This window comes from Dasypus novemcinctus, chromosome 26 (assembly GCF_030445035.2).
Source record: "Dasypus novemcinctus isolate mDasNov1 chromosome 26, mDasNov1.1.hap2, whole genome shotgun sequence".
NCBI classification, from domain to species: domain Eukaryota; kingdom Metazoa; phylum Chordata; class Mammalia; order Cingulata; family Dasypodidae; genus Dasypus; species Dasypus novemcinctus.
Window position 1 is genome coordinate 12,568,910 of NC_080698.1, and position 72,089 is coordinate 12,640,998.

The 72,089-nt window shown below is 42.6% G+C and overlaps 1 protein-coding gene and 1 pseudogene across 1 annotated transcript; both read right to left on the reverse strand.

The window, feature by feature from the left end:
• Window positions 1-14,362: 14,362 nt before the first annotated feature.
• LOC101445182 (interleukin-13 receptor subunit alpha-1 pseudogene) lies at window positions 14,363-37,531 on the reverse strand (annotated as a pseudogene).
• A 101-nt stretch (window positions 37,532-37,632) lies between these two features.
• IQCF6 (IQ motif containing F6) lies at window positions 37,633-38,311 on the reverse strand. The gene is made up of 2 exons (XM_004461557.2): window positions 38,209-38,311; window positions 37,633-38,055 (listed from the first exon to the last, which is right to left on the reverse strand). The coding sequence occupies exons 1-2, from the start codon at window positions 38,278-38,280 to the stop codon at window positions 37,687-37,689; spliced, it is 441 nt and encodes a 146-aa protein (XP_004461614.1). The 5' UTR covers window positions 38,281-38,311; the 3' UTR covers window positions 37,633-37,686.
• Between the last annotated feature and the right edge of the window lie 33,778 nt (window positions 38,312-72,089).

The window sequence follows — 72,089 nt, forward strand, 5'->3', positions numbered from 1 at the left end:
ATGGCTGCCGATAGTTGTGAGGGTTCAGGCTTCCTCAGTTCCTTCCTTCCAGGGTCTTGTTTCTCTCTGGGTTCAAGGTTCCTTTCTTCCTGGGGCTTGCTTCTCTTTCCTCTGTGTGCTTACTTCCCAGGGCGCCAGCTTAAGATTTTAGCATCAGACTCCAACATCAAAACTCCAACATTAAGTACCCTCACATCAAAAGCTCCAACTCTGTCCTTTGCCATGCCTTTTATCTGTGAGTCCTCACCCACCAAGGGGTGGGACTCAATGCCCTAACGATGTGGCCCAGTCAAAGCCCTAATCATAACTCAATCATGCCCAGTAATAGACCAAATTACAAACATAATCCAATATCTATTTTTGGAATTCATAATTATATCAAACTGCTACACATCCCTATAGTTTTCTTTGCACTATAATTTATCCTGGTTTGTATTCCCTGTGGTTCTTGGGTCTTTGGTTTGATGTTTTTCATAAATTTTTGAAATTTTTGTTACCTTTGCATATTTCTTCTACACCTTCCCTCTTCTCTCATTCTGGTACATGTTCATTTAATTGCTGTCATCCCACAGGTAATGGAGGCTCTTTTTTAAAATGTGGTAACATATATATAAAACATAAGATTTCCCGTTTTTAACCATTTTTAAGTGTACAATTCAATGGCATTAATTACATTCAAACTGCTGTGCTACAATCAACATTATTCATCACAAAAACATTTTCATCACCCCAAACAGAAACTCTGTACCTATTAAGCAATAACTCTTCATTTCTTCCCCCACCCCACCCTGCAGCCCCTGGTAACCACTAATCTACTTGCTTATTCTAAATATTTCATATAAGTGGAATCATACAATATTTGTTATTTTGTGTCTGACTTTTTTCACTCAGTGTATTGCTTTCAAGGTTCATCCACATTGTAGCATGTATCAATAATTCATTCCTTTATATGGTTGAATAATATTCCATTATATATCATATATATCCATGTCTGTATCTATATCTATGTCTATATCTATCACATTTTGTTTGTTCATCAGTCACTGGATACTTGGACTGGTTTTACATTTGGTTATCGTGAATAACATTGTGATGAACATTGGTGCATAAGTATCTGTTTGAGTCCCCACTCTCAATTCTTTGGTGTATATACCTAAGAATGGGATTGCTGGGTCAAATCTATATTTAAATTTCTAAGGAATCACCGAACTGTTTTCCATGGTGGGTACACCATTTTACATTCCCACTAGTAATGTAATTTCTCTACATCCTTGCTGTTTTATTTTCCCCCTGTACTTCAATTTTGATAATGATTTGTCTTTGCATTAACTTATTTTTCTTCTGTTGTGTCATCTTCTGTTTAGCCCACCCAGTGAATTTTTAATTTCAGATATTTTATTTTTCAGTTCTAGAATTTTCATTTAGTTAATTTTTAGAGTTTACCTTTCTCTGTTGAGATTCTCCAACTGCTCACCATTTTGTCCATCTTTTCCTGTAAATTCTTTAACATATCAATACTAGCTGTTTTAAAGTTCTAATTACAACATCAGAGTCATCTGGGGTTCTGCTTTTATTGATTCATTGTTCTCTTATTATGGATCATATTTTCCTGCTTTTAAAAATGTCTAATCATTTTCTTTTATCTTAGACATTGTTGAAGATATATTGTAGGAACTCTGAATTATGTTATTTTCCTCTAAAGAGTACTGATTATTAATCTGGGAATCAGTTAAATTACTGGTGAATCACCAGGTAGATATTATGGAGACTTTATTAGAATGAATCTATTGAGAGAGAGTCAGACTTGGGGTGTGATCCTTACTACTAAGGTATGGCCCTTCTGCATTTAACTGCAAAGGCTGAAATTGTTACCAAGTCTATCTAACTTATCTGGACTTGAATTCACTTGAAATGTTATTCCTTCAACAGCTGCTGAAACTTCTGCTTAGCTCATTTAGCCATCCAACTGCTGCTTTCTGATGAGTTTTTTGGAGTGTTGCCTTGTGCATGCATAATTTAAGAGTCAACCAAGGATTTGAGGGACATTTGTTTGCAGATTTTGCAGAGCTCTCTCTGTTCTGGGATTTCCTCCCTCATTGATAGTTGGTTTGACAGCTCCAAACTCCAAAATGTCTCATCAGCCTAGTAAGACTGCTGCTTTTGACCAAATTCTATTTCTCTTTGTATGCTTCTGCAAATTGGGATGTATCCTCAATGGAAAAGCCAGTTAAATACAGAAGTTACTTAGTTTGCTTTTCTTCTGCTTAGTATTATTTTCTCTCTTGTTTCTGCATGTTTTTGGTTGTGTCATAATACATTTGTTTAAAATTTTTGTTTAATGTTTTTAATTGTCATAAACGAGGATGAGTTTGACACAGGCTACACAGTCTTTATTAGAACAGGATTGTTTTTAACCACTGTAAATGATTTATTCTGCCTGGGTTCCTAAAAATTATTTCTTTATTCTTTTTTTCCCTTATTTTTAAAGAAGCTTTAGATTACATAGGTGTTACATTGCTAATATAGGGGATTCCCATATACCCCACTCCTCTCCCTCCCACACTTTCCCCCTTTAACAACATCTTTCATTAGTGTGGTACATTTATTACAATAGGAATTTCTTTATTCTTGAAATTTAATAACTTAATCAGGGTTTATTTATTGAACATTTTGTATCAAAATTTCCCAGGACATTATATACTCTTTTGATCTTGAGATCATGCTTCTTTTCCCCATTTTAGAGAATTTTGCTTAATTATATCGAATTACTTTTGTTTCATTTGTTAAGTTTTGAGAACCAGTTATCCTTCTGTTGAGTTTTCATTGTGTATCTTCTATTTGTATTAGTATTTCTTGTATTGCTTTATTTCCTTGTATTTTTAATTTCTATTCAATGGATTATATTAAGTCCTTCACTTATATCAGTAATTGTAATCCAATTTTCAGCCTGAGTAGATTGCATTGCTCTTTCCCAACTTTCCTTTCTTTCCAACTGGGAAGAGAATTATACTTCTCTTGCTCCACTGAAGTGAGTATTGGCCATGTGATTTTCTTTGACCAGTGGAACATGAAAAGAGTGGCATGGCTTACTTCAAGGCAGCAGATTTAAGAGCCAGTTGATGTTTCACATACATTCTTGACAACTAGCAATATTACAGGTGGCAATTGCTCCATCAGCCTGACTTCCAGAGTGACTATTTCATGGAGCAAATCCCAACTGACCTTCAATGGACATGTGGTATGAGTAAGAAATAAACTTTTGTTGTTCTAAGCTACTGAAATGTGAGGTTGTTTGTTACCACATAATTACTCGGTCCATCCTAACTTATACATAGTGTCTCTCTTTTCTCTTGGATCCTATGACATCCCACCTCTTCTCCTTCTCAGTGCTTGCTTAGTTGTTTGGAAGTTTGAAGAGGAGTCTTGGGGCAGAGTGGCAAAAACACAGTTCACTTGTCCATGGTTGCTGATGTCTTCTCTTCTGCAGAGTGCATCACTGTCCTACTAGTGTCCCTCAATATATGAGCTTGGCTCCCCCCCATGCCTACCTTTTACAAAGGCTGGACTCTTACCTCTTCTTTGGGGTTGCATCAGGACTGCACTGCTCCTAGAACACTCACACCTTGCCTCTCAGTTACTCCAGACACTACCCTCTGCCTGCCCCTCCCCACCCCCACTGGCAGTGCAGGACTTCAAGTTCATATGAGGAATACGAGAATCCTATAAGCTTTAGAAATATGTGCACTTCCCTAAACGTGCTTCCAGATAAAGGAGAAAGGGAATGGGCCTGGGCTGGGAACTTGAATTATGGCTCTGCTATTAATTAGAACTAGACAGGGCCTCAACATTTGATTTGGACAGTTTCAGTGCATATGGCCATCATCAGGTCAGAGCAGGGACAATAGGCAGAGTGAGAAGCCTACACTGAAAACCTTTCCCAGGAAGTGAGGAGGCAGAGGAGTTTGAGCCCTTGAATTAAGGTACACCAAACCAGGTTAGATCTTTACTGGGGACAGAAGACACAATGCCTCTTCTTGCCAGCCCTTTGGATTGATGATCTCAGTATCGAACTGCCAGTGAGTGGCTGTGAAAGGAAAGTGGAGATCTGGCAGATTAGGCATTGTCAGAGGTCTTGGAAGATGAAGATGGCATTGAGCACCTAGTGTATTGCCAGTGGATGCTCCATATACAGACCAAAGACTGCAGCTTGTCTTGCTATATATAGGCAATCAGAGGTTCCCATCTCTTCACCAGGTGCCTTGCCATCATTATTCTACCACCTGGATGAATGACCCAGGCTCTGAGGGCCATGTGCAGCAGTGTCCAACAGACCAGTGCATACACCACCAGGCCTGTATCTTCTCGGCCTTCCTTGCCTTTTTGGTGCACTTCTCTAGGAAGCGGTAAGAGAAGCCACTCAGGGAACTTCCTGATACCCACCTCAGCCCCAGGGGCTCCATGGAAGGATTCTGGATTTTCCATCTTAAAAGTCAGTCCTTCCTCATAGAGTTCAGGGGAGTTATCAGGACACTATCTTGGAGCCAGGAGACCAGGGTGGTGACTGCCTTTCCTACTATGGGCACATCACCTTGTTTTCTGAGGTTTATCTTCCTGTGTTTTCTATCTTTTGGGTATGTGGATCTGAAGGACACTGCAAGTGTGAAGAACTTCCTTGGACCAGCCTTCATAATTGTTGGTCACATCTCTTCTGTCTACAATTCACTCCTATTTTCCCTCCTCTCTTATGGCTAACCTTGCGAGTTCCAGCCCAAGGCATGTGGCTTCCCATATGCTGCACACAGGATTCACCCAGAAGGCATTGTGCCTTTCTTAGCTTTTCCTCATATTCTCTTTTCTTGATCCTCACCCCTTTACTCTCATTTCCTTACCACATATATTTAGTTTAGGCCTTCCATATCCAGCTCCTTCTAATCCCTGGTTTTGCCCCCCACCTCCCATCCCTTATTCATACCTTGCTAGATGGCCCACCACCATTCATTCTCCCTCTGTCATCCAAAACATATCTCCTAGTGTGAGATGGATGAGAGGGAGTGGGGGGATGAGAGGCCACTGCTGGGCTGTTTCTTGCTTATGAAAGACTCCATGTCTACAGAAAGACTCAACTCTGTGCCCTGGGATTCCAAGGGTCCAAAGTCAAATAGTTACTATTTATCTCTGTAGAGCTTCCATGTATCTTTTATTTCTGCTTCAACAGATTCACTCACCTATTCCGCTGCTATAGGTTTGCGTCTTTAGTGTCTTCAGTTCTAATCATAATGCATTAATCAATTTCATTAATCATTATATGAATGAGTAGAAGGGAGATTCCCTGTAGCTTCCTATCCTATCTCAGGATTTAAGAAGGCAGATGATATCCCAGTCTAGAGGAGAGCACCTGGGTGGATCTGATCATCGCTCTGCATGAAAGTCAACACTCATGTGCTTCCTGGAAGTGGCAGGAAGGAAGGAAGAGGTAATTTATGAAATCATAATCATGGCTGTGACACAGGGTTTATTATACCTACCAAACAGCTGAGTTTCCTTGAACCAGTTCCCTGGAGTACATGTAATGTGTATCCATTTCCCTTAACCGGATATGAATCAGAGACCAGAATGGAAGTACAGGGCTTCTGAGTCCCATCTCACAGGTTTCCTCCTCCCTTGTGGCCCATCCAAGTCCACTTGTCGGCAGCTTGGGATGATAGAGATATTGGTAACATAGTCCTCTCTTGGGCCTTCTCAGACTCAGGCCTTTACTGTCTTCTTTTGAACTGGGTTTATTGACTTCCATCTGCTTCCCTGTCCTATAGCTGCCAGCACCTTCCCAGTCTTTTGTCCTTGCCACTTCTTATGCAAGCCCACAGGCCCTAGAACAGAACCTGGAGCACAGATGTTTTGTTATATTTGTACAATGAATGAACGACCCTTCTATTTTCTGGATTTTGTCCACTAGTGATTGTACCCCCAGCTTCGTGATTCTCTAGAAGGACTCAAAGGAATCATCATATAGACGTACTCATGACTAAGATTTATTTCAGCAAAAGGATGCGAAGCAAGGTCAGCCAAGGGAAAGGACACATGGATTGAAGTTCCAGAGGAAACTAGATGCAAGCTCCCAAGAGCCTTCTCCCAGTGAAGCCAGAAAGAATATGCTTAATTCCTCCAGCAATGAGTTGCTACAGCATGTGTGAAGTGCTGTCTTCTAGGAAAGATAGCTTGAGCCTAGGAGTCTAGGCTTCTTATTGGGGGTCAGTGAAGTCACGTAGTCATCCTCTGCTTAACATGTTCCAAAATTCCAGACTTACAAAAGGAACCCAGTAAGATTATACATAAATCACATTGCTTTTATAAATGGTTTATGCACAGTAAATTACCCGTCAGAACTGGGGAACATTCCTATAATCTAAGTTCCCAGATGCCAGCCAAAACTTGATCTTATAAGCAGGCTCTTTTAAGGATAGTATTTTCAGGCCTGCTGGGAACAAAAAGAGCAACATCGGAGAGGTGCCTAACTTACAGTTTCATATGGTATACAACACAAGACCCTGGGTTTAGTCACCTTAATATGGAAGCTGGAGCTGGAACCTGTTTTTTTTTTTTGTTGTTGTTTGTTTGTTTTTGTTTTTGTTGTTGTTTGTTTGTTGTTTGTTAGTAAAAAAAAGATTTATTTTATTTATTTCTCTCCCCTTACCCCCATTGTCTGCTCTCTTTGTCCATTCGCTGTGTGTTTTTCTTTTTTTAAAAATAATTTTCTTTTTATTTTATTTTGTCTTTATTTTTTTAATATTACATTCAAAAAATATGAGGTCCCCATATAGGAACCTGTTTTATTATCTCATGGCTGGTGCCTCCATCGATTTCCAGAGGAGGCCAACCCATCCTGGCCAGCACCTGGTAGATGTACAAGTGCTTCCAGGACTTCCTGGATGACCAGGTTCTCCTGGACATTTATGTGCCTACCTATGGGTCCACCATAAGTATAGACATGGGTCATGGCTTTGATGAAATGGTCATGAGGAAGTTTTGCTATTTTTCAATTGACTTCAAGGAAAAGTATCACACAGGTGAGGCTGCATGATAAGGCCAATTGCAGTGATCAGTGAGATATTGGAAATGCTCTGGAATACAAGCAATAGAATTGCAGGAAGACTGGCATTCCAGAGGCCTGAACTGGAAGAGATGCTGATCTAGAACTTAGAACTTTGTGGACCTCCTCTGTTGTGCTCTTTTGTGTTTCTCTGCTTCTTGTTACTTTCTTTTCATACTACCAACTAAATAGTATCTTCATCTTCTCTCTATGAGCTTTCTCTACTTTATGGCTTTAGTTTTCTCAGACTGCTCATGGCCCATTCTCTGTCTGATGGAATCTGAGCTATGAGAAGACTCAGCACCTAATGCTCAATGATACTTTTCGTATTTATAAACAAATTCCAACTCATGAGAGTCTGAGTGACCTAAATAGTCCTTACTGGACAGAGCTTTCCATGCCATACCATCTTGTAATGGATTGGCTGTGCTTGAATCAAGTATAATGGGTTCTGGTTGGCATGAGGAAGGTTGGGTCACAAAGTACAAAACGTTTGTCCATACATGGGTTATTTCCACCTGTAGAGTCTGAGGACAGAGATATTTCCCTTAGAGAGGGGTGTAGGCCTGGCCAAACTGAGTTTGAAAAAACTGTCTATTAGGCTCTTAGGTTTCCAGCCACATAGCGGCCTAGGTATCCTGACCAATTCCCATGTCGAAATGATTTAAAGTGTAGTATTAAAATCTTAAATTATATATTTAAATACTTTGATTAGGTTTCAAGATAGAAAACAACACTCCTGGAAAAAACTAATCAAAAGTCAGATTTCATAGAGGTAAGTGGAACTGTGAAGTTGGCTTTTGTCTTGAGGGCGTTTGCCCAACCACATGACCTTGAGATCTGATGGATTCAGCCTTCTGGGGACTCAGGGGACAAGTGACCCTGCCCAAGGTGGAAGTCAAATGGGATATCTTCCCTCATAAAGCTGGGATTCCAAAGTACTATGTCTTCAGTATAAGAGTCAATTATAAATAACCTCCTTCCCCACAAACCCTGAACACTGCAAAGAAAATTTCCTTAATAGAACCTTAGTTCTGAGTAGAAGAATAAAAATGTAAGAATTTATATCCCTCAAGCCATCCCTTCTGTAGGTTTGCAGGCCAAATTCACTCTACATACATGGTTCAAAAAACCTCAAAGTGAGGTTTTTAGTTTATAATATTTCTGGACTGGTTGTCTGCCTAGACATCTGACAGAAGCAACAAAATACTCTCTGGAGGAGCCTATCTTCATTCCAGACATCAAGGAGTCCCCACTGATAAAATGAGCAGATTTCATTTTAAAAATCTCTAAACACACTAGGACACAAAGCACTGTGAGTGAAAACCAGCAGGAATATATCTGCAAAGACTTCAGATATTGGATTGTCAAACCTAGAAATAAAGTATTTATATGTCATATGTATAAAGACATGAAAGACAAATGAAAAAAGTTTATTGGAAAAGAAGAAACTATAAATAATGATGAAGCATATTTAGAAACAAACTCCATAGAATTTATAGAAATGAAAAAGTACAAAGACTTAAATAGAGTGGGCCTTACTTGGTAATTATGCTCCCCAGTGTTAACAGAGTTAGACTCATTTATAGTTTCCTTACACATGACTCTTCTGCTCTTTTTATTTGAACCTATAATTAGCACTATTCTTGTTAAATATATGTCCCAAAGACATAAATTGTTGGTCCATTCATGTGCCAGTTGAACCCTGAATCTCAGCAATGCAACACCTACTCTCCAGTTCATTGGACTAACCATAATAAAATGATGGACAATGCTCATCCCAAGGAACAGAGAGTGTCTGCAATTGCAAGCAAGGTAGTTCCATCCATCTGTTCCATGGGACATAAGCCCCCTCTCACTTAGAGACAGAGTAGGCATCACCATCCCCAAATCCTCAAGATTGGGGAATGAACACTGAACTGAAGTAGATTTATTATTATTCTAGCAATGCAAGAAATTTTATCATTGATAAAAAGACAGTGGCCACCAAAGGTTCTGAGTGGAGGGAGAGGGAAGAATTGGTGCAATATGGGGGCATTTTCAGGACATTGGAATTGTCCTGCTTGACACTGCAATGACAGATACAGGCCATTATATATTTTGTCATAACTGACAAAATTCTGTGGGATAGAGTATAAAGTATAATGTAAACTATAGTCCATGGGTAGTAGCAATATTTCAATATGTGTTCATCAATTGTAACAAATGTACCATACTAATGAAGGATGTTGTTAATGCGGGAAAATGTGTGTGTGGTGGGGCATATGGGAATCCCCTATATTTTTTATGTAACATTTATATAATCTAAAGCTTATTTAAAAATAAAAAAAGCAAATAAAAAACAAATTGGAAATCTAATGGATGGCTTAATAGTAGATTAGACACAGCTGAAGAGTAATGTAGGATAGAGGCAGTAAGTGAATAAATAATGGCAATTATTGAATTGATGACAGACAACAATGCAGATTTAAGAAGTTAAAATAATCCCAAGCATGAAAACACATCAAATGAAGCTCTAGAATATATAAAAAAAAACAACACAAAGAAAAGGTCTTAAAACTCAGCTAGGGATTACTTTCTAAGAACTGATAATTATACTAACAGCAGACTTTTATATAGCAACAATGAAAGCCAGAATGTGATGAAACGATACCCTCAATATGCTGAGGGAAATAGTTGTCAATGAAATATCCTATACTATGTGAAAATATATTTCAAAATTAGGCAGAAATGATATGTCCAGTCATATAAATGATGAGAGAGTTGACCAACATGTGATTCTCATTAAAGGAAATTCCACAGCTTAAATGGGAGGTCTGAGAGTCAAGCAGGAATGAGGAGAAAAGAATTGTTAAATACGGGACAAACATAAACAAACACTGATTATATGAAACAGCAGTAATAAATATATTTTGGGTTATAAAGAAACTCGATTGAATTAAAATAAAAATCAATAATATAAACTGGGTGGTAGGGAGTAAATAGAATTAAAACGTTTTAAGATTTTAAAATTGTTAGCAGCTAAGTATATATATTAAGTATATAGGTAATTTCTAAAGTAATCAAATCATAGTGGTGTAGTTTCTAAATTTGTGGAGGGAAAAAGTGGAAAGTGAAACTGCTAATAAAAGAAAAAAGTGGGTCAATGGAAAGCACAAAGTAATATGGTAGAAATAAGTCTAAATAGATCAGTTATTATAATAAATGAGAATGGATTAAATGATCCAGTGAAGAAACAAAGAATGTCACACTAGATTAAAGAATAGATCTAGATATATGCAGTTGACAAAAAATACATTTGTAACATAATGATACCAAAAGGTTGAAATTAATATCTCTCCATTTGCCTAGATTCTTTAAAATTTCTCACAGCTACATTTTGTAGCTCTGGTGTACAAATCTTGCACTTCTTTTGTTAAATTTATTTCTAAGTACTGTCTTCTTTTTAATGCTATTGTGAATGAAGTCGTCTTAATTTCAGTTTTGGATTGTTTATTGTGAAATACAATTGATTTTTGTATATTGATCTTATATCTTGCAAGCTTAATACTCTATTGTTCAGGTAGTTTTTTTGTGCGTTATTCAGGATTTTCTATATAGATGATCATGTCATCTATGAATTAAGACAGTTTTACTTTCTAATATAATTGGCTGCCTTTAATTTTCTCCTTCCCTCCCTCCCTTCCTTCCTTTTATTCTTCCTCTTTTTAATTTCTTAAAAAAATTTTTGTTTTATTACATTGGCTATAACCTCCAATATAATTGTAATACAAATGGAGAGAGCAAACATCCTTGCATTTTTCTTGATCTTAGGGGGAATGTATTCAGTTTTTCACTATTGAGTATGATATTAGTTGTAGCTTTTTTATAGTTCTGTTTTATCCGTTAAGGATGTTACCTTCTATTAATATTCCTAGTTTGTTGAGAATAATTTTGTTTTCTTGAAAGGGTGTTGGATTTTGTTAAATGCTTTTCTGTGCCTATTGAAATGATCATGCTTTTTTTGTCCTTTATTCTGCTAATACAACATATTGCATTAATTTATCTTTTTTGACATACAAAAAGACAAGCTATATTTATTTAACTCAAGTTTTCATATAAGAAATTGAGGGAAGCGGGCTTGACCCAGTGGTTAGGGCATCCGTTTACCAGATGGGAGGTCTGCGGTTCAAACCCCGGGCCTCCTTGACCCGTGTGGAGCTGGCCCATGTGTAGTGCTGATGCGCGCAAGGAGTGCTGTGCCACGCAGGGGTGTCTCCCGTGCAAGGGAGCCCCCACGCGCAAGGAGTGCGCCCCGTAAGGAGAGCCACCCAGAGCGAAAGAAAGTTCAGCCTGCCCAAGAATGGCACCGCCCACACGAGGAGCTGACACAACAAGATGACGCAACAAAAAGAAACACAGATTCCCATGCCACTGACAACAACAGAAGTGGACAAAGAAGATGCAGCGAGTAGACACAGAGAACAGACAGCCGGGGCCGGGAGTGGGGGGGAAGGGGAGAGAAATAAATAAATAAATAAATCTTTAAAAAAAAAAAAAGAAATTAAACAAAATGATCCCTAGGTGAAGACATTATCAAAAAGTGTTGGGAAACGGACTTGGCCCAGTGGTTAGGGCATCCGTCTACCACATGGGAGGTCCGCGGTTCAAATCCCGGACCTCCTTGACCTGTGTGGAGCTGGCCCATGCGCAGTGCTGATGCATGCAAGGAATGCCCTGCCACGCAGGGGTGTTCCCCGCGTAGGGGAGCCCCACGCGCAAGGAGTGCACCCCGTAAGGAGAGCCGCCCAGCGTAAAAGAAAGTGCAGCCTGCCTAGGAATGGCGCCGCACACACTTCCTGTGCCGCTGACGACAACAGAAGCAGACAAAGAAACAAGACGCAGCAAATAGACACAGAGAACAGACAACCGGGGGAGGGGGGAAATTAAATAATAAATAAATCTTAAAAAAAAAAAAGTGTTAACATTGTTTAATGTACCCCTTCAGTGTACAGAAGTAGGAAAAAAAAAACTTATAAAAGTGAAACAATAAGAGAATGACCATTTTTAGAGTGGGTTTACTTAGTATATGGAGTAAAAAAATCCATATAGGTTAAATAGAAAATAATAAATGAACCTACTAGTTTCCTACAGGGGATGGGAATCCAGCTGATGTGTTGAAGTCTCAGAGATCTCTTCAGATTTGGGGATCACTCTTCAGCAATTATGAAACAGCCATAGGTACTCCCATAATTCACGGCTCCCTCCTTTCCCTCAGCTATTTTAACTGCTAAAAGAGCAGATAGAACCAAAATACAATTTCCCCACTCACAGGCTACACGACTGTCAGCACCAGTAGCTCCTTGGGCAATCAGAATTCCAAGGCATCTCCATGCCCCAGTGACTATCTTAAAAAAAAACAGTAAAAATGGCTTTGGATGAGGCATTTAGGTGTTTTGCCTCCCAGAGTCATAAAATACCTGGCTAGGAAGTAATTCCTACGGAGGAAATCCAAATATTCCTTCTGGAGAATGAAAGAACAAAGTTGAACATCCATTGTGCCTGTCTCCCAGCCTCAGTACGACCTAAAGAATAAAAGCACTTTACACCTACCATTGCCATGAACTCCAATTTCTCAGAAAATCCAGGGCACAGTGCTCTTCACTCTGGTGGAAGCATGTTGTCACTTTTGCCCAATCCTGTGGGGAGCAGCAGTCTCTGATCTCTCCTGCCCAAAGAGTACTAGTCGCAAGTGGCATCATCTAATTAACAAGAATGGGTAAACAGTTCTCTGCACTTGTGATATAAAGTACTCAAGTTCCTTGAGTCTGTGTGTGAAGAGAGAAACACTGGCGGAGGGGGCTGCTCATTTCCCACACTTCTTTAATTTGGGGAAATTAGAGGGAGTATCTGGCTCTGTTGTGGAGATGGGTGAGAATGAAACCCTAGCATTTGTAAAATATGAGCACAAACGTTGGTGCCTTGGATGTGATGGTCAACACAAGACAGAAACCTACTTAACTGTTTGTGATAATAAGGGGAAAGAGGAATCCTAGGGCCTGTCTTGTAAAGAAAGAGAAGAAAGATACAGCTATCGTTTTTTCTTCAGGCAAACAGCGAAGTTCTCAGTGAAGATAGTACCTCACTTCTGTTTGGAAAACAGGTAGAGAAACGTTAAAGGTGGAAAACCCTCAGTCATGGATTTACGCAGAAGTTACCAAATAGACAACTTAGTCGTCGTTTCTCAGTCTGCTTGCGCTCTACCAGAGCCTCAAGGTAGTCAGCCCCTAGGTGTGCTGAGCAGATCGAGCTCCTGATTTTCAAGGAAAGGCGAAAGGGTAGGCTACAGTACAGGGAACGAGGGAGACTGCAAAGGGGGAAATCTGGTGGAGGCGCTGAGGACTTGAACGGTCTGGAAAATGACAGGTGGAAGAAGGTGGGAAGCACTGAGGAGTCCCAATTAGACTGTCAACCCTTTGAGGGGGTCCATGTCTCCCTGGGAGCCTAGCACTAGCTGGGCACATAGTAACCACTTGATTGGAGTAGCCGAGGTAAAGAAAAACAACACATCATTAGAGACTGTGGGGTTCACACCTGAATACCCAACGAAACATTCTGACGCCTTACTGCGCTGCTCTTAGAAGCCTGCAATGGCTTTGAAAGATCTTGGTAAAGAGGCTGCCTCTGATTTTCTGTAGCTATCATTATTGTGGCCAACACTGATTTCTGGGGTTTTAAAAGCAGGGACAGCAGGGCTGAAGGGGTGGTGATTCTGAACTATTAAAATAGCCATGGGCATTTCTCAGTAGGATCCCCCCCAAAAAAAACCAGAACAGATTTTTATCAGTTTTGTTTGCTAGATGTTCTTTGTAATTCAGGTTTCTGCATTAGCACTTGCCACGCAGAATGAGTTCCCCCAAACCAATAAAACTTGTTGGGGTGGTTTGACAGAAGAGAATAAAAAGCAGCCATAGATCTCTCAGGAAGTGGCCACAGCTCTCAATATTAACTCTACTGCCATTATGACTTTTTGCTTTATCCCCTAGTTTGAAGCCTTCACACAGGATGTCTGCTTTTATAATTCAATGAGGATGACTCCTCTCTTTTCTCCAAAGGGCCCATTATTTTTAGTTTTTCAGTGCACGACTCTATATGGAGATCTCTGGCTCTTATGAGCTGCCTATTTTTAAATGGTCCAAAAGTTTCAGTTTCCATTTACTAAGTTTGCACATAACAAGTAGAGAATGGGATGAATCTTCACAAGGCCACGTCAAAGGTAAAAATAAATTATCCCCATCATTGAGAGGCTCTCTTCAGGTTTTCTATCAGCCCTGCAGAATCAGTTTCTCCTTTGGTTTGCTTTTCATAAATGTCATACTTCTGCCAGGGCAGGGTATCATCATTCTGGTTTCCAAACATTCCTTTAAAAGTCTTGCCAGGGTCAGGAATGGGAGGAAATATAATGATCTTGAGCCTTTTTAGGTAGAGCAGAAGGCCAATGACTGGAAAGATGAGTCATATGGTGATGTAGAACTTGGAATTGGCCTTATTACCTATACTCATTGCCTGACTCCAGTTACTCCAGAGTTTTTGCCATCCTTATAGCATAACTTACTTGTTTTAACTCTTATTCTGGTGTGTTCAAAGTATCAGGAAGTACACCAGAAGCCATGAAGCAAATTTTATCCTCCAGGTTTTCCTCAAATTCTGAACTCTGACATTTAGTTTTGGATTCTTTGACATTGGAACTAACATGTCTCAGTTTGGTTGTTATTGACTTGCTAAGCACTTGCTAGGAAAATTCTGTGGATTCTCCGATTCTACCTACAAGCTAACCTTTTGGAAGGAAAGATGTTTAACATGTGGAGGGTCAGGTTTCCGATGGGAAGTTAAAGGCATTAATTTGAAGGATGGTTTAATTTTTTCCTACATTATCCTTGACCATTATTTGCTCTCTGTGTTCAAACCTGGAATCCTTCACTGTGGTAAGATCAAAGGAACAACCAACGTATTGACCTTCTCTATAGATATTTTCATGTTGAAGAATTTTTCCCAGACTGCTATGACAATAGTAGAGAGTGTAGTTAGTGTCGGGATTTGTGTTCTTTTCAGGGAGTCATGAGCATTGCATGTAGCTCATGTAGCTTCATGCAGGTTGTGACCAACACATTGCAGTTCAGTCATGGCAGACCCAGGCTCACCATCAGGGGGTGACATGTACTTTTCCACCAAGTGCTAGCCTTCTCACTTGCATTGCTGCTACACTGAGACCCCACAATCCTCTCGTTCGGGGGTACTTCTTTTGAATGATGAGTTTCTGGAGCAATTTTCTTATCCTCTTTGTTGCCAAAGTGACTAAAATACCACAGATTGCAATTTGGTTTGGCTGTCTCAGGAAGATTACATGCCCATTTTATTGTACGAAGATTTTCAACAGAAACGCTCAGACTGGTTATGGGTGGCTGAGCTTCCGTGGCCTCTGTGGCACTGCCGCTGGCAGGAGCAGCAGCACTACCCGCAGCCGACAGAGCCCAGCCTGCACGCGGCAGCCCCTCACAGTCTCCACCTGCTTCTCTCCCTCCCTCACTTCCCGACTCCGCCTACCCAGCATTAACTTGGATGTTAAACCATTTCTTGTATAAATCTCATTTGGTAAAGGAATAAATCCTTTTTATATATTTCTGAATTTGGTTTGAAGGTTTGGGGGTGGGGGATTGGAACATGGATCTCCTATGTGGGAAACCAGTGCTCAATCACTGAGCCACATTGACTCCCCTGAGTTCGTTCGTTCGTTCGTTCGTTCGTTCGTTCGTTCGTTCGTTCCTTCCTTCCTTCCTTCCTTCCGTCCTCCCTCCCTCCCTTCTCTTTCTTATTTATTTTTTTAACATGAGGCTCTGGAACCCAATAGGGACCTCCCATACGAGAAGTAGGTGCCCAACTACTTGAGTCACATCCCTTCCAGTTTTCTTTTATTGAGGCAACTTTGCCTATGTTTAATATTATATCTTTTTAAAATGTATGATAGAAGTCACCAGTGAAGCCATCTAGGACTGGTCTTTTCTTTTTGGGAAGATTTTAAATTATTGATTCAATTTTCTACTTGATATTAGCCTATTCAGATGTTCTATTTCTTTTTGAGTCACTGTGGTAATTTGTGTCTTTCTAGGAATTTATCCATTTCATTTAAATGGTCTAATTTGCTGGCATAGAGTTTTTCATAATATTTCATTATATTTCTTTTATTTCTGTAAGATCAATAACAATATCCTTTCTTTTATTTCTGATTTTGGTTATTTGTGTCTTCTCTCTTATTTCCTTGGTCACTGTAGCTAACAATTTGTCAATGGTTAATCTTTTCAAAGAAACAGATTTTATTTTTCATTGTTTATGTCTCTTATTTTTATGTCTTTTATTTCATTGATTTCCATGTTAATTTTGATTATTTTTGTTTCAGCTTGCTAAAGGTTGCCAGAGCAAAATACCAGAAATGGATTGGCTTTTATAATGGGAATTTATAAAGTTAAAAGTTTATAGTAGGAGCAGATATGGCTCAAGTGGTTGAGTGCCTGCTTCCCACACGGAAAGTCCTGGGTTTGGTCTTCTGTGCCTCCTAAAAACCAAAAGCAAACAACAAGCAAAAAAGGAAAAAGAAAAAACCAACCTAGGGAAGCTATGTGGCACAGTGGTTGAGAGCTGGATTCCCACATGGAAGGTCTTGGGTTCAATCTCCAGCCCTGGTACCTCAAAAAAAAAAAAAAAAAAAACTTATAGTTCTGAGACTCTGAAAATGTCCAAAGCAAGGCATCATCAGAGGTGCTATCTCATCAAAGGTCAGCTGCCAATGATCCTGGACTCCTGCCTCATGGCAAGGCACAATGGTTGGTGGTCTCTGCCAAGGTCTCTGCCTTCCCTTCCAGGCTCACTTTCTCCCTGAGTTCAGCTGTGGACGATCAGGCACATGGCAGGGTATAATGGCGGCCCTGTCAGTCTCTGGAGCTCAGCTGTGGGCCATCAGGCACATTGCTCATCTCTCCCCTCTCCTCCAGGCCTCTTCTCTTTCAGCCTCGTGGGGGCCTCTTTCCATGCCTCTGTGCTACGCTGATTCTAACCTCTCAAGGTTTTCTGTTTTTGTCACTTTTCTCTGTGTGTCTCTGCTTTTAGACTCCCATTTATGAAGGACTTCAGTAAGGGGATTACGACCCACCTTGGGCCTGGCAACCTAATCAAAGACCCTAACTGAAGTGATCTAATCAAAAACGATCTAACTAAAAGGTCCCACATAGATATGTTTACATGCACAAGAATGAGTTAGTTTAAGAATATAATTTTTCTGGGGTCCACAAAAGACTCCAATCAGCACATTTTCCTTCTCACTTCGAATTTAATTTAGCATTCATTTTAAAAATTTCTTGAGGTGGAAGCTTAGGCTATTTATTTGAGACCTTTCTTCTTATCTTATGTAAGTGTTTAGTGCTCTATCCTTTTAAACACTCTTTTAGCTATGGCCCATAAATTTTGATAGTTGTAACTTCATTTTTCTTCAATTCAAAATACTTTTAAAACAGCCCTTGTAATTTATTCTTTGAACAATGAGTTACTTAGAAGTATATGGTTTAATATTCAGATATGTAGGTTTTCTCAGTTTTTTTGTTTTTTGTTTTTGTGTTTTTGGTAAGACATGTCTAACTTAATTCCATTGTGGTCAGAGAACATATTTGTATGATTTCAATCTCTTAAAATTTATTTAGACATATTTTGTGTCCTAGTATATGGGCTATCCTGGAGAACTTTCTATGTATGCTTGAAATGAAGATGTATTCTTTAGTCATTGTGGGTATAATATCAATTAGGTTAAATTGTTGATGGAGTTAAGTCTTTTACAAACCCAATGAATTTTTGTCTAGTTGTTCTATTAATTATTGGGAGAAAAATACTAACTAGTACAACTATTATTGTTGAGTTGTTGGTTTTTCCTTTCAATTCTATCAGTTTTTGCTTCATGTGGTTTTTGCATTCACATTTATAATTGTTATATTTTCCCTATGTAATATCCTTTTATCATTATGAAATATCCTTTTTGTCTCTAGTACTATCTCTTCTCATAAAGTTTATTTTGTCTTATATAACTATCCCAGGTTTCTTATTGTTAGTTTTCACCATCCTTTTACTATTTTTGTCTTTGAGTTTAAGACATGCTTCTTCTAGACATCATATAATTGGGTCTTGCTTTTTTATCTAATCTGTCAATCTATGTTTTCAGAGTATGGTATTTAGTCTATTCACATTTAATGTAATTATTGATATGATTGGATTTATACCTGGTATTTTGCTATTTCTATTTGTCTCATAGGTTTTTTCCTTTGTTCTTCCATTACTGCCTTTTTTGTTGTTAAATAAATATTTTTCTAGTGTATCATTTTAATTCCTCTGTTGATTTTTTTACCGTCTTTTTTTGTTATTTTCTTAGTGGATGTTTAAGTGCTTATAATATGCATTTTAACTTATTACAATATAATCAGAGTGATGCTAATTTAATTCTGGAAATATATGGAAATATCTGATCCAATATGTATACTTTTCCTCTTTCCTGTTCTGCACTATTATTGTCACACATATTGCATTTATATATTTTATAAAACCAAGAGTGCATTGTTATAATTGTTGCTTTATGTAACATTGCATCTTTTAGTGAAATTAGGAGGAAAGGTGAGAAAGTATGCCCATAGAGTCTTTTATATATATCCATATATTTATCATTCCCAGCACTCTCCTTTTCTTTCTGTAGATTTGAGTTGCTATCTGATGTCACTTCCTTTTAGCCTGAAGGACTTCCTTTAGTATTACCTGTCAGTCAGGTCTGCTAACAACAAATTCTCTGTCTTTTTTTATCTAAGAATATATTTATTTTTCTTGCATTTGTGAAGGACAGTTTCAGTATATATAGAATTCTTAGTTGGAGGTCTTTTCTTTTGGCCCTTTGAATATATCATTCCACTGCTGCCTGAACTCCATTGTTATTTCTGAAGAGAAGTCAGGTATTTATCCTTTGTAGTTATCCTACTTGTGGTTCAACTGTATGCTTTTGGATGGGTAGAGTTCTAGTTTGCTTTGCTCCCAAAAGCAGATATCATAAAATGGGTTAGCTTTTAACAGTGGGTTTTTTTTTTTTTAGCTTACAAGCTGATAGTTTTGAGGCTGAGAATAACATCTAGACCAAGGTATATTAGACAGCCAAAGGCGTGCTGATGCAAAATACCAGAAATTGGTTGGTTTTTATAAAGCGTATTCATTTAGGGTAGGAGCTTATTGATACCAGGCGATAAAGCATATGTTACTTCCCTCACCAAAGTCTGTTTGGAGCAAGATGGTTGCCAATGACTGTAAGGGTTCAGGCTTCCTGGGTTCCTACATTCCTGGGACTTGCTTTTCTCTGGATTCAAAGTTCCTTTCTTCCTGGTGCTGGCTTCTCTTTCCTCTGTGAGTTTACTTCCCAGGTCTTCAGCATCAAACTCCAACATCAAACTCCAACATCAGAAACCCCCAACTCTGTTCTTTGCCATGCCTAATCATAACTCAATCACCCTAATCATAACTCAATCATGCCCAGGTACAGATCAGATTACAAGCATAACCCAATATCTGTTTTTGGAATTCATAACCATATCAAACTGCTATGCTGCACTCTCTGAATTCTGAAAAGACATTATAATATTAAAAAACAAACAAACCTTGAATCAGTAACAATGCAAGTACTAAATCATATTACATTACAATCAATTTAAAGAAATACAGTTTGTCTTGGGGCAAAGTTCTGTCTGCTATAGACGTCTGAAACTTACAGAACAATTTATCTGTTTCCAATATACAAATGGACAACCAATGGATAAACATTTTTCATTACAATAAGGAGAAACTGGGAAGAAAACATGAGTCACAGGTCCCCTACAGCTCAGTAAACCTGCAGGGCATCCTCTATTCAATTTCAGTCAGAGAGTCATTCTTAAGAGGATGGTTTCTTCTCCTTGGGGCCATATGGGGACCCACCCTTTACACAGTCTTGACCAACTGCCATTTTCTTGGTTTCACCCTCACCAAGCATTTGAGTGTCGACCAAGCTCCAGACCTCTCCCTCCAAGAGTGTTGGGGTGATTGCCACACCTTACCCAATCTTTGAGTTAGAGTCTTAATCTCCCTAGGACAGTGATGTGAAGACAACATCCCCTCTAATCTTTGGCAATCAGGCTCAACTCTCTCAGAGCAATGAGTTGACCACCTGGCCTTCCCTAATCTTTGGGGGACAGGTCCACCCCTCTGAGACCTGTGGGGTGTTGACCTTAACCACCCTAATCCTTGGGGGAATGTGCTTCACCCTCTCTGTACCCTGGGGTGGCAAAACTCTCCCAGAACATGGGGTGGGAACATCCACCCTCTTCAACTGCTGTGCTCACCCTCTCTGTACACATGAGTGGGGTTCCTCTCTTGACCCAAGGTGATGTCCTAATTCCAGATCTCAGCTTCCATGGTTTTCCTCTTAAAGCTCTTTCTCCTTCAATCTCTCCTTTCCATGTCCCTTTTATTCCAGGCTGACAATGGTTTTGTTCATAAAGCTCTCTTAAAAAGTCTGTTGGTTTAGCATGCAGGAAGCAGGGGTCCAAGCCATCAGACGGTAAGACTTTCCATAAGTCTTTCTGACATAACTGCATCTTCAATCCTGATTTACAAGGTCCAAGTTTAGTTAAGTCCTCCAATGGGGCACTTTCATCTGGGAGCTTGATCTCCAGAGGCTTGGAATTTCCAGAATCAGTTTCTGTTTTCTTTGTGCCTGACAGTTCCATCCTCAGCATATCTCTCTCATCTAGCATTTTGCTATAAGCTGCAAGCAGAAGCCAAGCCGCATTCTCTCGGTTTACTTTGGAAATTTCTTCAGCTAAGTGCCCAGGTTTGCCATTTTCAAATTCTGCCTTCCATAAAACACCAGGAGTTAATCTTGCTAAATTCTCTGCATCTTTAAAACACAGATCGCCTTTCCTCCAGATTCCAATAATAGTTTCATCATTTACTTCTAAGGCATCAAAAAAAGTCTCTAGCATCCATATTGTTATCAACAATCTCTTGAAAGTGATCTAGGCCTTTTCCATCAAGCATTTCACAATTCCTCCAAAAATACCCCTTGCCCATTTATAAAACCATTCCAGCATTTTGGTAATTGCAAAAGCACTTCCCCACTCCCAGGTACAAATGCCCTAATCATAACTCATCATGCCCAGGTACTGATCAGATTACAAACATAATCCAATATCTATTTTTGGAATTCATAACCATATCAAACTGCTACACAAGGCATCATCAGGTGATGCTTTCTCCCCGAAGACTGGCTGCTGGTGATCCTGGACTCCTCTGTCACATGGCAAGATACATAGCAGCATCTGTCTCTCCTTCTCTTCTGGGTTTTGCTGTTTTCAGCTTCCTGATTCTGTGGCTTTTCCTCTCTTAGTCCGAATTTCATTATCTTATAAAGGACTCCAGTAAAAGGATTAAGACCCACCCTGATTGAGGTGGGTCTCATCTTAAGATCCAACTCACTAAAAGATCCTCCTTACAATAGGTTCACACCCACAGGAATGAATTGACTTTAAGAACATGCTTTTTGGGGATACATAGAGCTCAAACCACCACAGGTAGGTTAATGTTTTTCTCCAAGTATGAGAAATGTTTGGCTATTATTTCTTTTTCATTCCTTTTTTCTCTCACCTCTCCTCTGTGATTTCCATTACACATTTGCTAGTATACTTGATGTTATCTCACAGGTCTCTGAGGCTGGTCTATTTTTCTTCAAATTTTTCTCTCTCTTCTTTGAATTGGATACTCTCTTTTGATCTATCTTTAAGTTTCCTGATCTATCTTCAAGTTTCTTCTGCCATCTCAAATCTGCTGTTGAGCCTCATTAGTGAATTTTTCATTTCAGTTATTGTACTATCAAAATCTAGAATTTCCATTTGGTTCTTTCTTTAAAAATATTGTCTATCTGTTTGTTGAGAGTCTCTTTGTTGAGTCATTTTTGCAATACTTTATTTCCTTAAAGATAATTTCCTTTAATTCTTTGAACATATTTATAGTAGCTACTTTGAAGTATTTTTCTGCTATAGCCAACATCTGGGGCACTCAGAGACTGTATTAGTCAGCTAAGAGGGGTGCTGATGTAAAGAACCAGAAATCTGTTGGCTTTTATAAAGGGTATTTATTTGGGGGAAAAGCTTACAGTTACAAGGCCCTTAAGAGTCCAACTCAAGGATGATTTCTTACCCAAAGTCTGTTGCCATGTGTTGAAGCAAGATGGTTGCTGATCTCTGCAAGGGTTCAGCCTTTCTCTTCCCCTTAAGGCTTCATGGACCCAGCTTCTTCTGATCTCAGCTGTAGGCTGGAGGGATCTTTTCTTTCTTGGCCTTCTCAGAGACTCAGGGCCCTGGTCTCTTCAGCTGCAAACTGTCAGGCAAATGGCTCAGGTCTCCACAGGGCCTTAGCTGTTTGAGCCTTCTCCTTTATCACATGGCAGGACCAAAATGACCAAGTCTCTCCTCTTTCATATCTTCTTCCATGTGTCTTCTTGAATGAATGTCTGTTTCTAACAGCTCACCAAGGGGGCGGGGATTCAATCCTGAGTCATGCCTTATTGATGTGGTGAAATCAAAGTTCTGATCTTGATTTAGTCAAGTAAACATAAAACCTTTGAATTTAATACAATCAAAGGGTATTATGCCCAGAGGAACAGACCAGTTTACAAACATAATCTCTCTTTTTGGAATTCATAAATAATCTCAAACTGCCACAGAGACAGACCATTTCTATTGACTTCTTTTGTTCCTGTGTATGGTCACATTTTTTTGTCTGTTTCTTTGCATGTCTTCTAATTTTTCTCTGTTAAAATTGGACATTTTCATGATTTTGAATTCTGACTTCTACCTCTGAGGGATATTTTTGTTGGTGTTTATTTTATTTAATATTTTACCTGAACTAAATCTGTAAAGCCTGCCTCTCCTGCAATGTGCTCACTGTTAAATCTGCTCAATTCCACCCCCCCCCCATTTTTATTTCTACGTCTGGCCTCTGTGTCTTCATAGCTTAGTGTTCAACTAAAAATTGGTTAGGGCTTATGCTCAAACACCTTGAGAGAGCAAGCCTTCCACTTTCTGCTGATTGATCTGTGTGGGCTAGGGAGCATATTCAAATTTCAGGTCATTCTCAAGCCCCAGCTATTAGCTTTTGCTGGACTCTCTTGCATCTCATCTCTTGTCGGTGATCACATAGGTTCTATTGAATAAGGATGTGGGGGTACTTTGGCTTGCACCAGTTTCTACTATACATCTACAGTCTCTTATCACCTTGGATATGTGGAGAGCTTATCAAGCCCCCTTTGGCTGTCTCACCTCCAAGAGCTCCTTGTTAAATCTCTGGATAGTCTACTAGTTTGTTGCTTTCTCCAAATAGGATTGCAACCTCAGGCTAGCAGATCTGTCGGTCCTTCTTTTCCCCTGCCATTGAAATCACCAATTCTCCTGACAGTGTCCCAAATCAAGTGAACCGCCTCTGGAAGAAGCAGTAAAGCTGCCAGTTTTCATGGCTTTCTCTGTCCTGATTGAGCTACTGCAATGACAGAGATATGTGTTTTGGGAGCAGCCCCAAGCAAGAATGACACTGTTCTTTCCCTAAATTTAGTAATTTTCACAAATAAGCACTTCTGAGTTTGTTGGATGCCTTTCATCCATTTCCAAAGCTCTGGAATGGTTGTTTTTGACAGTTTTGTCCAGTTTTATGGTTGCTTTATGGGGTGACGATTTGACCTCCTCACTCTGTCATGCTGAAAGTCTTAACTAGGCTTATCTTTTTCCATCTCTCTTTCATTAAAAATAATAAAAATTTTCATTATGAATATTTCAAACATATGTAAAAGTAAAGAGAACATAATTGTGAACCCCATATATTTATCATCTAAATTTAATAATTATTAACCTTTTGCCATATTTGCTTCATATATATTTGCCATATTTGCTTCATATATATTTTGCTGAAGTGTTTTAAAGTAAAATGCTATTTTACTCTTAAATAGTTCTTAAATACTTCAGTATGAATCTCTAAAAAACAAGAATATTTTCTTTTAAAATAATAGTATTCCTTGATATCATCTAATACACAGTTCACATTCAAATATCCCTGACTTTCCCAAAATGTCTTTTATGGTTGATTTGTTCAGATCAGGAGCCATACAAGGTCCATACATTGCATTTGATTGTTTTGCATTTATTTTTCTAGTTTTGAAATTTCTTTTATCCTAAAACACTTCCCCCCAACATTTTTTCATGCCCCTGATCTATTAATAAGTTTATTTTAAATATTAGAAATAATACATAAATTCATTCTTTTTCCACAGAGTTCTAACAATTCAATTAATGCTAAAGATGCTCTTGAACCTCCCTTAATTCCAGAAGTCTCCCTGGAGACTACTGCGTTTAACAGCTTCCCATGAACCTTTCCAGACCACGTTCAACACAAGCTGACAGACGCACATAGAGCAGGTGTCATTTCAAGACCACAGGCCCTTGTATGCCAAAAAAGGAGAAACTTCCCTTTTTAATTTCCCATAACCGAATTTACTCTCTAGTTCAATCCCACATTCTACCTCTTGACTAAAGTCCTGACCTAATGACTTCCCGATGAGCTCAATCGCCTCTGTTTCTTTTTCCAGGGTTCAGGATTTCTTCCCTCCCTCTGCTTCTCCTCAGGATGAATCAAGCCCTGGTGCCTAACGCCGTGTCCTGGCGGAGGGGGACCGCGCCTGGCTATTGACTGGCCGTGCTGCTGACGACGCAGGTTCTGGCTGCAGATACGTGCACCTTCAAATGTGGAGCAGAGTCCCACGAAAGCCCTTCAAACCCAGCTGTCTTCCTCTGTCAGGAGAATAGGAAACGTTTAGCTGCTTCTCGCGTCACTCTGGGGTTAAGGGGGTCTTGGGGTTGGTTCCCAGGCCCCCTGCTGAGGTCGCCGTGTTGCCATTTCTACGGTTGCTGCTGAACGTGGGAAGGTGCTGGGATCCACACTGATGCCCTTTGCACTAAGATTCTCCAAGTTACCTGGGGAAGTTGGCACCACTTCCCAGTTATTTTTTTTTCCAGGATGGGGCTGGACACGGGCCACTCTCTCAGGCACACACGCCAAGCTAAGCTTGCTAGCTTCCCATCTGATTTGGTGTCCAGCAATATTTATTTAGGCCCTGGTTCCTTGAGAGCTGAGCTTTCTGAAACTCAGCATTCTATTCCTTTTTCCCCTCAGAAAGCATAGCTTTTGACCGCCAAGAGCCTTAGCTATCCAGACTTGTCTCTGTCATGAGCTTTAAGAGCCTATTTTGGAAGACAGAAGCCAATATTTAATTTTTTAAATTCTTTGGCTCTTTGTGGATAAAATGTGTACAGAGAATTTAACAAGAGGTACAATTTTTGAGCACTTGCTCTGTGCCAGATGCTGTTCCAGGTCCTTTAAGTTAATTAACTCATGTAATCTTCATAATGACCATAAGGTGGATCAATTACATCTACCTTTTACATACGGGGAAACCAAAGTACATAGAAGTTAAGGGATCTGCCTGCTCAAGTGGTGGAACTTGGATTTTGAACTCAGACAATTCATCTCTAGAGCCTGCATTCCTTTCATTTCTTGTAAACACTTGCCTGGATTTGATGTCAATGCCATGCCAGCCTCACAAAGATAGCTGGGTAGCTTTCTGTTCTTTCTCTACTCTGGAACAGTTTCTATTACTTGGAATAATCTGCTGTCTTACATTGTGCAGAACTTTTCTGGTGGCAAAGACTACCCACTACCACCCCTCCAGACCCATTTTATCCTCGAAATGTGTGTGTGTATTTTACCATATGTCTGTGTATGTTTATGTGTGTGTAAAGTATGTACAATATTTATTCATATCCACATACATACATGCATTTTAGCCTGTGTATGTAGAGGTAGATTGCCCAGCCTGCTTTGCAGCTAGTTGTATAGGTGTGTTACAAGGACGTGACCTCAGACTCGTGTAAAAGATGGCCTGGAAGAGCAGCCTTCTTGAGGGGCACACCATGATCCCACACTTGTATCAAGCACCTCTTTGACAATGGAAGCTGGCCACACACCTGAGATTTATTAAGGGTGTTGCTTTCCCACTCATGCCTATTGTTTTAGATAGAATCAAATCACCATTGAAGTGGCACAGGCAGTGTGCCAAGGCCAATAACAGAAAGACCAGTTTTCAAGAGAAAAAAATCTAATCTATGTAGAAGATATTTTTACCTATGGTTATTTGCTTGTGGAACTGACCAAAACAAATAGACTGGAAGCCCGCAACATTTTAGAGGATTGCATTGTTAAAATTCTGGCCTTCAAATCCCAAAGAGAGCCCTGGACTCCCCAACCTGCACCAGCAGGAAGGGGCAAAATCATGCAGCCTCTTTAACATCATGCTATTCATTCTTAGTCCTCACTTTTTTATTCTTCTTCAAAAGTTCCATTGCACTGAGGCTTTCTTATAGCCAGGACCACAAGTCCCCTGGCAGAGGCAGTTTGGTACAATGGTTAGCGCCCAGGCCCCTGGAGACAGTTGCCTGCACTCAAGTCCACCTCTGGTGCTGCTTCTCTGAGCTCTGTGCTCTCCAGCTGCCTCCTTCCTGCTTCCTCTGGCACCCCTCAGCTTGTCTTCCCTTTTCCAGAACTGTGCTTCCCTCTTCTCCGCTGATGGCCCTTCTCCCACTCTCTTCACAATTGTGAGCTTTTTTGGTGAAGTTAATTGCTTTACCTTCATTTTACTTGGGTCTCAGAAGAGAGGAGATGAAATGTGTCTTTAAAGAGTCAAATCTTCACTCCTGATTATCTTTTTATATTGTTCTAATTTCACCCTCCAGCTTCCTTTTCTTTCAGGTGCGTCCCTTGTAAAGAACATATGGGGGGAAGCGGATGTGGCTCAGGCCATCGGGCACTTGCCTCCCATGTCCTGAGTTCAATTCCCAGTGCCTCCTGGAGAAGATGAGCAAACAATGAGCAGACAGATGAGAGAACCATCTGGGGGAAAGGGAGATAAATAAAGAATAAAAAATAAAAATAAGTGAATCTTAACAACAACAAAAAAGAACATATGATTAGATTTGTTTTAACCCAATGGGAGATTCTGTCAATAAATGAATTTTACCCATTCCCATTTAGTAAGAATTAGTCCCCCTTTGGGTTTCCTATCTATCATGTTTTCTTGGTATTTTTCCAATTCCATGCATGTCTTGGGTTTTTAGAGTTTTCCTCTTCATGATTTTCCACTAATGTTTTAGTAGTTGTGACAGAAGCTGCTGGTTGCCTCCCAATATCTACTCTCTCTTCAGCGTTGTAAACAGAACCCTGCTATAGAGGACATTGATCTGTTCAATAATGTTTTCTTACTCCTCTCCTTTCAGGCATGTGAGAAGATTGCACTTCTCGTCTTCAAGTTAGATACAGCTACGTGGCTAGTTTATTCAATACAAAGGGAGCAGAGGGGAAGTGTGGCACTTCCAGGTGAAGGCTGTAATTACTCTCCAGCCTCGCCATCCCGTGCGACAACCAGCCCCGTCACAGGAACTCATAGCCACATGGGGTGGTATGAGAGCCCAGCAGCCTGAAGGCTGAGCAGACACAGCGAGGGAGGCTGCCATGGTGTGCTGCGAGAAACACACTTCCGTTAAGCCAATGGCTGGGGAAGTTATTTGGACTGCAGCAGCAGAGACCAGCCTATTCAGATATACCTGCCTTCAGTCAGGGTGGTTACATGCGCCTTGCAGCCAGGAGAGCCAGGTAACAGTTCTAGCCAATGAGATGTAAGTGGAGGTGGCTGGGTGAGCGAGCCTTCTGGGAAGGGCCTTTAAGGGAAATGAACTCAGCTAGCACGAAAGAGTGCTCTCTTTCCCTTTCTTTTCTACTTGCCTGAAATGTAGGGATGATGGCTGGAGCATGGGAGTCATCTTGAGAGCATGAGGACCAGGCTCCCATCCCAGCATGCAGTGTGGACAGAGGGAAGAAGATGGTGGGACCTTGTTCACGTGGTGAAGCTGTCATATCCTGGACTTCCCACTGCTGGATTTCACTGATGGGAGAAGAAAACAAACTTCTATTTTAAGTCACTGTTTTTTAGGTTTCTGTTCCGAACAGCCCATTACAATTCCTAGTTGTTAGGTTTATTCTTCAGTATTTACACTGAAAGTATTTTTTTTTTCATATTTTCACTATGGAAACTTTCAAATATCTCCCAAAGTAGAGAAAGTAGCCATCATCCAACTTCAACCATGACCATCTCATGGCCAATAGTGTTTCACTGACACCCCCTACTTTCTCCACCCCTTTTGGATTATTTTGAAGCAACATCCAAGACATTTCATACTAAAACATTTAACACATATTTGAATTTATATTTCCCTATTAACATATAGAGCAAATTACTATCTGTATTTCCTTCAAAATCAGTCAAGAATATAATCACATTGATTTCCTTATTCCATTCCCCTCAACAACTTCCCAAGCTGACATTGTTGGGGATTTTATGTCCAGTTTGACGTTAAACGTATTTTCTTACAACAACTCTTAATTTGGATTTGACAAAACATAACAAATACTTTCTGTTCAGACCACCTCTTCTGGTGCCCCATGACATTCTTCTGGGCTCATTTATTATTTTAGCAGTGTGCATTGAAAATATTTGTATTAGTTTTCTATTCCTCCTGTAACAAATCCCCACAAATGTAGTGGCTGAAAACATCAATTTATCTTGTAGTTTTGGAGGTCAGAATTCTGAAATGGGTCTTTAGGTGTTTACCGACACCTAAAATCAAGAGGTTCGCAAGGCTGCATTCCTTTCTGGACACTCTAGGGGAGAATGCATTCCTGCCCCTTCCAGCTTCTCGAGGCCGCCCACATTCCTTGGCTCGTGGCCCTCTGCCTCCACCTTGAGAGCCAGCAACACTGGGTGAGTCTTTCTTGCACCGCTCTCTCTGGTTCTCTCTCTTCTGCCTCCCTATTCCACTTATAAAGACCTTATGATTACACTGGGACCACTAGGATAATTCAGGATCTACCCCCCATCTCAAGGGCAGCTGATTAGCAACCTGATTCCATCTGCAAACTTAATTTCCCTTTGCCTTGGAAAATAAAATATTCACAGATCCCGGGATTATCATGTGGCCGTCTTCGGGGAATGGTTATTCTGCCTGCCTCAATCTTTCCAAGGGCTTGGTGGATAGTAAATTTGCTTGTCTTTGGTGTATGGTGGTGTCTTTATTTGGCCTTTACATTAAACTAATATTCATCGTGAGTAGAATTCTAGATTCCAAATTCTGTTCCCTGAGAACCTTGCAGGTGTTGATCCCATTTCTGGTCAACCAGGGCTGCTGCTGAGAAAGCTGTTGCCAATTGAATTCTTATTCTTCTTGGGTGATCAGTTTCTTCCTCTTGGAATCTTGACGTATTCTCCAAGCCCTGATATGTTTCTGGATATTTGTGTGTGTATGTGTGTATTTGTTTTAAGATTTATTTTATTTATTTATTTCTCCTCCCCCTCTCATTGTTTGCACTTGCTGTCTGCTCTCTGTGTCTGTCTGTTGTGTGCTCTATGTCTGCTTGTCCTTTCTATCAGAGGCACTGGGAACAGAACCTGGGACCTCCCATGTGGGAGTGAGTTGCCCAGTCACTTGAGCCACCTCTACTTCCTGCTTGTTGCATCTCTCATTGTTTTTTCTATGCCTCCTTATTGCATCATCTTGCTGTGTCACCTTGTTGTGTCAACTCATCATGCCAGTCCATCATGTCAGCTGGCTGTCTTGTCTTCCTGTAGTAGGTAGGCACCCAACTGCTTAAGCCACATCCTCTTTCCATGGATATTTGCTTTTTTTAAAAAAAGATTTATTTATTTCTCTCCTCTCCCCTCCCAGTTGTCTGCTCTCTGTGTCCATTCTCTGTGTGTTCTTCTGTGATGGCTTTTATCTTTATCAGCAGCACCAGGAATCTATGTTTCTTTTTGTTGTGTCATCTTGTTGTGTCAGCTCTCCATGTGTGCGGTGCCATTCTTGGGCAGGCTGGACTTTCTTTTGTGCTGGGCAGCTCTCGTTATGGGGTGCACTCCTTGAACGTGGGGCTCCCCTACACGGGGTACACCCCTGTGCGGCATGGCACTCCTTGTGCGCATCAGCACTGTGCATGGACCAGCTCCACACGGGTCAAGGAGGCCCAGGGTTTGAACTGCGGACCTCCCATGTGGTAGACGGACACCCTAACCACTGGGCCAAGTCCGATTCCCGGATATTTGCTTTTAATTCATCTTTGCTGCAGTAGTTTCCATATTCTGGAATATTTTCCATTATTGCTCTGACAACTTCATCCTCTCCAGTCTCTGAAATTTTTTTTCAGTAACAACTCTTAGGAAGATGTTGGGACTTCTGGATCTACACTCCCTGCCCCATATTTCAGCATTTTATTTTTTAACAATGAAGATTAGTCTTTCAAATTTTCCATTGCTTCATTCTTTTGTGCTCCATTTTAGAAGAATTCTTCAGCTCAAGCTTCCTGCTCACTCATCTGTGGTTCGGTTGTGTCCATTCTGCTATTCATCCCATGTGTTTACTTTCAATTTCAATAATCATATTTTCCCCTTTAAGATCCTTATTTGGATCTTTTAACTGATAGCTTGTTCTTCTTTTATGGCAAAGACATATTCTCCCATTCCTGAAGATATTAATTTACTCCTTTAAATCGTTCCCTTGGTCACCATGGTCCTGCCTGTGGAGCTTAGGGAGGCTTTTCCATGCTGTTGTTTTCCTACAGAGCTTGATGACTCTTGGTCAGGTGCTCATCTCTGTTCTGGGATTTATCTTTAGCCTGTTGTCGAGGGCCATGTCCTTGGCTCTGATTGCAGGGGTGGACGAGGCTGCCAGGGGTGCAGTGTCCATTGCTGGCTTCCTGTGCCGGGTGTCACCCAGCTTCAGCCCCGCTCGGCTCCCCAGCTTCTGACTGCTCTAGCCTTGGGTAAACACTGTCCAGCTGCGTGACTCAGCCAGCGATCAGGGGGCAGCTCACTCCTTGCTCTTCCTCCAGGGGCTCCCCAACCAGCCCCCTCCAGTAGCCCACAGGTCCTGCTGCTCCCTGGACCTGCTGCCCCAAGCTTGGGTGATTACTTGGCCACTCTGCTTTTTCCAGGAGACTTTTCTTTAAACAGGGTTTTATCATTCTTCTCTTCCCATCTACCTTCTGTTACAGGATCCCACATAATTTCTGGTTCGTTGAAAGCACCTTTTGTTTTCCAGTGTGATTTCAGGTTCTATTTTTTTCATCAACAAATATTTCTTGAGCCTCTCCTGTGTTCCAGGCACTGTATTAGGCACTTGGAAAACATCAGTGAACAAAACAAAGCTCCTTGTCCTCATGAAGCAAATGTTCTTGTGGGGGCAATGGATATTAAAATCAACATAATAAATGGTATAGTATGGTAGAAAGTAAAATTTTTTGTAGAAAAAAGGAAAAGCAGAGGAGGAAGAGGGAGGTTGGGAGGAGGGTGCAGGGGGCGATAGTAAAGAAGTGGTTCGGAGCTGACGTCATTGAGAAGACGGCATTTGAGCAAACTTGAAGCACCTGTGGAGGCGTAGCCCAGGGAGGGTACAGCCGTGCCAAGGCTCTGAAGCCGGCGTGCACCTGGCATCTCGAGCGTCATCAAGGAGGCCACTGTGAAAACGCTGCTTTTCTTATTTCCGTGAACTTGGTTATTTCTGTGAATTTGTAGTGGGAGGGTTTGGCCTGCACCTGTGTTCAATACAGCACTGTGAGTGATTCGCATGGATGTTCTCCCAAGTGCTTTTGTGTTTCATCTTCCTAAGGTTCAGGATGAAAAAGAAGTGGGATTTAGTTGGTGCCGGGGACTGTTCCTCTAAAAACCGAGGTCATATCCTGTATCAGTGTAAAGCAGACCATGCCAAAGTGCAGTAGAAGGAAATGAAACTTCTTTTATCTTCTCAAGAGCCCCAGTGCTGCCTGGACAGCAGAGAAATATTCTTGAGTTGCCTGTTCCGTGTTACACGTCACATCTGCAGTAGAGCAGCTCCCGCGGGTCAACTCTGTCTCGTAGATAAATACCCAGCCTTTCACAGTCTTTCCTCTACCACTGCATTCCCCCAAGTTCTTGGGGTGCTTGCACATGGTCCTGGCTACAGGGAGGGGGCACCTGGTCTTTTCTGGCTGAGTGCCAATCCACTCGTCCCAGGGCTTAGACTCCTGTGGTGTGACCTGGCCTGCCTTGTCCCCGAGCCTCCTGGGTCGGATCTTGCAGCAGGTCGTTCCTGCTCTGGTGGGTGTCATTTTGTCAGAGCTGAACCCACTCATGCCCCCCGCAACAGACCTAGACCCACCTGCTGTGATGCCTGGTCCCTGCTTCGGCCTCGGTAGTGAGGGCCCCACGGTCCGACTTCTTGTCTCCATCCCCGGCCTCTTTGGGACCAACAGGTGTCCTTCTGACACTTCTGCCCTCCCCCCATCCTGGGGATCCAGGGACTCTTGGCTAATTCCCAGCCCCAGAAGGGAGTGTTTCGGGCTCAGTGGGGCAGCCCCCAGATCCACCCACCGGGACACCTGCCTTGGCTTTTGCTACATCTCACCTCTGAGCCATGCAGTCTCCCCAGGTTATGCTCTCAGGTGATGCAAGGGGAGGAGCTGGAGGGCAGGGAGCAGGCATTTGGCTGAGTAGCACCCAAGCCCCCTCACATTCCTCTCTCAGACTGGGCTCCTCCCCAGGGCCATGGACGGGCTTTTGCCTCTTTCTGCATAGCTGGAACTTTCTATACATACGCCTCCTCGCCTCTCACCCTTGTCATTCTCTGTACTCTAAGGCCTACCATTAGGCTGATAACACCTTCGAGTTTGCCCAGTGTACTGGTCAGCCAAAGGGGTGCTGATGTAAAATACCAGAAATTGGTTGGTCTTTATAAAGGGTATTTATTTGGGGTAGGAGCTTACAGATACCAGGCCATAAAGCATAAGTTACTTCCCTCACCAAAGTCTGTTGTCGTGTGTTGGCGCAAGATGGCTGCCAACGTCTACAAGAGCTCAGCCTTCCTCTTCTTCTTAAGGTTCCATGGTCCCAACTTCTTCCAATATCTGTTGTAGGCTGGGATAAGTCTGTCTCTCTCCTGGGGCTCATCTCTCTCCAGGCTCAGCTTCTCTGTTCTCCCCACAAGGTCAGCTGTAGACTATCAGGCAGATGACTCGTCTCTCTTCTTGGGGCCTCTGCCATGTCTAATGGAGTCTTCTCTCTTGCCTCACATATCTGCTTCTGTGTGTTTAATTCCTGGGGCTCCAAAATCAAAACTCTAACTTTCTCCTCTTCTATGTTGTTTTCTCTGTGAGTCCCGCCCACGAAGGGAGTGGGGACCCAGTATCTTACTGATGTGGCCCAATCAAAGCCTTAATCATTATTTAATCAAGTAAAAGTGAAACCTCTGAGTCCAAATGTCTATTTTTGGAATTCATAGGCAATACCAAACTGCTATACCCGATATAATCCTGGTTTGTGCTTGTTGTTCCCAACACGCTAATTAGTAGCATGCCTTTCACTCTCAAATGTGTGGACACTAAATCATATGATCACCTACTTTAGAGTCAACTCCTAGGCTAAGTTTTTTGTTCTTGACACTTGATATGAAAGCCCAGCTTTGGAAATGCCCAGAAAACAATTTTTCCTTTCCTCCCACTCCAGCTCTTCTTCAGGATGAGTGCTTGCTTCCAGATGACTAACTAGCAATAGAGGTGAACAAATTCAATTTTTAGAAACAAAGCTGAGCAAAGACTTCTCTATGTCTGGCAGCATCCGCCCTTGATTCCCCTGGTTGAGTGGGGGTGGGGTGGCGGTCAGGCTCACTGTCCTCCTGGAACGTAACGTGTACGTGTGTGGTCAGTGGGATGTCGGTTAGTCTGCTCAACCTGCCTGGTGGCAGTGGCCATCTCCTTTTGGAGTTGGTATGTGGGACAGAGAGAGACCAAAGGCAAGAAGCCATGGGGTCAAAGCTGAGGTTGGTGATATATGAGATGGGGGGCTTGCAAGTGTGGGTGGGCACTCTGGGAGCAGGGAGACCAGATGTGCTTTGGGGAGTGTTAATTTGCCGAAGGGCTGCCAATGCAAAGTACCAGAAATGGGTTGGCTTTTATAGTGGGAGATTAATTTGGGGTAAAGCCTTATAATTCCAAGGCTGTGAAATGCCCAAATCAAAGCATCGTCAGAGATGCTTTCTCACCAAAGTCAGCTGTGATGTGGTGAAGCAAGATGGTCACCCATTTCTGCCTTCCCCTCCAGAATCTCTCAGCTCCCAGAGCTCAGCTGAGGACAACCAGACATAGGGCTTGTCTCTTTTCGGCCTCCTCATCAGTCTCAGCTGCTCCGCTTTCTTCCCAAGTTCCACTGCAAGCTATAAGGCTACGGTTCCTCGGGCCTCTGCTCTTTGAGCCTCTTGAGGGGCTTCTCTCCTTACAGCTCAGGTCTGGGCGAAACTGGAGTCCTTCCTCTCACATGGCAGGATCAAATATGGTGGCTCCCTTTTTCTGTGTCTGTGTGTCCATTTTTTAATCCCAGCAAGAGGCTCACACCCACTGGCTAAGTCCAATCAAAAGCCCTAAAGTGATCTTGTCAAATAATCTAATCAAAGTCTCCTCAACTGAATTTAATGCAATCAAAGGCTATCACACCCTCAGGAATAGTTTAAAAACACAATATTTCTCTTTTTTGGGATTCATAAAATATTTTCAAACTGCTACAGGGATCCTTTTCCAGGGGTAGAAGGGAGCTTCAGGGGATGCCCTCACCTCCTGAACTGCCTTCCTGGGGCCCAGTGGGCTAGGCTAGTCTGAGGGTCAATACATTTTTTTATTGACAAGGCCTGGCACACATCTCTTGGGGACACCATGTCACCTGGAGAGGAGCAGGAAGGGGGATACCAGGTCCCCCAGAGGACCCCCAGACCCACTCCTGCCCCAGAGCTACACGCACCTCTTCCCATGCCCACTTCTAGTGTTGCAGCTGAGGAGGAAGAGTCCCTTAAGCAGCTTGAGTTTCAATTCTGGGTGGACAGAAGGCAGGGTCTGCGAGAGCTGCAGAGGTCTTCCTTCAAAGTCCCACCTGCAGCCTCACCTCTGCTGAGGAGGGAAGGTGGCTCCTCTGAGCTGGGCCAAACTGGTCATAGACCTCATGGCTAGGGAGGAGCCTCTCTCCTCACTCCTATCCTCTGCCTCCTTCACTTGCTATGCTTTGGGCTCTCTGGTGCCCTCCACCTCCAGGTCCAGATCCTCAGCCTTCTCCAGACCCCTGGCTGTAGGAGGGACACCCCCAAGTGGCACTTAAGGCCTTGGATGAAGCTTAGCTTCCTTGAGTGCCATTCCTCCCACCTGTGTGGCCTTAGTAACAGGTGCCATCTTCCTGGGATCCTGTCTACCTGGAACAAGAGGCCCAGGTACCAGAAGAGGCTGGTCTTCCTGCTTCCAAAGATTTTTGAACCAAAATGCCTCTCCCCCTGGATCCCCATTTTGCTTTGCATTCTTAGCTCATTAGACAGCAGAAGGTAATGAGTGTTCAGCTTGGAATTCTACAAGTAATCCTTTTTTTTTCTAAGATTTATTTTTTATTTATTTCTCTCACCCCTGCCCCCCTCCCCCCAGTTGTCTGCTTTCTGTGTCCATTCACTGTGTGTTCTTCTTGTCAGCGGCACGGGGAATCTGTGTCTCTTTTTGTTATGTCATCTTGCTGCATCAGCTCTCCGTGTGTGTGGTACCACTCCTGGGCAGGTTGCACTTTTATCATGCAGGGCGTGCTCTTGGCAAGTGGGGCTCCCCTATGCGGGGGACACCCCTGTGTTGCACGGCACTCCTCGTGTGCATCAGCACTGCGTGTGGGCCAGCTTCACCACACGGGTCTGGAGGCCCTGGGTTTGAACCCTGGACCTCCCATGTGGTAGGTGGATGCTCTATCCATTGAGCCAAATCCACTTCCCTGCAAGCCATCTTCAGATGGGACCACATGGATAAGCAATGGGGGAGGGTATAACCTGGGCTGGGAAGATCATAACTCAGCAGTACCCAGACTTCAGCTGCACAGCGAAATCCTGGTACCCTGGCCTCACCCCAGCCCAGTTAAATCAGAATCTCAGGGTGGGACCAGACACAAGTAATTTTGAAAGTTGCCCAGGGGACTCCAAGGTCCTATACAGATTGAGAACCAGAGACCGACAGTCACAGCCCAGGTTTTAAAGACCTCTCCCTGCAGGGTTGTGCCTATAGGGCTCTTCCTGCAGAATTCCAATCGTGCAGCATGCAGACCCAGCCAGTCTAAGAGGAGGGGGTTCACCTGCTGCTCAGAGGAGGGGGAGGAGGTGCCGGATCTGAAGTGTTTGAAGGGGTACTTTGGGGGAGGGGTCCAGGCATTAAGGCCAGGTAGCTGAAAGCTGACGGCATCCTGCAACCTGCATCTACTGACTTTAGCCCTGGACCCTCACATCTGCCACATCTGTTACTGGTTCACCCGACTCCGTCCCCAAACACACACACACACACACACGCACACACGCACACATGCCTGGGGGTGGGGAGAGCCTCATCCAGTATGAGGCCCACGACAGAACCCTGACCCCTGCGCTCCATCCCACTTGTCCCCCACTTCTGTGCAGGGTCTACCATCAGCAGCCCCTGGGAGGGGCACAGACCTCAGGCCTCTGCGATGGAGGGTCAGAGACAAGCATCTGAGGGGCCCAGGCCTTGGGCATGGAGGACAAAGCAGAGGCTGTGATAGACCCATATGAGATGGCCAAGCCATAGAAAGCAGAGACCTATCAGCACCCACCTGAGGCAGGCCCAGGAGTGGGTGGGGCAGGTTGAGGGCAGGGACGCACAGCCGATCCTGAAGATGCAGTAGATTTAGAGGCTGCAGCCCCAAACCAGTGTCCTCCAATGGCGGAGGGACCGCCCCCCCCATCCTTTGCCCAGCTCCCCAGCCCCACTGTACTCTCTCTCCTCTCCCCCACCCCAGTGCCTGCTGCTCCCAGGAAGTGGCCAGCAGAGAAGGGGGAGGCGGCAGGCACAGCTGCTGCCCCTTGGCACCTGCCGTGCTCTTGCTCAGCTGACATGCCCCACCCGCCTGGCTCCCTGCCAAGCACCACGGCTGGCCCTGAGGGCGCTGCCAAGTGCAGGCCTGTGGGATCCTGGCCTTCCCGCTGGCCCTGGCTGTGGCCAGACTCTGGTGTCCTGCTCTGAACGCTGAATGGAGAGGCCCAGCAGGGGCTGCAGCTCTGACCAGTACTTCCAGAAGGGGCTGGCCTGGGCGCTGAGGTCCCTTTTGGACGTGAGACTGGTCACATCGGTCAGCAGGAGCTGGGAGGGGTTTAGGGTGAGCATCCTGGGGACAGGGGCTCTAGTCTTCCTGGGGAGGAGGCGGGAAGGCGAGGGGCTGAACCCACCCCCCATGGGTCTAAGCTGCAGCGGGCAGGGGTGTGATGGGTAAGTGTCTTTATTAGGAGAGAGATCCAGTCCCTCTTGGCTGTGCCCGCGCCCTAGGTCATGAGGATTTCAATGTCGAGCTCCAGCCGGCTGGCTCGGACCTCATAGCGGCCCCGGATCAGGCCTCGGGTCTGGCTGGCATGCCAGCGCCAGTGCGACTGGATGACGCAGGCGGCCTGGCGCGCCAGGAGGAAGCGCCTGCGGGCCTGCCACATCCGAACGTGGGCCTGCACCTTCACCACCGCCCACTCCTGGCAGGTGTAGAGTTTCAGCGCCAGGCGCCGCCTTTGCTCCAGCATCTTGGCCTGCATCGCCCTCCACCAGCTCTGGATGACCCAGGCGCGGAGGGCCGCGTGCAGCAGCGTCTGGCGCACTAGGGTGCCGCGCCACCAGGCCTGGATCTTGACGGCTGCCTTCCCTAACTGAGCCGGGGAGGAGAGAACAGGGAGACGCTCAGGGGGGGCCCCTCATTCCCACCCCTACTCTCCCGCCAGGGAGGACGGGGGGCCTGGCCCAGGGGTTCCTGGGCTATCACTTCCAGGTCCCACCGTCTCTTCCCCACCACCACCCCTCACCTTGGCCTGCTGCCTGCTATCCGTTAGCAGGATTCCTGGGCTCGGGGTCCCATTCCCGTCCTGTGTGGCCATGGTCCTGGTCTTTGGAGTGCACTCGGCTGTCACTCAGGCCACCCTGGGCTCTTAGCCCCACCCTCAACTGTTAGTCACACCTCTCATCATTAGACCCCGCCCACCTGCCCGCAAGCCACCGCCTCCCAGGAGCCCTAATGCCGGCTTGCTCCCTCTCTTGGCCAGCCCCTGTGCGCTGACCAGTCCCTGTGTTGATGGCCGTCAGCGGGCGGCCGACCGTTACCTCCTGCCTTGACTTTGTTTCTCCCACCCACCAGGCACCTTGTTCTTGCTCTCCAGCTGCATGGTCGGGTCACTCCGTGCTGCCCTCCTGCTGGTGGGGAAGGGCGTGGTGCTCTCCTTTTCCTTAAGGAAGGGCTTTTCCCTGAAGGATACCCGTCGCAGGTGTGGATTTCCTGAGGCTTGGAGGCCTTGGGAGGAACCCGAGCAGGTGTTTGTGGGGTCATACATTTTGGTGTAAAATTTGCCAAAGCAGGCTAGTTTAACTGCGGCTGGAGGGGAGCTTTGTCTCTTTTCTGACTTCCCCCCAGCGCCCGTTTCCTGATGGGTGGTGTGGACTGGCTGATATCTTTTTTTTTTTAATTTACATTTTTTGGTATTTGGTTAAGGAGAAGCTGAGTTGGGCTGTGGAGCTCACAATCGCCTTTGGGAATAGATAACTACTTCCTGGTCATTCTACTCTAGAAGTGGCTTCCAGGAGTGCTCCTGCCTTCATGCATGTCGCAACATGACCATGTGAAGACAGAAATGCTCTCGGGCTGTGAACATGCCCTGCAGTGGCCGGCGCCGGAAGTGTGTGGGTGGGAGGAGGAAGGCAAGGCTTGGAGCCCGAAGCCAGCTGCCGAAAATTCTCCCTGTTTCCAGACGGGCAAAAGTGTAGGTGGAAAATTCTGTTCTCATCAACGCCTGATGAAAAGTATATACTTGATAATATGATGAAATTATAAGCCTGCCATGCTTTTCTTCTTTTTTAATGGACATTTCATAAAATAAAATTTATCAGAATTCCTGTGATAGTGGGGGTATAAACCTGAAGACCTGCTACGAAGGCGATGTGAGAACTCACATTTTATGCATCACAAACGTTGATAATAAACAATTTTGAGTTCACTTTGTAGTCTTGCTATAGGAAATAACATTGCAAAATTGTCATATGAAAAAATGATCAAAGATTCTGCAGTCAAAAGTATAGGAAAACTACTATACATGTGTTACAGACTTAAGAACATAATATGAACATTATGTCATGTTTGTGGTATTTGTCAACTTCTAAAAATTTGTGATTTTGCTGTGATTTCTTGTTTTGAATAAAGATTCACTCGTGAAACTAATTTTGTATCTGTAATTTTGCATTCTTTTTCTTAAAATGGGCTTTATGTAAGTTTCAGGTTCCACGACACCTGGAGTCCACCCTGCCATGCTGAAGGAATGCCCCTCTGTAGCCAGGTCTCGGGGAGCTCACAAAGAGCTGCGCTTCCACCACCCAGGGTTAGAACCAGAACTGCAGACGTGGGTGACGGATGCTGGGAGGCCTCTGGATTTGGGGGGCCATTCTGGCTCTGGCTTCAGCGTGCATGCTACTGCTCGTTGCTCTGCAGACGGAACTGCCGGGCGCCCACTGCGTGGGGGGCCACGCACTGCCCGGGCTCCTGTTTACGCGTACCTGAGGCTCCTGCCTCACACCATGGCCATGGCAGTGTCCATCTGGGTGTCTTACAGGTTCTGGGTCCGGTGTCACCCGAGCAGCCCTCATCGCCTCCTGTTAAAAGCCCTCAGAGAGTGGATCCCGTGGCTTCCTTTAATGACCTTCGATGGAGCTGAGCAGAGCCCCGACACCAGCCGTCGCAAACACCTTCCTCTCTGTATTAACCTGCCCATCCTGGCGCCAGGTGGCCGCTCTCAGCCCAGTCTGATGGTCTGCGGGGACTGTGGGCACGGCCAGCGTCCTGGGGTTCAACCCCTCAGCCCACGTTTCCATGCCATATCCCGTTCTTCCTCTCGGATCTTCTTTCCTCTCCCTCCAACTCTGGGCTGCCTGGATGGTGCCTGAATATCCCGGCTCTCTCCTTCTTAGATGACCCGGAAAAAAACCTTGCCAGCTCCTTTTATACTCAGAGCTTTGCAGTTATTCACTAAACGTCAGGAGATGGGAGTGAGGGACAGGTAGGATGAATGCTCTGATTTTTATTAGGTCCTCACAGATCACGGTTCTTGGTCTCTATTTCCTTGCTCACCTGCCTCAGCTTCTTGGTCTCTTCTTTTTCAGCAATTTTTTTTCTGATTATAAATATAGTAAATGTCTGTTGCTAAAATCTGAAGTAAATGGGGAGTCAATGTGGCTCAATGGCTGAGTGCCGGCTTCCTCATACGAGGTTCTGGCTGCAATCCCCGGCCCTGGGGACCTAAAAAAAAAAAAAAAAATTCAGGTAACATAGAAACATATAAGGTGGAAAGTGAATTTTTCCTCAGACTAAGTTCTCCAGATCTTATGCCATCCATATGTTGACTTAATTTTTCTAATAAAATCATTTATTTTTAATTAACCATATAGAACATAATATTCTTGTAAAAATTAATAATCTTATAAAAATTCTAAATTTCCCCTTGGCAATCCCTGTTCCTAATTATTTCATATCATTGAGCTCCTACAGTATCTTTCCTTTTGTGTCTGGCTTATTTCACTCAATATGCTGTCTTCAAGATTCATCCATGTTGTCACATGTACCAGGGCTTCATTCCTATTTATGGCTGAAGGATTCTCCATATATGTATATCCCACATTTTACTTAGCCATTCATCGGCCGATGGACACTGGATTGTTTCCATCTTTTGGCAGTTGTGAATAATGCCTCTATGAACATTGCTGTACAAATATCTGTTTGAATCCCTGATTTCAGGTCTTTCGGGACTGCAGTGGGACTGCTGGATTTATAAGGCAGTTATCTACTTCAGCTGCTAAGTTTTTTGAGGATCACTTGTAAGTATGTAGTGAGTTGTTTCTCCCTTGCTGCTTGAAAGTTCTCTTTGTCTTTTTTTTTTTATCTCCCCCCCCTGTGGCTTTTTGCATGCTGTCTGCTATCTGTGTCCATTCGGTGTGCATTCTTCTGTGTCTGTATTTATTTATTTAATTTCCCCTCCCCCCTTGCGGCTTGCTTGCTGTCTGCCCTCTGTATCCATTCACTGAGCATTCTCGTGTGTTTTTTTGCTTGTCTCCCCCTTTTTATTTTTATTGTGTCACCTTGCTGAGTAGGCTTTCCATGGTGCTTGCAGGCTGGGCAGCACTCTGTGGCGTCTGTGGGCCGGGTGGTGCTCCATGGCACTTGCCGGCCAGTGGCTCTCCACAGCACGCGGGCGAGCCTGCCTTCACAAGGAGGCCCCGGGACGCGAACCCAGGGCCTCCCATATGGTAGACGGGAGCTCAACTGATTGAGCCACAGCCACTTCCCTCCCTTTGTCTTTTGAAAGTTTGATTATAATGTGTCTTGTTTCTGCCTGTTGGAATTTCATGTTTAGTGATGTTCTTAAATAATTTTGTAAAGTCTGCATTCTTTGCCACATGTTGCCACTACAGTCCGTTCTGTTAGCTTGGTGCTCCATGAGTGACTCAACTAAGATTTCCTCAAATACCTGAAACAACAAATAACAACAACAACAAAAACCCAATCTTTGCAGATAGACTCTGTGTATGTTTGTTGGGACACAACCTTCAGCTCTCAGCTAGGGAGTTAGAACTCTGCCTTAGCCTTCACTTTCTGCTTACACAGAGCCTGAAGATGTGCCAGATGTGGGAGCGTAGGGCCTTCTTGGTTCTTTTTGGAGCATTGCAGAGCCCTGGACATGCACATGGCTTTCTAGATTTCAAGGAATGTGTGGTAGTTTTTAAAATCTCTTATTCCCCAAAGGGTCTCATTCTCTGGGTTTCCCCCCCAAGCTCTTTGCTTTGACTCTTATTTGTCCAAGCTGTTATCCCTTGCCCCAGGCAAGGGTGACTAATGCATTTGCCTTTTAATTTTGTTGAAAATTGCCCCAGGTAACCACCTCATCTCTGGAAGATTCCAAGGTAGGTGAAATAAAGGTAAGCCCTCCGAGCTGGTCCTTCAGGGAGCCACTAGACACATCAAAACAAACAATCACAACTCTTGGAGAATTCGGTTCAATCTGCTCCCTCTGGAACCTATGCTGGGAAAGCAGGCCGCTGCCCTCCAGGCTGCCCCTGCACTGGGGAGTGGAGGATGGGGTCAGGGTAAGTTGAAATGCCACAAAGCCCTTTTACTGAGATTCAGGTATTTTTATTTTTCATGTGATTACCTGGTTACTGTAAGCTAATGATTAGCTTCCAGAATACTTACTAAGTTTATTCTGACAGTTTTTGCCAGTTTATTCCCTACTTTTAGAGGGCTGGAATTTTAGAATTCCCTGCTCTACCATTTTTTGCTGTTGTCAATCCATTAGTGTACAGTGTTAAAAGTAAATATTATTCATCAACTTGAACTTTGTTTTCCTTTTTTTAGGTTGTACACCGCATAAAATTACAATTTTTTCTTGATCAGAATGGGAACTCAATAAAAGTTTTTTTTTCCCCCATAAAATAACCAACATTTATTACCTCACAGTTTTGGTGTATCAGGAGTTCAGGAGAGGCTCGCTGGGGCATCTAGTTAAGGTTTACTCTTGAGATTGCAGTCAGGGTGTCAGTTGGGACTGCTGTGTCCTGATGGCGTGACTGAAGCTGGAGTATACACTTCCAAGGTCACTCACATGGCTGGTGGCATGAAGCCTCAGTTCTCACTGACTCTTTTCTTCATGTTTCTGTGCTTGCATTTCATTGAGATTCTTCAAATTATTTTTTCAAATATATTTCCACTTCCCCTCCTTGTAAGACTTCAATTACATTTTTTTAAAAAGATTTGTTTTATTTCTCTCCCCCCCACCCAGTTGTCTGCTCGCTGTGTGCGTTTGCTGTGTGTTCTTCTGTGACTGCTTCTATCCTTATCAGTGGCACCGGGAATCTGTGTTTCTTTTTGTTGTATCATCTTGTGTCAGCTCTCCGTGTGTGCGGTGCCATTCTTGGGCAGGCTGCACTTTCTTTCACGCTGGGCGGCTCTCCTTATGGGGCGCACTCCTTGTGCGTGGGGCTCCCCTATGCGGGGGACACCCCTGCATGGCAGGGCACTCCTTGCGCGCATCAGCACTGCGCAGGGGCCAGCTCCACATGGATCAAGGAGGCCTGGGGTTTGAACTGTGGACCTCCCATGTGGTAGGTGGATGGCCTATCCATTGGGTCAAGTCCGCTTCCCCCAATTACATTTTTATTAAGCCAGTTAAAGATGTCCCACAGATCACTGTGCTCTTTTTTAAAAGAAGATTTATTCCACACCCCCCCTCCATTGTTTTGCACTTGCTGTCTGCTCTCTGTGTCCATGTGCTGTGTGTTCTTCTGTGTCTGCCTGTCTTCTCTTTAGGCAGCACCAGGAAATGATCCTGGGATCTTCTGGAGAGGGAGAGAGGTGCTCAATCTCTTTTGCCACCTCAGCTCCCTGGTCTGCTGTGTCTCTTATTGTCTCTCCTCTGTGTCTCTTTTCATTGCTCCATCTTGCTGTGCCAGCAATGCCACGCAGGTCAGCATGTTGCATGGGCCATTATGCCGGAGGGTCAGCACTCTGTGCTGGCCAACACTCCTGCATGGGCCAGCATGCCATGCGGGTCAGCATTCTGTGTGGGCCAGCTCTCTGCTTGGGCCAGCTCGCTGCGCGGGCCAGCTGACCTTCACCGGGGGCCCTAGGAATGGAACCCTGGACCGCGTATAGAGTAGACAGGAGCCCAATCGCTTGAGGCACATCCACTCCCCTCACTGTGCTCTTTTCTTCCCCCCCTCCCCCTCCCACCTCCCACTCTATTCTTTCTGTGTTTAATTTTGGGTAGTTTCTACTACTATGCATTCAAATTTATTAATCTCTTCTGCCATGCTTAATTTGATGCCATTACCACCAGTGTATTTTTCATCTCAAACTGTATACTTTTCATCTCTACAAGTTTGATATGGGTCTTTAAAATATCTTTCATGTCTCTATATTTACATTTTTGAACATATGGAATCCAGTTATAGTACCTACTTTAAAGTCCTCGTCTGTTAATTCTAGCATCTGGGTAAGTTTTGATTGATTTTTCTCCTCCTCATGGTTATATTTTCCTATTTCTTTGTATGCCTGGCAATTTTTGGTTGGATGTCTGATATTGTGAATTTTATTTTTTTGGTTCCTAGATATTTTTATATTCCTATTGTAGCAGTTCAGTATTATTTATGAATTCCAAAAATAAATATTGATTATGTTTATAAACTGGTCTGTACCTGGGCATGAATAAGTTATGATTAGGGCTTTGATTGGGCCACATCAGTAGGGCATTGAGTCCCTGCCCCTTGGTGAGTGGGGACTCTTAGATAAAAGACATGGCAAAAGACAGAGTTAGGAGTTTTGAGCTGGAGTCTGGAAAGTAAGCACACAGAGGAGCACAGCAGCTGAGCCCAGAGAAATGAGGCCTGGGAAGAGAGGAACCCTGGGAACCTGAACCTGAAAGAGGTCGGCAGCCATCTTGCTCCAACCCATGGCAACAGACTTTGGTGAGGGAAGTAACTTATGCTATATGGTCTAGTAACTGTAGGCTCCTACCCCAAATAAATACCTTCATAAAAACCAACCAATTTCTGGTATTTTGCATTAGCACCCCTTTGGCTGACCAACACACCTATACCTGAGTTTTGCTTAGAGATGCAGTTATTTAGAAACAATTTGATCCTTTTGATCTTGCTTTTAATCTTTATAAGGTAAGATCAGAGCTGGGTTTAGAGTTGGGTTAAGTTTTCTCCACTGCTGAAGGAAGGCTCTTAGGAGTACTCTGCCCAATTGCCCATGATTGGGCTGGTGGGAACAAACACTGTTCCTAGCCCTATGTGAGCATTAGGCACTGTTCTCTCTGATCATTTCAGGTGTTTTCTCACCTGGTCTCAGGTAGTTTCCTCCCAACCAGGTACTGGGATGAGTACTCTGCTGAATACTCAAGGGGGACCCTCTGCAGATCTCTGGACTTCTGTCTCTGCAGCAGTGTGCATTGGTAATTCTAGCTGCCTTGGCCTCCCTGGACTCCCAACTTCGTGTCCTCGACTCAGGGAGTCCTCTGGCCTCTGCCTGGGTTCCTGCCTATATCACAGCCTAGAAACTCTCTCAAGGCCATGTGACTTGCCACATTTGTAGACCATCTCTCAGAGATCACTATCTTTTGTTACCTGATGTCCAGTGTCTTGAAAACCATTGTCTCATAAACTCTGGAGTTTTTTTGTTGTTTCAGATAGGAGGGTAAATACAGTCCCTGTTATTTCATCTTTGCTATAAGTGGAAGTCCTTCATAATTTTTATATATACTCTCATACTAGTAAACATGAAACTTATTTTTAAGTTCTGTTATCAGTTTCCAGTTCCTTCTCTGTAAGCAATTGGAAACAGTCTTTCCAAGAGAAGGTAAGGAGATAGCAAAGGAACAGCAGGGGAGCCTCTTTGGGGTTTCCCACACTGGACTTATTCAACTCAGTCTGGGCTGAAATGAAGCTCCACATTGCTTCAGATCTCTTGCTCAAGTTCAGTCTCAAAATACCTTAGTATTTACCCTCCCTCTCTTCCTTTTCTCTCCTTTTCCCCTTTCCCCAACTTACTCTCACTACTTGCTCGTCACCCATTACCAATATTAGTATCAGTTGTATCTTTTTCCATAGCTTTACACCAAAAATATGAACAAAAAAAATAAATTTTACTTCCTCCAAATTAAAAACTTTTGTACAGCAAAGGACATTATTAAGAAAGTGAAAAGAAGGCCTACTGAATGGCAGAAAATATTTGGAAGCCATCTATCTGATAAGGGATTAATATCCAGAATATATATTAAAAAAACTTCTAACATTGAACAGCAAAAAGACAACCCAATTAAACAATGGGCAAAAGAATTCAATCAACAATTCTCTAATATATATATATATATATATATAATAAACACAAGAAAAGATGTTCAATATCATTAACCATTAGGGAAATATATATAAAAACCACAATGATATAACATTTCACACTCACTAGAACGTCTACTATTATAAAAAAGGGAGGGGGGATCTAAGCGCCAGTGAGGATGTGGAGAAATATGAGTTCATTGTTGGTGGGAATGTAAAATGGTACAGTCATGTGGAAAACAGTTTGGCAGTTCCCAGAAAATGAAATATAGAATTATACTATGACCTGGTAATCCCACTTTTAGGTATATACCCTAAAGAATTGAAAGTAAGGACTTGGACAGATATTTGCACACCAGAGTTCACAGCAGCGTTATTCACAATAGTCAAAAGGTGGAAGCAACCTAAGTGTCCATCAACAGATGAATGGATAAGCAAAATGTGGTATTTACATACAATGGAATATTATTTGGTCATAAAAAGGAATGAAGTTCTGATACATGCTACAACCTGGATGAAATTTGGAGGCATCATATTGAATGAAATAAGCCAGACTCAAAAGGAAAAATATATGATCTTACATGAAATAATTTGAATATGCAAATTCATAGAGACAGAAAGTAGATTATAGGGTATCAGGGGCAGGGGTGGAGAATGGGAAGTTAATCCTTAGTGTGTACAGGGTTTCTTTTTGGGGTAATGAAAATGTTTTGGTAATGGATGGTGGTGATGGTAGCACAACATTCTGAATGCAGTTAACACCACTGAATTGTGTAACTGAAAGTGGTTAAAATGGGAAATGTTAATTGTATACATGTTTCTGTAATAATTTTTTAAGTAAAAGAAAATGAAGTAACATTAGCAAGGAGGGACTTCCTGTGTCTGATTACTATGCACAGGAGGAGATCTGGCTGGAGAGCGGATGGAGATGCAGAATGATGTCATGAAAGTATAGACTATACCTTGGGTGTGAAAGGACTTACTGGAGTCCACAGGCTTGCAGGAAGCTCCTTCATTGGAGGGAGGTTGGGGCCTCTCCTGCTGTTGCTGCACTTCTCGGTGGGAAACTCTGGGAATTGGAAAAAATTGTCTCTAAAGGTCCAGGCTATCCTTGTGCAGCTCTCTCTGCCTGGTCATTTCTCCAAAGGTGGGCCCATCCAGAGGTGTTTTGGAGTCAACCAACTTCAGGGGTAATTTTTCCAATTAGGATTTTAATACACCAGGATTTAATTTTGGTATGTGCTGAGAGATGAGGGACCAACTTTATTTTCTAGATGGACCCACAATTAAAGAAGCCATGGTTTTCCCATAAAATTGGAATACCATCTATGTCATTGTTAAATTTCCATGTTTGCAAGTGTCCTGTGACAGTTTGAAGTTCTTTTGTAAATTCCAGAAAAGATTGTGTTCTTAGAACTAATCCAATCCTTTGATTGCATTGAAGTCAACTAAGGGGCTTTGATTAGATTGTTTTAGGGCCTTTGATTGAGCTACGTCAATGATGTATGACCCAGATAAGGTATCCGCCCTCTTGCTGGGGTCTTGCATAAACTGAAAACTGAAAGCAAAAACACAGAGAATGACAGCAGCCATTTTTACCCTGCCATGGCAAAGAGGACTCCAGGATCAGCTACAGCTGAGAGAGAAGCCAAGAGGAACCCTGAGAAGCTGAGAGAGAGGCTGAAGCCTGGAATCAGTGGAGCACAGAGGCATGGAAGGAGGCCCCTGGCATGAAGAGGCTAGCCATGCCATGTGCTTGATTGCGCAAGCTGAGTTTGAGGAGAAACAGGCCTGGAGGAGAGGGGAGAGACCTAGACAGAGAGCCACCATTTTGCCTTGCCTTGTGGCAGGGCTCCAGGATCTGCCAGCAGCCTACCTTTGGTGAAAAACATCTTAGATGATGCCTTGATATGGACATCTTCATAGCCTCAGAACTGTAAGTTTGTACTCTAATAAATCCCCATTTAAGAGCCAACCCATTTCTGGTAATTTTACATCATCAGCCTTTGGCAAACTAAAATCCATTTCCTGGTTTCCTCACTCTGTTTTGCTAATTTATGTGTCCATTCCTATGACAGCTTCCTACAGTTTGAGATGCAGTTGCTTTATAGTGGTTAAGTCCGGGCTCCTCACCATTCTTTTTGGATTTATTTTTAAATATATGCCTTAATTCCATTTTGTATAATTTGAAAATCCATTGCAATTGCGCTCTGAGAGAATATGCTAATAATCTTTCCATTCAAGCACATTTGCTCAGATCTTGTTTCATGTCTTTTAATTTGACATGGTTCCTTCATACAGGTCCATGTTTAATTTATTTCTAAGTAATTAATAGCATTTGTTGTTGCTCTTAGGGATAGGATATTTATCCAATTCCATTTCTATTTAGTTACTTGTTAATATAGAAAAACACTTATTTCTGTATATTTATTTTGAATCAGGCTACATACCAAATTCTCTATTAATTTTAATAGGATTTTTTCCCCTCATTAGATTCTCTTGAAATTTCTAGGTATTTGGTCATATGAGCAACAGAAAGAAATAATTTTTCATCTCCTCTTCAAAGTTCTTACTTATTTGTCCATTTTCCCATTCTGTTGCATTTGCTGGAACCAAAACCATGTTGAGTAACAGTGATGGAAAGTGTCATCCCTATCGGGTTCCTGACTCGAATGGAATGGCTTTCCTCCCCGCCCCCATTTTTCTACCATTAGCAGGCTGCTTGTCTTTTTTTAAAAAATAACTGGTCTTTATTGATTTTAAGGCATTTCTATTCTTATTTTACACAGTTTTACCATGAGTTGCTGAATTTAATAAATGGCATTTTCAGCATGTATTGATTTGGTCAGGAGGATGTTTCTCCTTTCATATTGTTAATGTGAAGGCATGTGCTAATTCTTCCTGATATTGAGGCATTCCTGGAATGAACCCATTTAATCTTACTGTATTATTCTTTTGACACATTGCTGGATTCTGTATCTAGAAATAATATTCTAAATGGAAAATATTATTTCACCTTTTCATATCTCCATTCATTAGTGAGATTGGGCTCTAGCAGAGACTGGCAAACTACTGCCCACAGGTCAAATCCAGTCCACTGCCTCTTTTTGTATGGCCCATGACCTAACAATTGCTTTTACAGTTTTAAATGGTTGAAAAAAATAAAAGGAAGAAGAATATTTTGTGGCATGTGAAAATGACATCAAAATCAAATTTCAGTGTCTGTAAATAAAATTTATTGGAATACTACTATATTCATTTACGTATTGTCTATGACTGCCTTTGCATTTCAGTGACTTGTTGAATAGTTGAGAGACCATAGGGCTCTCAAAGCCTAAAATATTTAGTATTTGGCTATTACAGAAAAAGTTTGCCAACCTTTGGTCTCTAGCTTTCTTTATCAGGTTTCAAGGTTAAGCTGGCTACATAAAATGATTGGAGAGTCTCCCCTCTTTTTTTCTATTATGTGAAATAGCTTAAATAACTTTGGAATTACATCTTCTGTAAAAGTTAGATGAAACTCAGCTATGAAACCATGTGGTTATGGAGCAATATTTATATAAAATAATGTAAAATGATCTATAATTGTCTGTGGTAATTGGTCTATTCAAGTTTTCTACTTTATCTTGGATTGATTTTGGTAATTTGTATTTTGCTAGGGATCCATTTCCTCAATATTTTCAAATTTGAGTTGCCATAAAGTTGCACAGAATTTTCTCTGCAAATTATCTTAATTTTCCTACATCTGTAGTTATATCTTTTCCCTTATATCCTATCTTGTATATATATATATTTTATTATTTTATTTTTTAAAATTTATTTCTCCCCCCCCCCCCCCCCATTGTCTGCTCTCTGTGTCCATTCGCTGTGTGTTGTTTCTGTGTCCGCTTGCATTCTTGTCAGCAGCACTGGGAATCTGTGTCTCTTTTTTGTTGCATCATCTTGCTGTATCAGCTTTCTGTGTGTGCACCACTCCTGGGCAGGCTGCTCTTTTACTTTTTTGCGTGGGGCAGCTCTCCTTACAGGGTGCACACCTTGCACGTGGGCTCCCCTATGTGGAGGACACCCCTGGGTGGCACGGCACGCCTTGTCTGTGTCAGCACTGCGTGTGGGCCAGCCCATCACACGGGTCAGGAGGCCCTGAATTTGACCCCTGGACCTCCCATGTGGTAGGCAGATGCTCTATCAGTTGAGCCACATCCGCTTTCCCTATCTTGTATATTTTTGTGCTCTTTTTTCTTTAATCTCTTTTACAAGAGTTTTATCAGTTTTATTGGTCATTTCAAAGAACTAGCTTTTGAGCCTATTTATCCTTCCTGTAATTTTTTTTTTGGTTTTCTAGTTCATTAATTTGAACTTTTATTTTTATTATCTTCCTTGATCTCATTTCTCTTATTATTTTTTCCTCATTCTTTGGAAGGGTAGTGAATTCCCACATTTTGGTCTTCCTTCTTTAATAATGAAATCATTTGAGGCTGTGAAATTCCCTCCCAGCCCAGGCTTTGTTAGAAGAGGTCTCTTTCTCATGACTTTTTGGGATAGTTTGTAATTTCAATGTGATTTTGCCTTCCATCAAGGTATCTCTTAATTTTCTTTTTTGAGTCTGATTTTATTGGGTACAATCAATGAATATACTTGCAAAATCTTTATTTTTGCTTTTAGTTTTAAACTTCTCTGGTGGTCAAGGGCGTGTCAGTCTTCTGTAAATAGTCTGTGGACATATAAAATAAATGAGTACTCTCTGTTTGAAAGATGTAAAGTTCAGTAAGCCTCTGCTGAATTTAGTTTGCTGATTGTTTACTCAATTTCATTACGTCCTTACTTTAAGGCTACTGATACTGAAATCCCTTAGAACAACGACCATGTTCTTGCATTTCATAGATCTCGTAGTTTGTCAGTTGCTTTGGGAATTTAAAAGTAGATGACGATATCCCTTGTAAATGCGGATAACTTGGTAGGTCTTTTCCCCAATATGTATGCTCCTTTTGTTTGTTTTTTTAGGAGGCACTGGGGACTGAACCTGGCACCTCCTTGTACATATGAAGCAGGTGCTCAATCATGGAGCTACAGCTGCTCCACTAGACTTCTTTTTTTAAAAAATGTTTGTTATTGTTCTTTTGGCCAAGGACTCACTAGAGTGTTGGAAAGCCTTGGGGAGGAGGGACCAGTTTCCTCTGACTTCAACAGGAATGCTTTTTATGCTTTCCCACCAAGGAGGATGTTTACAGTAGATTTATTTCACCTAACCTTTAAAATGAAGTTCGTTTCTTTCTATTCTGGTGTGCCAATCTTCTTTTAATCAGGAATTTTATTAAACGCTTTTCTTTTCACAACTGCAGAGAAGATTACATGGTTTTCTTCTTTGATCTGTTTGTGTTGCAAATTACATAAAAAGAAGACCTTGGCCATATTTTAGGCTCCTTGACACCTGAGCCCCTTCTCTATGTTTGGGGCATCCTCCCCTTACCTGCCCTGGTGGGTGACAGCCTGTCTCTAATGCCAGTTTCTCGCTTTCTCAGCTCCTCTAGCTGTTTGGACAGGCATGTGACCAGGTTTGACCAATCAAATACACCCACTAGGGATTTTCAACCTGGAGCTTGGGATCCGGAGGCCCAGGAGAGCGTTCTTTGTGCAGGTGCTGGGACCCTCCTGAGCCTGGCTCCATTGCTTGGTGTAGGCTGTAGTCTAAACGGGTAGCTCCTCTTTGATCTGCCTGTTTTCTGAGCCTGGCCCCAGGCTTCCTGACAATTCAGTGAGCTACTAAATATGGTATCAGTCAATTTATTTTCTACTTAAACAAATATAACTCAGTTTATGTTGCTTGTAGTTAAGAACAAGGACCAATACTTACATTCCTAGCATAAATCCTATCCATTCCATGTATTACTTAAGTCACCATTGGAGTTGGTTTAATATTTGCATGTGGGTTCATAAATCAGATTGGCCTATCATTTTCTCTTCTTATGTTGATTTTAGTGTCAAATGGGTGCTAACTTTTAGGAATATTTCTGTAGGAAAAGTTCCGAAGTAGAAATGCTGGCCCAAGAGGTGTGCATTTTTTTAGTTTTGAAGGATACTGTCAATTTGCTGCCCAAGGAAGTTTTGCCTCTGTACATTCTGACCAAGAACATATGATACTGGGAAGCGGACTTGGCCCAGTGGTTAGGGCGTCCATCTACCGCATGGGAGGTCTGTGATTCAAACCCCGGGCCTCCTTGACCTGTGTGGAGCTGGCCCACGCGCAGCGCTGATGCATGCAAGGATTGCTGTGCCATGCAGGGGTGTGCCCTGTGTAGGGGAGCCCCACGCGCAAGGAATCCTTTCTGTAAGGAGAGCCGCCCAGCGCGAAAGAAAGTGCAGCCTGCCCAGGAATGGTGCTGCGCACATGGAGAGCTGACACAACAAGATGACACAACCAAAAGAAATACAGATTCCCGTGCCGCTGACAACCACAGAAGTGGACAAAGAAGAACATGCAGCAAATAGACACAGAGAACAGACAACCAGGGTGGAGGGGGGAAGGGGAGAGAAATAAATACATAAATAAATCTTTAAAAAAAAAAAAGAACATATGATACTGCCTGTTTCTCTCCACCCTTGCCAGCATGGGAGACCTGTCATTACCAACTTTTTATGGGCGAGCTGGGCATTTTTGCATTGCTCACGGTCCTCTTTTCCTGCTGCTTCTTTTATGAACTCTTTATTCATCCCCCATTGCCTGTTTCTTTTGGGTAGCTGATTTTTTCTTCTCATGCTTGTTTATTTGGGGGGGGGGGGCTCTGTTTTAACCCTTTGTCCTACTGTGATCTGATGGGCTGGACTTTAAGCTCAATTCCCTTTGATTAATTTCAATGGCTGCTGAAACTAGAAAAGACCTCTCAAAGACCGATAACTGGGGGGAATATGAGCCCTGCTGGCTCTGCCTCCTAATTTGAGACACTTACTTCACTTTCCAGATTCATCCACCAATTACCCAAAAGTTTTCATTGAAATCTGGGTAGAAAACCCCACATCCTTTAATGACCACCAGCTGTTTTATAAGCTAAATAGAAGGTGTTGTATTTTTATATTTTTAACGAATGAACCCAAAATTTAAAAAAATAAAATAAATTGGGAAAGATAAGTAGATAAGCTGGTGAGAAAATGATGTTTCCAGACTTTTTAGTGTGCAAATATGAGAGTTTTTTAAAAAATGAATGATTCATATTCCTTTTGCAACAACAATCGCCTAAAGGAGGAACATTTCAAAACATTTTCTGAAAGCATTGTCTATTGCATCTTTATTTGGCTGATGAGGAGCTCCCTCTAGGGGCGAGAAAAATATCAGTACTACCTTTCTTTTGGTTTCTTTAGCTCCTGGATTAGGTAAATTTCAGTCCACGGATTTTTGCAGGAATATATGTGTATATATATATATATATATATATATATATATGTATGTATGTATGTATGTATGTATGTATTTAACTTCTTATTTTGAAATAATTTCAAACTTACAGGACAGTTGCAAGTATAATGTCAAACCCATAAGAGAATGAGAACATACCATAGATACAGGTACCGCTGCTGGATAACCAGATCCACCAGTTTTAACATTTTGCCATGTTTGCCATATTATTCTACCTATCTAGTCACCTGTCTATTCTTTTTTTAAAAAAATTATTGAAGTATATCACTCATACATAAACATATGTAAACAATAAGTATATAATAAGAATTGTGAACTTACAAAACAAACATGCATAGCTTCATACCGGGCTCTCATACCTCACCCTACCACCAATACCTTTCATTGTTGTGAAACATTTTTAACTAATGATGAAAGAACATCCTCAAAATATTACTACTAACCAAACTATCTTACATTTGCTGTATTTCCCCCAAAACCCGCCCTATTATTATTATTATTATGTCATTTATACATAAACAATAAGTATATAGTAAAAACTGTGAACTTACAAAGCAAACAGGCATGACATCATGCACTTGCCCATGTGGGGAACGGATAGCGTGGTTAAAAATGCGGTCCATAAACACCTTTGTAAGTGCACAGAGGATACAAACAGCCACCTGCCCCAGTTCAGAGAAAGCACATATATTTGTGAGATTAGCCTGTCTCCCTCACCAAAATGTGATCTTCACATGGGTACAGGCTTTGCCTGTCTTATTTTTTATTTTGACAAGTGCTTCTATCTGGAGCATAGCAGGGGTTCAGTAATCGTTGAATAAATGATTGAACTTCTGAACAAAAAATTCTGTGCTTAGTGTTTTTTGGAGTCCACGATCAAGCCCAAGAAAGTGCTTGTCTGTGTCCTGTGTCTGACTGGCCTCTGCAAAGGGGGAGGGAACGGATGGGATTTGCCAATCTGCTTAGACCAAATTCATTTCCTCAATACTTATTTGCTGAGCAGTCACTATGTGCCACTCCCCATTGTCGGGGCTGGGGATCCAGCGGTGAACCAAGCAACAGGATTCCGCACTTATGGAACAGTTATCTAGACGGTGCTTAGAGGGTAACACTTGCTATGGAGAAAACTTGAGCAGGAAAGGGAGCCGGGGCACGCAGGAGAAGAGGTTGCGGTTTTATAGGGGTGGTCGGGGAAGACTTCAGTGAAAGGAAGGGGTGAGGTAGAAAGCCGTGCGGCCACCTGGGGCTGGTCAGTGTCAAGGGACCAAAGCAGAAATGTGCCTGGCATGACTGGGGAACACTAAGGAGGCTGATGCGGCAGAAGCGGAGTAAGGGAGGGGAAGAGGGTGGGGGTGAAGTGAGCTAAATTTAGGAGACGTGGAGTACAGAAAGGGAGATTCCTAGACAGATGGCTGGGGAATTTCCAGCAATGAGGAGAGACCTTGTGAATCGAGGGCGAGAGCCGGCCTGGACTTCCCTGCAGACTCCCTGCTTCCAGATACGACTGCAGAATCAGATCATGAATATGAGGTGGTCCTGATGTGGCCCACCTGCCAGGAGGCAGGAGACGTCTAGGATGGTACAAGATACATAAGGAAGAATCTTTTAACCACCTAGTGCTGGATGAGGGTAAGGCACGGGGAGGACTGGAAAAGGGTGACATAGATGCTGCAGGGACTGGTCCCTGGTCGTGTAGCTGTGGAAGGAGCAGAACCCCTGCTGGTGGGAAGGATGCCTTAGACCCCAGGAGGTGTGGGCTGGAAGGAGGGACCATTAATCTCTCTCAGCTCGTGGCTGCAGGGCAGCTGCCAGTTTAGCCCAGACTGCTGCCACCACCCTCAGCTAGACCAACGATCATGAAGAATCTTCATCTAAAGCTTTAGAGTCCTCCCAACATCTGCTGACTCCAGAAAGGAACAGCCTCCCTTCAAGACGACAGCAACGAGATTAATTTTCTGGATGCTGATATGGTTCCCTGTAACCTCAGTCCTGCTATTGTTGGACTTTTTTTGTGCATTTTCCCCAGACTCCTGATGGTTCTAAACTCTCTAGTGTGAGTGGTGATGGGCAACGGCATTGCCCCACGCTCCCCGCTGGCTAGTCGAGCCTGGGTATGTGTGGTTGCCAATACCTCTTGCTGCCCCTGGCTTAATGACTATTGAACTGACTTGGGACTGGGTGGAGAGCCTGGCTGTGGTCTGTCCTCCAAGTGGGCCTGCTCACCCACCTGGGAGTCATAGTCACGCTCACTCTCATCCAATATTGCTTAAGGCAAACTAAATGGGTTTCGTTCAAGCCCCTATTGGGACACTGATTACAGGGTCTGATGGGGTGGCCAAGGCTCCTGAGAATTCTTAGCTGGATATGGGAATGATTGGGACTTTCCCGTGGTGGTCTTACAAATCCACAGAGACTTCACAGGAAAAGACTTGAACCCCGGCTGACCTTGTGCCTATGTGGCGGGAATGATAGTGAAGACGAGGGGGACACTAAGGTGGTGGTTCTCTGTGTCAAGGAGACCCTCACACACCTTGATCTTGTCCCAGGCAATCATTTGCACCCTTCTCCCCACCCTCCTTGTGGGTGCAAGTTGGGGACAAGTATCTGCATGCCTGGGTAATTGCTGGGACTCCTGAGGAGACAGGAGGTGCCAAGCACGCTGATTTTCTAACATGGATCTTCTATAGCGCTAAGTAAACTTAATCCTAGATTAAAGTCTGTTGAGGCTTGAGTTTGATTGCTAGTCCACCCTGCTGGTGGTGGGACAGACGTGAATCTTCAGAACAAGGACAGAAATAAGTCCAAATATAACAATAGATGTACCAGTAAATGTAATGGGTTAAACTCAACCATTAAAAAGCATGTTTACAGATTGGATTAAATGTTAAATACACCTATGGAAAGTTTATATAATATTTATAAAGGACACACCTAAAACAGTAACAGAAAGTTTGAAACAAAAGGATAGGGAAAAAAGAGATATATCAGGCAAACAACAACAACAAGCTGTTGTAATAAAACAGAACTTAAAACTTAAAAGGAGTAAAGGTATTTTATACCAGGGGTTGGCAAACTCTGACCTACTGGCCAGTCCAGTCCACTGCCTGTTTTTATAAATAAAGTTTTATTGAAACACAGCTAGTCCTATTTGTTTACTTATTGTTTGTGCCTGCTTTGAGCTATAATAGGAGAGCTGAGTAATTGTTACAGATACCAAATGGCCTGCAAAACTAAAATCTTTACTATCTGGTCCTTTACAGAGACAGTTTGCCAACTTCTATTTTCTACCAATTAAAGGAACACTATTCCAAGAAGCTGTAATAATTGGAAATTTTGTAAGTACTCAATAACATAACTTCAAAAAATATAAATAAAATCTAATGCAATTACAGAGAATAGAAAATTCTGTAATCATAAAATACTCTAAGGGATCAAGCAGACAAAAAAATGATAATAGGGAAGTGGATGTGGCTTAAGCAATTGGGCTCCCATCTACCATACAGGAGGTCCAGAGTTCGATTTCCAGGGCCAGCTGGTGAAGGAAAGCTGGCCTGCAGGTGAGCCGGGCCCAGCAGATAGCTGGCCTGTGTGGCGTGCTCGCCCATGCAGAGTGCTGACCCGTGCAGCATGCTGGCCTGCACAGGAACGCTGACCTGCGCAGGAGCGCTGGCCCACGTGGAGAGCTGGTGCAACAAGATGACACAACAAAAAGAGACACAGAGGAGAGACAATAAGAGATGCAGCAGACCAGGGAGCTTAGGTGGCGCAAGAGATTGCGCACCTCTTTCCCACTCCAGAAGGTCCAAGGATTGGTTCCTGCTGCTGCCTGAAAAGAAGACAAGCAGACACAGAAGGGCACACAGTGAATGGACACAGAAAGCAGTGAGTACAAAACAATGGGGGTGGGGGTGGGTGAAAAATAAATAAATCTTAAAAAAAAGATAATAGAATATTTGAAAAATCTAACGGATATATGTAGAGCTTTGTTCTCAAACAGACATGAAACCCTCACTTAAAAAAAAAGCATGCTCCTGCCCCGAAGTTTGAATTGTGAAAAATAGAGACAATTGGGCAGACAGTAGCAGAGCTAAGGCTCGTATGCCTAGAAGCATTAGGTGCCATCAGGGCTCATGGGTCATGAGTGGTCACGGCCAGGTCAAAACTACAAAAGAGCAAATGGTATAAGGCAGAGAGAACAAGGAGAATCCATACCATGAAGAAAGGATAGTAGTAAGAAAAGTTAGAATATAAAATTAGCTGAACTGCAGAGACTGGCCTAGAGTGAATGCCCTGAAGTCCTGGGGAGTCCCAGAGCTGCCTTGCATTCTTTCAGGTCTTTGAGATCCTGCATTTTATGATGGTTTCTTTCCCTGCATCTCCAGAACACCTTCTTCCCTGTATTGATCCGGCATTAGCCTTTATCATGTGAACTTGTCCAAGAAAAACCATACTCCTCAGAACTAAGGAAAACAAAGCAGAGCCTCCTCATCTCACCATGGCTATGAGCCAGGGTCATGGTGGACACACTGGTGGTGGGGCAAAACTCAAGAAGAACCTGGTCTGTGAGGAAGCCTTCCACCAGGTGCTGGCTGTCACAGTTGACCTTGAAGTGGCTGGCTTCCTGTGAAAGGCAATGGGAGCACTAAACCTGAGATGTTAAAATAAACATGTGGATGCCAGGTTTTCTGTGCCATCAAATATGTAGTAAGGAGCAAGGGTGAGTGGATAGTGACTGGATGCCATATGATTGTTAGAAACTTTGTCACATCCCCCACTTGGTTATTTTTTTGTCCCCCATGAATAAAATCCTGAAAACAAAAGGAGCACTGAGGAAACCTATAGAGATGTGTGCTGGGAAACATCCAGATCTGGCTGAGAGGACTATTTTCACGGGCCCACAGAGAGAGAGAGAGGAAAGAGAGCTGGGCCCAGGCACAAGTGGCCAGGACCAAGCGGAGCAGAGGTAGGGATGTCTGAGGTCTGAGAAGGATCTGGCCTTGGCTTTTTCTGTTTTAAGAGACTGTGCAAGGAGCAGGTGTGGCTTGAGTGGTTGAAGGCCCGCCTCCTGCATGGGAGATCCCAGGTTTGGTTCCCAGTGCCTCCGGAAAAAATGAAACAAGCAATAAGCAAAACAAATGAAAAAAAAACAACTCAGGAAAGTCGATGTGACTTGGTAGTTGAGTGCCAGCTTCTCACATATGAGATCCTGGGTTTAATCCCCGGCCCACAGTACCTAAAAAAAAAGAAGACTGTGCAAGGAAATTACTGTGGTTGGACCACACAGAAGGAGAACCTCATGAAGGATGTGATTCAGGTGTCACATATTTCCACTAAGACCTCTGACCTATCTTTGACAGGAGGGAAATGGACAGGTGCTACATACTTTTTCATAGAGCTTCTTCCTGAAGAAGACTCAATTACATGGCCAGCATTCTAATCCCTGGGTCATGCTCACTTTTTTTTTCTCCACTTTTTTTATTTTTTAAAAGATACTTCGATTACATAAATGTTACCGAGAATATGTAGGGTATTCCCATATGCCCCACTCCCCATGCCTCCCACATTTTCCCACATTAGCAACATCTTTCATCAATGTGGTGCAATTGATAAACACATTTTGGAGCATTGCTACTAAGCATGGATTATAGTTTACATTATGGTTTACACTCTCTCCCATTTGACTCTGTAGGTTATGGCTGGATATATAATGGCCTATATCTGTCATTGTAATGTCATTCAGAGTGACTCCCAAGTCCCAAAAATGCCCCCTTATTACACCTGCTTTTCTCTCTCCCTAATCCCAGAACATCCATGGGTCACTGCCTCCACAACAATGGCATTTCTTCCATTGCTAGAATCACAAAAAGTCTATAGTAGAATACTAGTGAGTTTATTAATCCATAGTTGGTTTCCCAGTCCTGAGGACTCTGGGATGGTGATGCCCACTCCACCATTAATTGAGGGGGGCTTCAATCCCATACATCCGATGGATGGGACTGTTTTGCTTGCAGTTGCAGGCACTCTCAGCTCTTTGGCATGTTGTTAGTCCTTCATCTCCTCCTTGTTAGTTGTCCTGGGTGAGTCCTTTGAACTGGAGAGTAGGTGTTGTGATTCCGTTGGGATTCAGAGCTCAGCTAACACATGGACAGCCCAAGGATTGAAGTCTCTTGGATGTGCACCTACCAACTCTAGTACTAATTATAGGTTCAAGTAGAAAGACAGAAGAGTCATGCACAAGGAAACCACTGCTGAGTCTAACTCTGTCACACTGGGGAGCATAAATACTAGATTAGGGACCACCAGAAAGGAGCCAAATTCCTGAGCTATCTGCCCTGACTACAGTGTCAGGATGTCTCCATATCCCTGAGGTCATGCTCACTTTTTTTTTTTTTAAGATTTATTTATTTTTTTTTTAAAGATTTATTTTTATTTATTTATTTCCCCTCCCCTCCCCCGGTTGTCTGTTTTCTGTGTCTTTTTGCTGCGTCTTGTTTCTTGTTTCTTTGTCCGCTTCTGTTGTCGGCAGCGGCACGGGAAGTGTGGGCGGCGCCATTCCTGGGCAGGCTGCTCCCTCCTTCGCGCTGGGCGGCTCTCCTTATGGGTGCACTCCTTGCGCGTGGGGCTCCCCTACGCGGGGGACACCCTGCGTGGCACGGCACTCCTTGCGCGCATCAGCACTGCGCTTGGGCCAGCTCCACACGGGTCAAGGAGGCCCGGGGCTTGAACCGCGGACCTCCCATGTGGTAGACGGACGCCCTAACCACTGGGCCAAAGTCCGTTTCCCTATTTATTTTTTTAAATTTATTTCTCTCTCCCTGCTCCCTTCTCCCCTCTCCCCCCATTGTCTGCTCTCTGTATCTATTTGCTGTGTGTTCTTCTGTGTCTGCTTGCATTATTGTCAGCAGCACTGGGAATCTGTGTCTCTTTTTGTTGTGTCATCTTGCTGCATCTGTTGGAAACTGAGGCACAGTGGTCTCACAAGGAGAGACGTGCTATTTCCATGGCTATGCATGCACACTAAGGAATGCAGTAATTAAGAGTTCCTGGCAAACAGGATGGAACTGGAAAAGGCTGAAAGAAAAGATGAGCACATATCTTTTGTAGTACATAGAACACTTAGACTTTGTACCTTGAGATAAGATTTTTTGAGTTCCTTAGTAATGCTAATAGTTAACTGCATGTTGCTGCTTGTCACGTAGACTGGGGTATATAGAGAGCCCCTTATAAACAATAAAGTTGTCTGATGAGTCTCTACTCACTGACCCCCTGATCCCAGCTCTCTCTTTCTTTCTTTCTTTCTTTCTCTTTCTTTCACTCTCCTTTTTCTCTTTCCATCATTCCCAATATCTTTCGGGCCCAAATCTCCAACAGCATCGGCTCTCCATGTGTGTGGCACCACTCTTGGGCAGGCTGCGCTTTTTTCACGTGAGCAGTTCTCCTTGCAGGGTGCGCTCCTTGTGCATGGGGCTCCCTTACGTGGGGGACACCCCTGCATGGCATGGCACTTCTTGCACACATCAGCACTGCATGTGGGCCAGTTCACCACACTGGTCAGAGACCCTGGGTTTGAACCCTGGACCTCCCATATGGTAGGCAGATGCTCTATCAGTTGAGCCAAATCTGCTTACCCATGCTCACTTTTGATCTCTTAATTTGTTCATCACAAATTCTGCTCATGCCAGGTGACTGAACCATCTAGAAACAAGCTATGGGCATTTACCATTGTACAGGGGACATGACCAGATCCAACCCAGTCAGCAGGGAGTAACTTCCCCAGGACAGAAGAAACCCTGAGTGTTCTGAGACAAGATAGGAGGCTTGGGCTATGGGTGTCATTGTTTAGTGACCAAAGAAGAAAGAACAATACCTTATGAAAATCCATGTCTTTCTCTATAAAATATATTATCGAAAAATTAATGGATAACTATAATTGGAAATAAGAAAGCTGAAGAAACGTTTGTAGGGAAATAGAATGTAGATGGATGTTTCATAAAAATAGGAGAAATCTAGATGATTGATATTCCAAGCATCAGGTTTTCCGAAGGTGCTGAATTGTGCCTCCTGGTGGACCAGAATCTAAAATTTTTAAAAAGGTGAATTCAACATTGGCATCTTGATCCTCACCTTCCTGGGTAGTGGTGAAGGTGGTGGGAGCAGTGGTGAAAAGGCAGCTGAAAAGCTGAGGAACTGAACTTTTGAGCAGAATTTTTGATAGCTTATTTGTGAGAAGACACAGAAGTTGGAAGGCAGGCCTGCCAAGTTGAGGACACCTTGGCAAATCCCCAATGTTTGGTGTTGGAAGCCAAGCAGACTGTATCATACTAAGAGAAAGGTTACTTGAAAATAGACCAGCATTTCCAATGATGGATATTCAGCTTCACATCATCTCAATCTCTGAATTTGGATAAAGGTGATCTGGGGTTGCAAATACTCCAGCCATCTGACAAAGGGAAATGTAACTCATATCTGAAGGAAGAAAACATCATCTCAGACCTCAATTTGCTTTGAATTTTTCTTATACAATGTCCAGCACTCCATAAACATAGCAAAACTTGAGATAAAAAGAAAGTTTGAAAACAAGAGAAATAACTGACTACAGAAATAACTTCACAGGGGGTTCAGATAATGAAGTTATAGACACAAATTTTGAAATAAAAATGAGCAACTGGAAAATCTAGGTAAAGAGTAAATGGATGTTTATTGTACTATTCTATGATTTTTTCTGTAGGTTTGGAAAATTTAAAAATAATAATTTGGGAAAAAATAAACTAAGAGGGAAAAACCCAAATACATCATAGCACTCCCTTATTTAAAATACTTTATACAAGAAGTCAGAAACTAGAATATAGATTACCAGGGATGAGGGGTATAGGGAATAGGGAGTTAATACTTAATTGATACAGAGTTTCTGTTTGGGATGATGGAAAAATTTTGGTGGCAATGGTAGAAGTAATACCACTGAATTATATACTTAATGTGGTTAAAGGGGAAATTTTAGGTTGTATGTATGTTGCAAGAATAAAAATTTTAAAAATCAGAACACTGTACAATATGGTGAACCCCAATATAAACTATGGACTATAGTTAAGAATATTATTAAAATATGTTGTTTAGTCAGTTGTAACAAAGTTACTATACCAATGCGAAGGGTTAATAATAGGGAAAATTGTGTGTGTGAGGGGAGTATATGGGAATTCTATTTTCTGCATGATTTTTCTGTAAACCGACAACTTCTCTAAAAAAAGTATCACATAGGAATTTTAGAACATAAAAACACAATAACCTAAATTAGAAATTCAATAGATGACATCAGAAGCAGATTAGTGCTGAAGAGAGAATTTGTGAACTTGAAGATGTCAGGAGAAAATGAAGAATAAAGTACACAAAGATGGAAAAGCAAAAGAGAGGATAAGAGACACGGGGGATATAGTGAAAGGGCCCAGCACATGCAATTAGATTCTTATCTAAGAAGAGGAGGAAAGAGAATGATGCAGAAGCTGTATTTGAAGTTGAGAACTTTCTGAAATTGAGGAAAGATATGAAACCACAGATTCACCACAAACAGTGAACCCTAAGGTAAACTATGGACTATACTTATTAGTACAAATTATAAAAATGATTTTATCTGTTGTAACAAATATATCATACTACTGCAAAGTATTAATAATAGAGTGGTATATTAATCTGCAAAGGTGTGCTGATGCAAAGTACCAGAAATTTGTTGGCTCTCATAAAGGGTATTTATTTGTGGTAAAAGTTTACAGTTACAAGGACCTAAAGAGTCCAGCTCAAGACTGCTTTCTTACCAAGTCAGTTGCCATGTACTGAAGGGAAATGGTTGCTGATCTCTGCCAGGGCTCAGCCTTCTCTTCTGGACTTCCTCTCAAATGCAGGATGGCACAGGGCTTGTCTGTTAGGGCTTCCTCTCTCTCCTGGCATAGGATTCATTTCTTTTTGGGCCTTCCCAGCTGTTCTGTTCCCAAGGTCAGCTGCAAACTATCAGGTGAATGGCTCATCTCTCCCTGGGGCCCCAGGATCAAAAATGACAGAGCGCTCTCTTTTCCCATGTGTCCTTGAGTGAGTGTCCATTTATTTTGGCCCATCAAAGTTGGGAGAACTCAACCTGAGTTATGCCTTACTGACATGGTCAAATCAAAGCCCTAATCTTAACGGGTAATTTAACCAAGGGCCTCTCAACTGAATCCAATATAATCAAAGGGTATCACACCCAGAAAAATAGTTTGAAAACATAATCTTTCTCTTCTTGGGATTCACAAAAATAATCTCAACTGTCACAGATGGTATATGGGAACACTGTATGTTATGAATTATTTTTCTGTAAATCTAACAACTTCTCTAATAAAAAAAGAAACCCCATAAATCCCAAGGAGGAAAAAGAAAATAAAAAGAAAACCACACATAGTTCCATTACTATAAAACTGTTGAAATCAAGGTCAGAAAACTCTCAAAAAGATAGAGAACAAATTTGATTACTTCAAAGGAGCATCAGTTAGATTAACAGCTGACTTCAATAGAAGCAACGTAAACAAGAAGACAATGATATAAGGACTGAAAACAAAACAAAACAAAACTGCTGGTCTACCTGCTGAAACAATCTTCAGTAATGATGAAATAGAGACCTTTTAACACAAAAACTAATCACCAGTTGACCAACACTAAAAGCAGTATTAAAGGACATGCTTAAGGCAGAAGAAATGAACCTAGGTGTTAGGTAGAGAGGCAAGAGCAATGAAAATGATAAATATGTGGGAATAAAACAAATTAACATGTACTACACAAAACAATAATTATGTAAGTTGAAAAGGGGATTAAATGGAGTTAAAATGTTCTGAGCTCCTTGTGTTGTCTGGAAAGAGAAACAAACAAAATTTATATTAGACTAGTATATGCTAAGGATGCATGTTGTATATTCTAAGGTTTCTCTGTTCAGTATGACAGCCACTAGTCACATGTGACTATTGAGACTTGAAATTGGCTAATACTAATTGAGATGTGCTGTAAATGTAAAATACGCACATGATTTCAAAGACGTACAAAAAATGAAAAAGTTTATGCTGATTACATTTTGAAATGATAATATTTTGGATATATTGTATTAAGAAAAATATTTTATTAACATTAATTTCATCTTTTTTTTTTAACTGTGGTTAGTAGAAAATTAAAAATCACATATATGGCTCAAATTTGTGACTCACCTTATATTTCTATTGGATAGTGCTCACCTAAGGTAATCACTAAATGAACGGTTTAAAAAAAGGGCTTAATTTCTGTGATGGTTAGGCTGTTGTGTCAACTTGGCCAGGTAATTGTGCTCAGTTGTTTGGTCAAGCAAGCCCTGGGCTAACTGTAATACAAGGGCATTTATGGACTTTAGTCACCATTGACTTTACTGCAGTAGTAAATTACAGATAGCTGATTACAATTACATCAATCAGGGAGATTGCCATCAACAATGAATGACGCTTTATCCAATCAATTGAATGCCTAAAAGAGGAATTGATTCCAGCATTGAGTGAGAATTTCCCAGCTCATCTTTGGACAGCCAACGTCTCCCAGAACTCATTAAGAACCTTCACTGGACTTTCATCAGAGCCCCTGGATGCAGTCTGCCTGCAGACCTGGACTTGTGCATTCCCATGGTTGTGTGAGACTCTTATAAAATCACATGATATATTGACAGATATCTCTTGTTGATTCTGTTTCCCTAGAGAATACTGACTAATACAACTTCCAAGATAATGAGGGTAGGAGAAGGTAGGAATAGAATTAAATAATGAAAACTCTAGTCAAAAGAAGAAAAGAAATGGGAAAAAATAGAACAGATGAAGGAAATATACCAGTAATTACATTAAATGTAAATGTACTAAAGAGTTCTATTTAAAGATAAAGATTGTCAGACAAGAATTTTAAGAAAACGACATGCTGCTTATAAGAGACACCTCTAAATTACAACAACTCAGAAAGACTGAAAGTTAAAGGACTGAAAATTCTAAACAATGAAATACTAACCAAAAAAGTTGGTCTAATCACTAATATCAGACAAATTCTATTTTAAGGTAAAAGGCTTCTTGATATAAAAATTCTCATTTCATAATGATAAATACTCACTGGGATGGTGTAACAAATCTAAATTTGTATGCATCTACTAACACTGTTTAAAAATATATGAAGTTGGGAAGCGGATTTGGCTCAACTGATAGAGCATCCACCTACCACATGGTTCAAACCCAGGGCCTCCTGACCCGTGTGGTAAGCTGGCCCACATACAGTGCTGATTCGCTCAAGGAGTGCCGTGCCATGCAGGGGTGTCTCCCGCATTGGGGAGCCCCACGTGCAGGGAGTGTGCCCCTCAAGGAGAGCTGCCCCACATGAAAAAAAGTGCAGCCTGCCCAGGAGTGGTGGCACACACAGTAAAATGATGCAACAAAAAGAGACACAGGTTCCTGGTGCCGCTGACAAGAATACAAGTGGACACAGAAGAACACACAGTGAATGAACACAGAAAGTAGACAACTGGGAGGGGGGGAGGGAAGAGAAAAACTAAAAAATAAATCTTAAAAAAATATATATATGAAGTAAAATTGAGGATCACAAAGAGAAATACACAAACCCACAATAGTGGGAGATTTTAACACACTTCTTTTAGTGCCTTATAAAGTAAGAAGACAAAAAATTAGTAAAAGTATGGAGTATTTGAACAAAATGATTAACAACATTGGCGTAATTAGATAGATAGCACTTAAGTCAACAATTGTAAAAGACACCTTATTTTTTAAGTACACATGGAATATTTAATAAAATTGACTGTATGCTGGGCCATAAGGCAAGTCTCAGCAACTTCCAAAGAATTTAAATTATACAGATTATATTCTACGGCCACAGTTGAATTAAGCCAGACATCAATAATAAGAAGACAGTAATTTCCCTAAGTGACTATGTTTTCTAAAGACCAAAGGACATACAGCAGAACAAAGCAGTCTTGAAGATTCTGCCTGGTGACGTGACACACTGGAGTGGACACTGCTGCATGTGGCACTCATGACTTTAATCATTTAGAGCTGGTAAAGGCTGAGGTTGGCAAAGGTGCAGGAATAGAAATGACCTGCACCTTGGAGGCAGGTATGGGAGTTCTACATAAATCAGGTGGTCAGACTGCAGTCCTTGTTTCACATGTGGTATATTCATCCACACCTCTGCCAAGTGCTGTGGTGCATGATCCAGGCCCACTAGAGGCCCATGGTCTTTTCTAGGAACAATATGGAATCACTTTCAACCAGCTGGAGTTCCACATTGAAGTTCTAGTGTGAAGAGACCCCATGAAGAAAACTGGCTCCTCTGTTCCAATAAATATCTGGCCAGTTATTTCATGTCTCACAAACTCCTCAAGTCCTCAGACTCCAAGGGCTTTGATCCAGGTTGACAATGGATGTATGTGATTGTCCGTCTGTAAATGAGAAACTGAGGCTCAAGGCTGACATGAATTATAGGAGAGCCAAAGTTCAAGTGTTCAACCCTGGTATCATCCCTTTTTCCCTCCCTTGGAGTCGGGTGTAGGAGAGGGTTTCATATTATGAATCTTCTGGGCTTCTATTCTAATGAGAATGGCCCTCAGGCCCCACTCTTTCAGCCTGGGGTTGGAGGCCAGCAGGTCTGGGATGTTTCAACTTCTTCCTTTTTCAAGCACCCAGAGAGAAGTGAAAATTGTAGCACCAGACAAAGGACAGGAGGCTAACCTTTTGGTCCAGGAATTTGGGGTTTGCAAACCTCATGGTACTGTGGATGTTGGTTGGCAGGGGATGCATCCTGTGGAAGCAGATATCTGCAGTTCGGGAGACCCCAACTATGCCTCCCCTACCATCTTCCAAGACCACCCTTTAGATGACTGAACATCTCTGCCTGGCTGGATACCCATATACATAGAGACAGCCTCATTCATGATTGGATATTCTAACACATTATGTGACAAAACTTCAAACATGATTGGACATTCTTCTGGAAGAGATAACTGCAGCCATGGTTGTTCATCTTCTTGAATAGTTACACATTTCCTTGCATAATTGGACATAGTCATATGCTTGGATATCTTGATGCATTGGTGTAAATCTACATTTATAGCTGGACATGAGTACCCTCAAGCAGACAGCCCCATTCAAGGCTGGAATCCTCACTCATAGCTGGACACCTCACCAGTGACTGGAGCTATCACCTATGGCAGGCCACCCCAAATCCTGACCAGACATCCCCCTTCATGTATGAACATCTCTACCCATGGCTGTACATCCCACCTATGGTGGCACATTGTTACCCATGGCTGGACCTTCCTAGCTATCACTGGACATCCCTCACCAATAGCTGAATATCCCCCATGGTTGGCTATCTTACCAAGGTATGGATACCTCTCAATGACTGGACATCCCCATCTATGGCAGAACATCCTATCAATAGCTAGACATCCTACCCATAGTTGTACATCTTCACTCATGGCTGAATACCCCTCATGGCTGGACCTGCCCTTGCATTTACTGACAAAGTGTATATCTACACATTTGGCAACTTCATGGACTTTGGAAGGGCCACATCTTCCTCCTCCCATTTCCATCCTCCCTTGGAAAAGTTCTCCCTTTCCTAGATCCTCTCCTTCAACTTTGTGTTATCTTGTCTCCCTTTAGTATGTGTCAGGGCTTCTATGTCTTTTCATAAAGTGAACAGGTCCCATTTATATCTATATATTAAGATTTGGCTTATCACTATTTGTCTTCCTCTTTTCTCTCAAAAACCTGGTACCCTGCCATTTAGGTTTTCAAGAAATTCTTGGGTTTTATCTCAAATAACTGTCATCTCTCTCTGATTCTCTCTCTCTCTCTCTCTCTCCTTCTCTCTCTCTCTCTTCCACACACACACACATACACATACACACCCACACACAATTGGGAACACCATGGTACATAATACATTGGATAGATCTATTCCATAATTTACCACCATAGTGGCCCCATCAATTATCATTTATACTATAGTGGCCATGATAAATTTCCATTGCTATGGTGCCTCCACCTCTGTCTTTTCCTTCCCACAACAGTGCCTGCATCCTCTCACTGGCCAAATCTCCTTCTCTTCCTCTACCCTCAAAGTTCCCCTCTTGTCTACCCACTGCTGCCTGTATAACATGCCATCCCTTCTCTTGACTCATTCTCTTCCCTTAAACTACTGTCTAAAGTAAGACTCTTTTTGATTGTAAATGACAGAAAACTTTTATTGGCTTAAACAAAAAGGGTAATTTATTGGTTTACTTAAAAGTTAAGAAGTATATTAGATGTACTGTAGCTGCTATAACAAATGTCCACAAATGTGGTAGTTTAAAACAATAGAGGTTTATTCTCTTACATTTCTGGTATTAGAAATCTGAAAACAGGGTATTGGCAGGGTCATGTTCTTTCCAGACGCTCTAGAGAAGACTCTATTTTTGCCTCTTCCAGCTTCTTAGCTTGATGCCACATTATCTAATCTCTGCCTCCATCTTCACATCTCCTTCTCTTCTGCCTTTCTCTTATAAGAATACCACATGACTGCATTTAGGCCTCATATGGATAATACAGGATAAGCTCCTCCTTTCAAGATCCTTAACTTAATTACATCTTTTGTTTTAAAAGACAAAATTCACAGGTTCCAGTGAATTGGTGTGGATATCTGTAGTAGTTTGATATGGTTCATGAATTCCAAAAATAGATATTGGATTATGTTTGTAAACTGGTCTGTACCTGGGCATGATTAAATTATGATTAAGGCTTTGATTGGACCATGTCAGTAGGGTGTTGAGTCCCTGCCCCTTGGTGGGTGGGGACTCACAGATAAAAGACATGGCAAAGGACAGAGTTGGAGTTTTTGATGCTGGAGTTTTGAGCTAAAGTCCTGGGAAGTAAGCACACAGAGGAGCTTGGTTGTGAGGAAAGAGAAAAGGCCCCAGGAAGAGAAATAAGTCATTCACCTTATAGTCTACAGCTGGCCTTGTGGAGATAGCAGAGGAGCTGACCCCAGAGAGAAGCAAACCCTGGAAAGAGAGGAACCTAGGAAGCCTGAACCCTCACAGACCTCAGCAGCCATCTTGCTCCAACATGTGGCAACAGACTTTGGTGAGGGAAATAACTTATGCTTTTTGACTTGGTAACTGTGGGCTTCTACCCCAAAAAAGACCCTTTTTAAAAGTCAACAGATTTGGGAAACGGACTTTGGCCCAGTGGTTAGGGCGTCCGTCTACCACATGGGAGGTCCGCGGTTCAAACCCGGGGCCTCCTTGACCCATGTGGAGCTGGCCCATGCGCAGTGCTGATGAGCGCAAGGAGTGCCACGCCACGGCAGGGGTGTCCCCTGCGTAGGGGAGCCCCACGCACAAGGAGTGCACCCGTAAGGAGAGCCGCCCAGCGCGAAAGAAAGTGCAGCCTGCCGAGGAATGGCGCTGCCCACAATTCCCGTGCCGCTGACGACAACAGAAGCGGACAAAGAAGCAAGACGCAGCAAAAAGACACAGAAAACAGACAACCGGGGGAGGGGAGGGGAATTAAATAAATTTAAAAATAAATAAATAAATAAATCTTAAAAAAAAAAAGTCAACAGATTTCTGGTATTTTGCATCAGCACCCTTTTGACTAACTAATACAGATTTTGGAAGGCCATTTTTCAGCCTTTCACAAAGGATAAATGTGGCTTTTGATGCAGCTAGGTACAGGAGCCCAGATAATGTTACCTCACTTCCTGTCAGATCTGGAGGGTCTGCAAAGTTAGTGAGGAGGCAGTGATGGACATCAGGAGAGAGGTTGGTCTTTTATATTTGAGGTCCACTGACCTCAAGTAAGTAAGCTCCATTTTCCTGGCACTCCAGAGCTCTTCTTGGACTTGGAAGCACACACTGATTCCACTAGGAATAGAACACGCAGAGAGTCTCTTTCTCTCTCCTTAGTCCCAGCCCCTTTCCTGTAGCCCTCCAGCCAATAATACTAGGGCAGTGGCTGAGGTTAATGCCCTAGGGAAAAAGCAAGCAAATATAGCCTAATCTAGTGGGGACTCAAGGTTTTAAAAGTCCACACAGTACAGGTAAAAACCCTTGGGTTTTACATATATACATAATAAGAAGAAAGGTGGGGAGAAGAAGGTAGACTGGTTGAGGACCTTGGGACCTGGGGAACAACACAGTGGTGAATTCCCTGAGTTTTCTTTTGCTCATATAGCTTGGAGCTTGGAGCTCATGAAGCTTGGAGATTAAGACACTGCCAGCCTAGAAATGCCCATGGACAAACAACAACAACAAAACAAAAAGCCAACAAAAGTAAAAGAAAAAAAGCTCTAGCAAAAGGACCAGGAAAGAGGCAGCCTTGTAAGATGGAAAACTTTTAGATAATAACTTTCAGATAATAATCACTTTATTCCATCCAAACACCACAGAAAAATCTGTGGCTCCATCCCCACCCATGCCAGCAAAAGTTGAATGTGAAGCCAAGACTTCCAGTCTTGCTGGACTGAAATGAGGTGCCCCAAACCCCTTGCTAGGAGGTTTCAGAAAAGAATGAGGGAAGCGGATTTGGCTCAACAGATAGAGCGTCCGCCTACAACATGGGAGGTCCAGGGTTCAAACTCAGGGCCTCCTGACCCATGTGATGAGCTGGCCCATGCGCAGTGCTGATGCACGCAAGGAGTGCTGGGCCACACAGGGGTATCCCCACGTGCAAGGAGTGCACCCCATAAGGAGAGCTGACCAGTGCGAAAAAAGTACAGCCTGCCCAGGAGTGGTGCTGCACACATGGAGAGCTGATGCAGCAAGATGATGCAACTAAAAGAGATGCAGATTCACAGTGCCAATGACAAGAATATAAGCAGACACAGAAGAACACACAGCGAATGGACACAGAGAGCAGACAGCTGGGGGGGGGGGGTGGCGGGGAAGGGAAGAGAAATAAATAAAAAATAAATCTTAAAAAAAAAGAAAAGAATGAGTAACTATTGAGATGGAGAGCTGCCATTTGGCTCACCAGATGGCAAGAGTCCAGAATCTAGCAGCTGACCTTTAGTGAGAAGGCATCTCCAATGATGTTTTGATTTGGACATTTTCACAGCTTTGGAATGGTAAGCTTTTTTAATAATAAATTCCTTTTATGTAAGCCAATCCATTTCTGGTAGTTTACATTAGCAGCCTTAGTAAACTAAAACACTACTTTTGTTTCCAATTGGGAAAAGGAAGGAAAGAAAGAGAGAGATGGCTCTGAGTCCCCCAAAAAAGTCAGGAGGTCATCAGAGGGCTTGTGCTTATGCATGCCTCAGCAGGGTCCCAGAGACAGCCAAAGTAGATACAACCCCAGGTACTGGTTCTCCTGAGGGCTACAGAGCCCCACAGGTTCT

Bases quoted from the DNA above. Each gene is read 5' to 3' on its own strand.
- IQCF6 (XM_004461557.2), bottom strand. From the start codon at position 38,280: ATGGCCACACAGGACGGGAATGGGACCCCGAGCCCAGGAATCCTGCTA. The intron at 38,056-38,208 runs GTGAGGGGTGGT...TCCCCGGCTCAG, and splicing joins ATAGCAGGCAGCAGGCCAAG to TTAGGGAAGGCAGCCGTCAA.